This window comes from Cupressus sempervirens, chromosome 10, assembly GCF_028749045.1.
Source record: "Cupressus sempervirens isolate cs-2001-9-10 chromosome 10, ASM2874904v1, whole genome shotgun sequence".
NCBI lineage: Eukaryota > Viridiplantae > Streptophyta > Pinopsida > Cupressales > Cupressaceae > Cupressus > Cupressus sempervirens.
The window spans coordinates 947,320,979-947,393,067 of NC_143127.1; positions in this window are offsets into that span (position 1 = coordinate 947,320,979).

Below are 72,089 nucleotides of genomic sequence, written 5' to 3' on the forward strand. Positions count from 1 at the left end.
ATTTAGGTGTCTACATTTTGCCCCTCTTTGACATAGTGTCGAGACAACACTATTTCAAAGAAGTTTGAATGAAGACAACATGAGGAAGATGTTTTAGCAACAATGTTGCCCCAGTCTCGGATAAGAAGAGGAGAGACTAGACTTAGATGATGCCCCCTCAAGAAGGCGGCGAGGAGAGAAATGAGGCTTGACGACTTCTTGAAAAGTACAAGAAATTGAGATGAGCTGAGACGCTGGTTGGCGAAGAGAAGGGGCTGAATTAGCTCAAACTCTCACTACGGGAGAATGATAAAGGGAAATCAGAGGCACAATAGTAAAGCAAGCTTAAGACTTTCCAAGATTGGGGGGGGGAGATGGAGGAGCGGAGCGCTATAAAAGGAATCCATTGAAGCTTTTTGAGCGGGGGGATACTTCAAAGAGAAGTACCACCATGTAGTTGAGCACTAGATTTGCTATAGGACTGTTGGTTAATTGCCAAGGTTACCAAGAACATCAAGGCCTTTTCACCAATCGTCCAGAGGACTTACGAACTGACTCAAAACAAACACACAAGGATTGCCCCAGTATCACACATGAATCCCAGAGGAGGCAGCGTGGAAATGACACTAGGTAACCCACAAGCAGAAAAAGAAAATAAGCAAAAGACCTGATCAAGACCTTACGCTCTAATTGCCCCATTCACAGCATACCATGATATGGAAGATCATGGCAACCTTGAGGAGGGAACAAGGAGATTGCTTGGAAAAGATATTTCAAGACCCAAAAGGGAAGATCCCAAATCAAAAGAAAGTGAAAATCCAAAAGAGAACTATTTGCCAACGAGATGGGTAAGACGAGGTACTAACGGACCAAGATCAGACATGAGGAAAGCTATATCCTGCAAAAATCTATCAGAGAGCACCTAAGCTGATGGATCTGGATGAGTGATGTGTCTGGCAAGCTGAACTAAGAAGGATAACACTTTGGTGATAGGAGATCTAGCTAAAGGATGCATTGGAATATCTAACCAAGGTGTGCAATGTGTGCAAGATGTTGACAAAGGATGAACTAACATGAAAGCCAGATAGATACAATGATACTAAGCTAAAGAGGATGTATAAGCTGACAGACCAAGATATGTTACAAATGTACAAGTTTGTTCATGTTTTGGTTTTTTGTGAGATGGAAATTTTTGTGAAGGATGGGGTGTCTATAATAGTTGATAGGTGGATAGGTAGATGGTTTGTGAAAAGCTTAAGGAAAATAGGATTCTATGTGTGCATGTGATAGGATACAAGATTATTTACAAGCTGGAATATGGTACAAGCTTTGGACAAGATTTGGATATATACAAGGTATGGTACAAGATTTACAAGGTATAATACAAGCTTTGGTACAAGATTTACAAGCTGTACAGGAGGTATTGACAAGCTCCATCAGATTTTGGATATTTGATTGGAACACCAAGGGAACAAGTAGGTGTTTTATGGGATGGTGGGTGGATGGATGAGGGATAGGATAGTGATAGATAATGGATTAGTCTTTAGCACACAAGGCGCCTGAATTACCAGGTTTTTACCAAGGTACCTATCCAAGGCGCTTGAATTGCCAAGTTTTCACCATTGGACGCTTATTTCTCTTTACTATTTTTTTTTGTATTTTTTCAAAAGCTGGGTATACCAAGGATCTTCAAGCATAGAACTTCTTGAGATGAATGATGTTAGTGGGATCATTCAAGAGTTCTCCTTCTGGTGTAGATAATTGATAGGCTCCGGAGCCAAAGGAGGCAGTAACCACATAGGGACCAAGCCATGTAGGTTCAAACTTGCCTTTCTTTTCTCGATCTGCTTGGACTTTCATATTTTCTTTGAGGACCATGTCACCTGGCTGAAAGTGTCGTGGGAGCACCTTCTTGTTGAAATTCCTTTTGAGACGAGTTTGATAGACTGTGAGATGGTCATAGGCTTGTTGTCTCTTCTCGTCTAAGAGATCTAGCTAGGTGAGTCGAGCTACTCTGTATTCTTCATCTGAGATTTTCCCTCGCAAAGATATGCGTAGTGAGGGAAGTTCAACTTCTATAGGTAATACCGCTTCAGCACCATAGACTAGGGAGTATGGAGTTGTGCCTGTGGATGTACGGAAGGATGTTCGATAGGCCCATAGAGCCGGATTTATTTGAAGGTGCCAATCACGGCCGGAATCATTGACAACTTTTTTTAGGATTTTGAGGAGGGTTTTATTAGTTGCCTCTGCCTGGCCGTTACCTTGTGGGAAATGTGGGCTAGAAAAGTGGTGATGGATGCAGAGGGAAGTGCATAATTCTTCCATGTTGAGATTTTCAAAATTACCTCCATGGTCAGTGAAGATGGTGGATGGGATGCCGAAGCGGCAAACAATGTGGTACAAGATGAACTTGGAGACTTGAACTCCTGTAGCTGAGACTAGGGGGACTGCTTCCACCCACTTAGTGAAATAGTCTGTAGCTGTTATTATCCATTTATGTCCATCAGATGAGAGAGGGGTGATAGTTCCAACCAGATCAAGGCCCCAACAAGCCAAAGGCCAAGGTGGTGCAATAGGCTGTAGATCCTGTGCTGGAGCGTGCACAAGATTTGCATGCTGCTGACATGGGAGACACTTTCTGAAAAAGTCACAAGAGTATTCTTCAATGGTAGGCCAATAGTAGCCTACTCTAAGGATTTTTTGTGCTAGGACAATACCACTCGTGTGGGCACCGCAAAGTTCGGAATGTACTTCTTTTAATGCCATTGCGGCCTCATTTTCATCTAAACATCGAGAGAGAGTATCGTGATAACCCTGACGATATAGGGTATTGGCTATGATAACATAGCGGGATGATTTTCGGATGAGGTTCTGGCGTTGGGTACGTGTGAGGTGAGGGGATATGATACCATCGTTAAGGTAAGCATGAATTTCATGGTACCAAGGGGATTGGGGACCAACCAAGATACGAACACGGTTTGAATCCTCATTCGCATAGGCAGGTGTGAGGAGCTGCTCAACTAAAAACTCATACTGTGTAGCTTCTTGGGGAATTTCCAAGAGTGAGCCGATAGTGGCCATGGCATCTGCTGCATTGTTCTGCATTCAAGGCACTTGTGTAAACTGAAGCTTTGTAAAATGCTGGGTCAACTGATCAACTAGCTCTTTGTAGGGTAATAGCTTTTCATCTTTGGTTTGATATTCATTTAAGACTTGTTTGATGATGAGTTGGGAATCACCAAAGACTTGTAACTCAGTGATATTCCATTCTGCAGCTATCTTTAATCCTGCTACAAGAGCTTCATATTCTGCTATATTGTTTGTGCTAGGGAATTGTAGCTTGAAGGCTTTTGGAATGTAATCTCCTTGAGGTGTAACTAATAATATTCCTGCCCCTGATCCATGAGAGGTGTATGAGCCATCAAAATAAAGCTTCCATGGGGGTTGTTCTTCAATTAGGCAGATATGCTCATCTGGAAATTCTATGAGCAAAGGATATGCATCTACTAGAGGTGCATCAGCTAGGTGATCTGCTATAGCTTGCCCTTTGATTGCCTTTCTGTCCACATACTGGATGTCAAACTCACTTAGTAGCCTAACCCATTTGGCCAAACGGCCTGTAAGTGTTGTTCTGGAGAGCATATACTTGAGAGGGTCAATCTTGGAGACTAGTTGGATGGTATGACTTAGCATGTAGTGGCGAAGCTTTTGAGTTGAGAAAACAACTGCCAAACAAGCTTTTTCCATAGGAGTGTAATTGATTTCATAACCAACTAGGGTTCTACTGATATAGTAGATGGCTCTCTCTCTGCTATAATCATCATGTTGTGCTAGAAGTGCCCCTAGAGCAGTAGGTGTTGCTGATATATACAAGATCAAGGGACGACCAGGAACTGGTGGAACCAAGATAGGGGGATTGGTGAGATACTGCTTGAGCTGATCGAAGTTGCGCTGACATAAAAGATCCCACTTGAAGTTCTCATTCTTCTTTAGCAAGTGTGAAAACGGTGTACACTTATCTACAAGTTGGGAGATGAAGCGCCAGACAGATTGAAGTTTTCCCTGAAGAGAGCGAAGCTGTCGCAGTGTCTGGGGAGGAGGCATGTTTAAGATAGCCTTGACCTTTTTGGGGTCGATCTCTATACCTCGTTTAGAAACTATGAAGCCTAGAAGCTTGCCAGATGTGACCCCAAAGACACACTTCTTGGGATTTAGCATGAGATAATATTGGGCCAACCTATCAAAGACTTTTTCCAGGTCAGCAAGATGATCCATGAAGGTGTGAGATTTGACCAGGATATCGTCCACATAATCTTCCAAAATGCTATGGATAAGATCATGGAAAATGGCTGTCATAGCTCTTTGATAGGTAGCCCCAGCATTCTTTAGGCCAAAAGGCATCATGGTGTAGCAAAAGGTTCCCCAAGGGGTAGTGAATGCTATCTTATGCTGGTCCTCTTCTGCAATCTTGATCTGATTATACCCAGAAAATCCATCCATAAGGGACAAGATTTCATGTCCAGCTGTAAGATCTACAATCATATCTATGTTGGGCAAGGGAAAATCATCCTTTCGACAAGCTTTGTTAAGATCTCTAAAATCAGTACAGATTCTGATGTCACCGGAAGGCTTAGTGACAGGGACCATGTTGGAGATCCATTCTGAGTAGTCGATAGGTCAGATAACCTTAGCAGCTAACATTCTTTCTAGTTCAGCTTTGACTAGTAATGCCACCTTGGGGTGCATTTTCCTAAGCTTTTGTCTGACGGGCTTGATCTTTCGATCGACTGCAAGATGATGAACTACAAGCTTTGGATCGAGTCCTGGCATGTCCTGATATGACCATGCAAATTGGCCAATGTTCTCTCGTAAAACCTCAAAGAGGAGGTCAGCTTGGTCTTGTGATAGGGATGCAGCAATGTGAACAATTCTAGGGATCTCTGAAGAACCAATGTTGACTTCTCTAGTATCCTCTATTAGAATAGAAGACACCTCTGGTCGATTATCTTGAGGAGGCAATACTAAATCCTCATGTTCTGCTTGTGGCTCTGGATTTTCTTGCTGAGGGGTTCTCTTCGCTGCCTTAGCTAGTCCCAGATTTACCTTAGTTCCAGTTTTGGGTGTATCAAAACTAGGTTGGGGATTTTCTCCAAAATACCCCTTGGGATCTAGCTTGTAGATGTAGGCAGAATCTGGCTTTGTCTTCTTATGAGGAGTTTCAGCTCCCATGAATCTTAGAAGCGCTTCCTCTGATGCGAACTCATCAATATGTATGACACTTGGTTGGTCCCAATCTATGAGTTGTGGATGAGCAAGTGGTAGGTCAATGAGATGGATGGATAGTTCTCGGAGAACAGAGTCTCCTAGGAAGGTTTGGTCTGGGATATCGTTGTAGTCTCTCTTTTCAACTTCCTCAGGAATGTCTTCGATTTCAACAAGGTTGCGGTGGATGTTCGAAAAAGCGTGACCATTCTCGTTGGTGCCCCCAGTTGTGGGTATGCCAAAGCCAAGACCTGACTTTATTTCCCAATCATGTGCTTCGATAGGACATTGCATGCCCCTTTCTTCTAGTCCTAGTCCACCTCCTTGATAGTTCCATTTTTTAGTGACGAGCTTATGTTGTTGGGGATACTTTTGGCTGAAGTGATCAAGGCGTGCTTGATTTCTTGGAGGTGCATCCTTATGTAGCCAATTGTTGATATCTGGAGTGAGCTCCTCATGAAGAGGGGTTTTTGAGGACACAAAGGTGGTTGGGCCAAACTGTTTGTATCGAGGAGGTGGAATCTCCTTAGCTTTGTGATATGTTGGCCGTCCATGGGTATGTGGATCAAGTGGGATTGCTCTGACAACAAATGCATCTGATAGACTATATTCTCCACATCCTTTGTTGTTGATCTTTATAGTAGATAGGGTAGAGGCAAGGATGGTTTCTGCGTCATTACAAGTGTGGGATGAGCTGGCGATGGCTGTGCCGATGTCTATTCCAGGGCAATGGTTTGTATATGAAGCTTCAACTACATTGCAGTAAGCAAAGGGTTCTGGATCGGCATGGATGGTTACCTCAGTGCCTTGATGCGGAAATTTGATGCACTGATGGTAGGTGGATGGAACGGCCTTCATAGCATGAATCCATGGGCGACCGAGGAGGATGTTAAATGGTAGGTTTAGATCAACAACATGGCAAACTGTCTCTTGAATGACTGGCCCAACCTTGATTGGTAGCAAAATAGTCCCTTCTGTGGTCCTTTCCAAGTTGTCATAAGCTTTGATGGTGATAACCTCACTGATCATATCTGCCTCAGTATACCCAGCTTGTTTTATGAATTTTAGGGTGCAAATGTTCAAGGCTGATCCATTATCTATCATTACTCTTTTCACGGCAAAATTGGATACCATGATGGCTATGCGAAGTGGAAGGGTGTGATCTGGCTCAACCGCGGGTATGTCGGTGGGTTTGAAAGATAGGGCACATGAGGATGAAAGGTGTCCAACAAGATTACGAAAATCAGTAGCATTGATATCAGAAGGGACATGGGATTCTATGAGAGCACTGTCAAGGATGTCTTTGTACACAGGACTAGTGCGGAGAAGGTCTAAAATGGATATTTGGGCTGGCATGTTCCCAAGGTGTTCCAAGATATTGTACCAGCATTTTGATGGAGCTGATGGTGTTGATGAAACTGGTGGGCCTGCGATGTTAAATCGCGCTCTTCGAGTGGTGACCGCACACTCATTGTCTAGTCCTCGGATATTGATAACATTGACAGAAGGCTCTTTCTCAGATATACAACCTATAAGGCTACCGTAGTCTATAGAGGATGAAGTGTGGTCATTGTTCTTCCCATGTTGTTGGTTTGGCTGGCGATTGTTGGTGTTGTTTTGGATAGGTGCTTTTCCAGGATTTTGGTTGTTGTGTGGAGGAAAAGCATTTTGATAAATCTGTAAGCCTACATTGGGAGAGGTTTGGGCACCAACAGTGATTTCCTTCCGATCAATGAGGTCTTGCACATAGTCTTTCAGTTTCATGCATCTGAGGGTGGTGTGACCGTTTACCCTATGGAACTTGCAATACTCATTGTCCTTGTACCATGCAGCTTTGGATTGGCTTGGATCAATTTGCTGGGTAGGAGGAAATTTGATGAGGTTTTCCTTAGCCAATTTCTCAAAAATAACATCCAATGGCTCACCAAGGGGTGTATAGTTTCTAGGTGCAGGTTGTAATCTGGGCTTTTGCCCTGCAGCTACATTGATGGCATTAGCTTGATTGTTAGACCCTTGAAAGTTGGGTCTTGTATTGTGGTTTTGATAGCTTTGGTTATTTCGTTGTTGGTAATTGGTAGCTTGTTGGTTGTTTGTTTGATATGGTGGGTTAGACTGGTTTTGAGAAGGACCAACGATATTCACATGTCTGGTGTCAGTAACCCCATCTGTTGCAACATGCTTGTTTTTGTTCCAATACCTAGACTTGTCATTGGAATGTGATTGATTTTGGTTGGCCTCTTTGTAAATCTTTACCACACCATCTTTGATGAGTCCTTGCTCAAGGATCATTCCTTTCTCTTTGATATCCTTATAGGTCTGCAAACAGTTCATGGTCATGTGGTGAGCCAAGCTGGGATGTGCATTATCAATAAACATTTTCACCACATGGCATTCTAGAAAGGTGCAGGATATGCGGGTGGTAAGGGTTTTCCATCTTTGCAGGTATTCGGCAAGGCTTTCTCCACCTTTTTGCTTGGTGTGGACAAGATCAACTATTGATAGCTCTGTTTCAACAAGATGGGCATATTGGGCTACAAATGCCTCAGATAATTCAGCAAAGTTTTTAATTGTGCCATAGGGGATTCTATAAAACCATTCAAGAGCTGGTCCAGCCAAGCTTTTGGGAAAAAGGCGCAAGAGGAAGACATCATTTTATGCCACGTCCTGGCAATGCATGTAAAATTCTTTGATATGTGTGACAGGGTCTCCTTTTCCTCTGAATTTGTCAAATTTAGGTACCTCAAAGTGTTTGGGAAATGGTGTTGTGGTAATGGCTCTGTCAAATGGGTAAGGACACACATTCTCAAACTTGAATGTCTTTGGATCATTCCCTTCTTGGATGGCTTTCAGGGCTGTCTTCATTTGCTCCCACTCTGAATTGACAGGTGATGGTTGGGGTGCCCCCAATGTAGGAGTGCCTTGAGGTAGGTATGTGCTGGATGGGGCCATTGAATATGGATGGTTATGAGGGATTTGCTGATAGGGATTGTACATTGTTTGGGCAGCTGCATGGTGGATGACGGGTTGTTGAGGGGGAGGTGGCGCATATTGCTGCATGTGTTGCGAGGCTTGCTGTTGATATGGGATTTGAGGTTGGGATTGAGGAACATAAGCTGGCTGTGGGTTAAATGGATTGCTTTGTGGAGGTAAGGTATAAGATGGTTGTGAGGCTTGGGGAAAGGATCGGAGGGCTTGTGGGGTTTGACCAATATATGTGGGTTGTGCCCCCATTTGGGATGGCATCTGCAAATAATTGGTGGTTGGCTGGGGTGGTGGATTACCTCCTAGAAGTGGCATTGAAAAGTAGTTGGTAAGTGGAGGTAATGGATTAGTTGGTGGTGGAGGTGGTGGGAATTGAAAGCTTGGGAATGGAACTGATGGGGTTTGATAGCTTTGTGGCTGGATTTGGAAGCTTGGTAGAGTGGTGGTGGGAGCTAGGGTAACTTGGGAGCTTGGTAGAAGATTGGCAGTAGCTTGTGGGATTTGATAGCTTTGTGGAGTGAAGGTAGTAGCTTGTGGATTTGTGGCTGGTGGTATTGAGCTCCCAAGACCTAATGGAAATGATGGGATTGTGCTTTGGGCTATGGTGAACAAGCTGGGGGCGATAAAAGGTTGATTACTTGGCCCCATGGGTGGCATCCCTATTGTATATTGTTGAGGTTGGCCAAAGATGCTAGCACTGATTTGGGAGATGGGTGGATTTGGAAGGCTAGGTGTGGGAGTAGTAGCAATAGTGAAGGGGGTGAACGGTGAGATGTTTTGGGTAAAGGGGGTTTGGAGTGGAGAGGTATGAACCAAGGATGGAGTGGTGGTGGCTGGGTTGGCTTGCGGCATGGAGATTTCAACTTGGGTGGATGATGGTATGTTTGGGTCTGTTGGGTCATATGGATTGGCTAGAGGCTCTTCTTTTGGAATATATTGAGGATAATTTGGATCATAAGAGCCTATGGGTGGTGGTAGCTGCCCAAACAATGGGTGAGATGGATCTGATAATGGAGGGGGTCTTCCAAAGTCAAAGGTTCCTACATTGTCCCTTAGAAAATTAGCCATGATTGTCTCTTTGTTTTTGTCTATAATGGCGTTTACCAATACTGCATTTCCTGGTTGGTTCATGAAAGCTTCAATGTCAGTAGGTGATGGCATAGCTGGCTCTGGGCTGAAGGATGGCTGAGTGCTCAAGGGGGGTGAGGCTATTCGATCTAAATGATAGGGCTCCATTGTTTCTTTCTTCTTGGCTAAGCGAGTGACGGGTGGCATGAAAAAATGCTCCTAGGGATGAGATGCAATAATGCTGATGGATGCAAAAGGGGGAAGGCTTTTCTATGCAAATGATTTCTTAGGTTGAGGCAAAGCTATATGACAAAACCTAAGGAGGATTGGGTTGGGGATTCTAACTTCAAAGATATGTTGTCAAAGTACAAAAGGTCTGCTTTCCTATGTGGAAGCTTGGTGGTGATTGTGTCAACTTAAGGATAGACTGATGATCCTTTAGGAAGAACACGAGATTGACCACTTGTGAATCCCAACCTTTAGCTCAAGGTGATGAGGGATAACAAGTGACAAAGCTAGATTACCCTAGACAAAGCTATGTCAAAGGGATAACCTTGGTGAGATTGGTGGATTTGGAAGATTTTAAGAATGGCAAACTTTTAGCAAGGTGACAACAATTTTGAAAGCTTAGATATGCAGAATTTCGATTACTGGCTAGATGGTATGATTCTAAATGAGATGGATGAGCTAATAATGCTTAAGGGGATAACCTAAGATGGTTGGCTTTTCTACAAAGATGAATCTAGAGTGAAGCTTATCCAAGAAGATGTGGAGAAACAAGGGTGTCTAATCATAGAAATCATGCCTAGTTGGTAAGGCATAAGCAGGATTAACTCCTGGATGTTGGCTAAATTTGATGGTGCGCTCTAATCAGGCCTCTTGAAGTGCTTCGTCGGTAGCTTTGTCCTCTACTTTGTGGAGTTTGGAAATTCGTGGGCTTGGTGTTATTGCTTTTCTCTTGGCTGAAAGTTCTTGGTATGCTAGAGATGGCTTGAGTTTGACCTTGTGAAACTTTTGTTTGGGTTTGGGTTGTTCCGACATAAATTCCTGAATCTGCTTGGCTTTGGGAAAAATCTCAGTTGTTTTGCTTCAACTTGTTCAACTTCCAAAATAGGCAGTGACTACGCTAAGTGTGCCCTAAGCTAGGATTGACCAAGTTTGGCAAACATTCATTCAACAAGTAAAATAAAAACAAGCAATAGATAGGAACACCCAGATAGAAGTTTGTGGTTCTTAGAATGTGGTACTTGCGCCAAGGAGTGTGTATGTTCTACAAATGTTTCGATCAGTCACTCCAAACACATTAACATCCTAGATGGTTTTCTGCAAGGTAGACAATTGGTTTAGCTAGGGAGTCCTCGATATACGCAAGGTACGTGAGGCCCAAATCCGTAGATGAGACCAAAAGGATGTCACACAGCCGAGAGGAGCGGTAACCCACTTCTCCTCTTTCACTTCTCAAGGGTATAAAGTTCCTTGAGGCTTAGCCCGAATGACAAAATCTTGATCCCAAGAGAGGTGTCTTTCGATTCACCTCCCGATTCTTATACTCCGCCGGAACGCTGGAGTTGAGGTCATCCAAGGGGTGATGAAATCCCCAAGCAGGCCTCCTAAAAAAGAAACAAGGTTTTGGATCCTAATCTTATGCACCCAAGATGGCCTCGAAAGACGACAAGGGGAGAGAAGACTTGGATGACCTTGGGCTAAAAAACACGCTTGCTCTTTTACCAACTGACTCTTATGTGTGCTAATCTAGACTTTGCAAGCACTCATGTTTAAGAGACAATGTTCAATTCCAACTTGAAGCGCCAACAAAAGTAAATCGATCGAAGAATGCACACAATAAGAAGAGTTAGGGTCAACAAAAGCAAACTCGCGCGCCCGGAGGCCCTCCACGTCAAGTATCGATTAATTTTCTTTAAGGCATTCAAGATTGAGTGTGAGTTTGTTTTAAGCCCAAAACAAAAGTGTGTGAGATTCGATTTCAAGCGCGCGCCCGGAGGCTCTCCATGTCAGTTGTTGTTCAATTTTAGTGCCCAAACTTGAAGTGTGATCGATTTAATCTAGAGTTTTGACCATTTAAGAATTTTGATAAAGTTAAAGCAAACATTCAAAGACCAAGTGAGTGAGTTAGATTGTGGAACATTTAACACCTTTTTCAAGTAGACCCATCCCCATAAATGGCGCTGAGATTGCAACCAATGGTTAATATTTGATGGGTGATTAGAAAAGAGGTGAGTCCAAGGAACTACTCAAATTGATTTTTGTAAATTTGTATTTTAACTTAACAAAGTTTCTTAAATGTCCAAAAATCCAACTTTACCTTGGCATTCAAGATTGAATTTTTTTGTTTTAAGCATGCATTCCAAAGAAAGTTGATTTTAATCCATGACATTCAAAAGTGTGTTTTTGAGCAACATTCATTCAATGAAAAATGTGTTTAACCATTCAAGTTCATTTTTTTTTAGCAACATGCATTCAAAGACAAATGGTTAAACATTCAAGTTCATTTTTTTAGCAACATGAAAACCTGCAAGAAGCATGGTTAGTGGTTCCATATGTGCTCCAACCTGCAATGAGACAAAAAAAAGCAATTTAGTTAGTTAGCCAAAATCTTCAAAAATGAGAGCTTAACTATGGGAAAAAAAATTTTAACTTTTTTTGTTGTTTTTTCTACGCGTAAAAATGCTTAAAACAGTCTGCCAAAATACGAAGATGCTGAACTACAGAGGCGCCAAAATATGAAGAGGACAAAATAGATTTGCAGCACAGAACCCAGGTGACAAGCAGAGATGTCAATTTTCGTAGACGCAGATTTTCGCAGACGTCGATTTTCGCAGACGCGGATTTTCGCAGATGTTGATTTGCGCAGACGTGAATTTTCGCAGAAGTCAATTTTCACAGACAGAACAGGTTGTAGACGCCAAAACCGCGCCAAAAAAAGCTGAAAAATGCGAAATTTTTTTTTTTTTTTTTAGATGGTATTTCTTCTTCCTAAGTGCATTCTTTAACCTGCAAAAACAAGAAAAACACCCTCACAACACACTCAAACAACAGCAAACATTAGATGGTTAGAAAAATGACATATAGATGAAAATAGATGATTAAATGACCCATAGTGGGGTCCCACCGGGCGTGCCAAAATGTAGAACCAGAATCAGTATGCAAAGAACATTAACAAATAAAGTAAACATTCACAAACCAAAAACTAAATTCACATATATGCTTAGACTAAGAAAGAAAATAAGAATGCAAACCTCACGAGAGAAAACACTCCATGCTTTTTTGATTCTGTAGATGTGTCCTTTTGCTGTGGATGTATGCTCAAGATGCTCAAAAGTTGCTTCAATGGAGATGGGTAATGGCAAATTGGTAGCTTTGTGAGCTCTCAATTTGGAATTATAAGGGTATGGTTGATGGCTTTGGTTCTCAAAATAGCATGGTAACTTTAGCTCAAATATTGTTGATGAAATGGCTTGGGATGGGATTCAATTTATAGGCTAAGGGGTAGAGAGATGGAGGGCTTAGATGCAAGGATGGATGAAGGCTTAAGGAGGGCTAAGATGCACTCAAAGGGGAGCACATGGATTGTGCTTGTTTAGCACCAATGGGAAGTTGACACTTGTCACAAGGAGGATGAGTGTGAGAGGATAGGGTAAGGTGTTGGTTAAAGGCATGATGAGTGGGGTTGAGTATGTAAGAGGGATGTAAGAGGAATGAGTGTGGAAGAGGGAAGAGTGTGGAAGATGGGTGTAAGAGTCATGAGTGGGCTTGTAAGAGTCTTTATGTTTTGTAAGAGCACTCATGACTTAGTGGTTGGGTTTTTTTGAGGGGAGACTTTGGTTTGGATTAGGAAAGTCTTAAACTTGTTTAAGGAATGTGACAACATTAGGGGGTGGATTAGGCTTGGGTTTAGGATTAGATTAGGGATGTTAGAGATGTGCAAGTGGATGGCATTAATGAGGGTGGGTGAGTTAGTGGCTAAGCTTGGTTAGTATGGGTGGATGGGGTGGATTAGGCTAAATGGAGGATTAGAGATAGGTTAGGGTTTTTTTTGAATTTGAGGATTTCATTTATCAAATAGATTTATTTAATAAATGGGGATTTTTGGAATTAGATAGGAGAAAAGGATTTAATTGATAAATAATAGATTATTTGATTTATCAATTAGGACTATAGATGATTAATTAAATTAATCAACTAGGGGATGACAAAGGATTAATTAAATAAGAATTTAATTAATGATGTCTTTAGAGATGGCTAAATTAGATTACCAAAGTAGTGTAATCAAATTTAGGTGTCTACACTGAAGGCTTATGAGGAAAGGGGAAAAAAGATATAATTACTAGAAAATTAGATATCCCAAATGGATAAGTAGCTTGGGAAGAGAAAGATGGGAGAATCCAGCAAGCCAAGAATTGTATATCCTCGGCCACCAGTTGAGCCATTTAAGTCAACTCCTATTGTTGAAATACTAGACACCCCATAGAGGCTTGAATTCTACACTACAAAGGAATTTGAAAAGAGAAGAATAAATTATATGCAATGCATTTAGAATTAAATAATCAATATAAAGAAAAACTTAGGCAAGCTATTATGTACTTGGTAGACAAAATTGAGTGGTCAACATTTTATGATCAGTTGGTAGGAATTGTAGCTATATGGGAAGAAATAAAAGGAGATGAGAATAAATTAAGACCCATGATACAGAAGTGGAGTGAGAAAAATATCGATATTAATGTTATGTGCATATCTATCATCCAGTTACCATGTCACCAAATAGAAAATATTTTTGATCTACTTAATAGGCTAGAGGATTTTGATAATAAATAGGTTTCTATTCAGAAGAGAATAACAATTTTTCTTCTCCAAATACATAGCTGAAAAGTTTGATCTTTTTCCTAGTGCTCTTAAAAAGGTTGATAAAATAAAGGAAAAGGAGGAATGGAAAAAGGAATTAGATGATATATTATGCCAAAGAATGAATAATGTAGTAAACGAAAAAGGGCATATACTATGGGCAATAACCAATGAAGAACAAGTCAAAGTACAATGTTCTTACAATGCTATCAGAAAGGACCTCATTGAAATAGAAGTAGCTGGGAATTTTGTGATAAAAGTACAGAGAGAAATCCTAAACTTTGATTAGCCTGATGAAACTACTTTCAACAAATGGAAAGAGAAATTTATGTCTGCAAAATAGATGGCAGAAGATGATGAGGTAGAGGAAGATGCAGAGGTAACTGTTACCTTAATAGTTCATGATGTAGATTGTGAAAAATCTTAAGTTGAGGTGAGCTTGTAGGTAACAAAATAGGATATGTCACTTTCAAGCTTGATAGCCACATACTTCGAAGAATCAGAATAACAAGATAAAAAATCATTGATTTTGCAATTTTGGAAGTGTAACAGAAAAAGTGGTTTGCCCAAAAGAATATTTTGATGTAAAAAAAAATTTTGTTACACACCTTTTTGTCTTTTATGATAGCAAACATTTGTAAAAAATCTTTTGTCTATAGGATAGCTGTTAGTTCTCTAAGCCTAAAGCTTGTTGCATCTCACTCTATATAAGTGAGATTCTAGGGCTAGAGAAAAGGTCTGATTTCTAATACAATTTTATTTTATATTGAGTATGGTTTGGTCCAATTTATTGGTTCAAAACTTATGATGTATTCTCTCTACAAATACTTGGGAATATATTGATGTTACAGGGATCTAATGTCTTTTCTAAATTCATTCTAAGTTTTATTACAATTGTATACAAATCTTCAAAGGAGATTAATACAAAATTGAACTGTCCTCATATCTGTTCTTGCTGAATTTTGTCTCCATTGTTATTACTTGGTTATTCTGATATTGTGTGAGAAAAGCTTGTCCAGTTGAATGCAATTCACTTAGATTGTATGTCACTTCATTATTGCTATTGATTCAATGAATTAAGTAAATGCTTTAGTGAATTTGGTAGTGTTTCTATGGTAATAGAAAGGATGTCTATAAGAATGAATTCCAATAAGAAAATTTGATAGTATTGGTTGTAATGCAATCAATTAGATCTATAAATTGAAGTAGACTCTGAATCCCAATGGAAGAGGTACTGATCTAGTTAATCCAGTCTATAGATAGAGAGATCATGAATAAGTGCCAATTCTAAAATCAAAATCAATTTTATTTTACCATTTGAAGAGTTTCAAAGAGGATCAACACTCGTTTATATCTGAGATTTGAGTATTAGATAGCTACTATTTCCAGAAATACTTGTAAACCTAAGGAGAATTGTGACCAAATTTGCTTATAAGGGATGTATATCATCTGAAAATGTCAAGGAATGGATAAACTATGTATATGTTAGAGATAAAAGATGAGAATCAGAATGAAACTAATATGATTCTCATAAAACAACATTCATTTGAATCATCCCCTAGGTATACCCACCTTGGTTCTGTAGAGCCTAGTAGAAAACCAATCTTGGTTTTGTTGAGTTGGATCCAAATAATATGCATACATAATTGTTAATGGGAAGTAGCTAGTCCCTATATTTGTGAGTATTATTATCTTGGTATTGAGCTTTTGTTGTTCACTAGTTGAAAAACACCAACATCCACCTTGTGTGGGTGATGACTTATCTTCTCCTTATCTTTGTCTCTTATCACCTCTACTATATAAGGAGGCCTATTATGTACATTTTAAATCAATCCATTGGATGTAAATCAAGTCTATTGTCAATAATAACATTCTTGCATCTTCATGCAATTGTCTTGCCAATCTCTTGTAGAATTTATTTTGGTCTTTCATTTGATCTTGGGGGTGTTGTAGAGTCACCTAAAACTCTAAAGTGGTATCAAAGCTCTCATGGTGTGAAGAGCTCTTTTCAAGAAGTGTAATCTTGGCTTGACTTATTGTTGGTGCAACATTGGCAATTTGGACATCACAATTTGGAGGAGATTTTAGGATTCAAATTTTGTGACCTTTTATTGTAGGTGAAAATTAGAGCTTTTTGGTGTAAATCAGAGGTTGGCAACATATAGTGGAGGTTCAAAAACCCCTAAATCAAATTTTGTTTCATCCAAATCGAATATCTTAGGCCAAATCTATAGCCATTTGATTTTTGAAGGTGTGGTGGTAGCGATTTAGAAAAATAATTTTACAGGCAATTTTCAAACAACAGTATCTCCCTCATACGGACTCCTTTTTGTGAGCAATTTTTTTGTTTTGGGGTAGAATTTCAAAATCTACATAATGTTGCAAGCAATTTTGGATCTCTGTCTCCAAATTTTTCTAAAAATTGCTAATCCTATTTTTTGCAACTTTCAAGGCTTTGTTTGGTCACATCCAATAACATTTTTAGGTGCAATTTTTTTTTAAAGTGAATGATTTTCCTCTACTTTCTAGATCTGTAATTAGATTTTAGTGATTTGGAGTGGATATATCATTTTTAGAAATCGGTCTTCTTTGGCTATATTTGCACTTGGTGAATACTTGGGTTTCAATTTTCTTAATTGAATTAGTAATTTGAAGGAGTTATTAGCTTATTTCAGTCATCATTTGATTTCATTGTGATTTTTTTAAAAGTTCCATTACTCACTCCATATAACTATCATGAATGGAAACAAGCAATTTCTAATTAGTTGATGAGTATTGGATTGCTTAGAATGATTCTTGGATAGGATCTAGAACTAGCTACAAGTGTTGCAAAAAGAAGGAAATGGTTTGATAGAAGGGATAAAGCACTTGGGTCTCTTAGATCTACAATCTCTCATGATTTACTATATCACATTGCATCTTGCACAAATCCTCATGATGCTTGAACAATATTGGAGGGGATCTTTGGTAAACTTGATAGAATAAGAAAATTCAAATTGAAGAATGAGCTTATAGGTCTAAGTCCATGTGATTTTGACAATATTCAAAACTTTTTCTCTAAGTTCAATTCCATTAGATTGGAGCTTTCTAATTGTGGTATTACTAAAGATGATGAGAATTTGATATTATCTATTCTTCCCACGATAGGTCTAGAATATTCAATCTTTGTTTCCACATTCTATGCTACTATGTATGCTATTGGTAGTGCATAAAAAATACCTTCTCTTGATAAATTTGCAGCTCAACTCACAAGGGAACAATCAAAGTTAGCACACATGGGTCAATTGAAGCCTTCCAAGTATCATGTCTTGGTTGCAAATGACTCCTCTCCAAAGGCTCCCAAAGGAAAGGGAAACAAATAACACAAGGATCCTAAGAAACATGACAAAGGTGATGACTCTCCTTCACAACATAATATTGAATCCAAGTCCTCTTCAAGAAAGAAAACATCCAGAAGAAAGAGAGATAAATATGCTTATTGCAAAAAGCTAGGACATGATGAGCATAAATGTTTCCATAAGAATATTGATGAGCTCACTCACATTCTTCAAAAGAACAATATCCAGTTTCCCTCATCAGTGTCTTCTCCTTCTTGTCAATATTAGGAAGCTTCTACATCTACATCATCATCTAGAGGAAAAGGACAAGCACTCATTGTCTCCACGCATCCTAAGTAAGGTAAATGGCTTCTTGATTCAGGTGCACCACATCATATGGTATCTTCTATGGATATATTTTCTTCTATTGAGCCTTGTACTTCTCTACCTATATTGATGGGTAATAATACACACATGAAGGTTTTTGGGAAAGGTTTTATTCCTATGGGAGAGGGTACATTTAATGATGTTCTTTATGTACCATCCTTGACCACTAATCTCCTTTCAATTTACCAAATTACTCATGGGGCACAAGGTAAATTTGTTGAGTTCACTCCTAATTATGTCTATATTAGTGACATGGAGAATAGAGATGTCATTGCTATGGGAGTTGTTGATCATACATCATGCTTGTATTCTTTTTCACATTTTGTTGATAATGATGATGATATTCATGATGTACCTAACCCTTTATCAAGGGTGAATAGTTCATGTGAGGAGAAAATTGGACACTTGAATCATTTTTTTTTCAAGAAAAGTGTTGAACTTCCTACACCTCCACCTCCTACTTCTTCAGACATGAGCTCTACTATTCAGTAGGATGATCTTTATGCTTTAGATCTTGTAGTGTGGGATGAATTCCTAGATGCTCTTTCAGATGAGTCTCATAATGTAGATTTGGTTAATACATCTGAGGGGGTTTCTCTTCAAAATACTTCTTCACCTTCTTTGGAGATTGGATTTCCCAAATCCTCATATTCTCTTGGTTTTTCATATCTCATAGGTCAACTTGATGGTGTGGCAAAATCTTTGATCTTGGAGACACCTATTCAATCTTCAGAGATGCATACATGGAGGCCTTCTTCCTCCTTCCTTACTTTTTACATGGAGTGGCTTCTTCATCATTAAATGTATTTATCTCTTCCTAAGGAGAGACATGTTTCTTGTAGGCATTGGATTATATTTTTCTTGCAAGTACTCTTCATCTACTTTAGAGCTTCTTTATTATGGGGGGAGCTTCCTTATTATGTGTGGGATATCATGTCTCCTTATTTCCTTCCTATGGGGGTATCATTCTTTGTATATAAATGATGTATACAATTTTTGGGGGGTCATTGAGTACTCCATCCAACCATGCATCTTGTTTTCTTCTCTCTTTTTGGAGGAGGGTTTTTCCCATGAGATTTTCTCTCTTTCTTTATGAGAGATTAGATCTCATGTATTGCATTGCATATTGTACATGGGTACCTAAAATGGCCTAGTAGCCAGGACCCATCTTGAATTTTTAGTTTAAGTGCATTCCCCTAAGTTTCACTTAAGGGGGGTTGTTGAAGTAATTAAATATTCACTAATTACACTTACTTAAGCTTACATAAATGATGCATTGCATAGTAGTTTGTGATTGAGACACTTAGGAGTTTGCACCTCAATTAAACACATGGTGTAGGAGAATTATTCTCTATGTGGTCATAGTTGTTATCTCATTCCACCTTTAGTGTACTTGTCTTATTATCATCCTCATCATTGCACATACTTCCTTGTATAATGGAGGATGATCCACCTTTTTTGGACATGTGATTCCACCTTGTGTGGGTGATAACTTATCTTCTCTTTATCTTTGTCTCTTATTGCCTCTCCTATATAAGGAGGCCTATTATGTACATTTTAAATCAATCCATTGGATGTCATTGAAGACCATTATCAATAATAGCATTCTTAAGTCTTCATGCAATTGTCTTACCAATCTCTTGTGGAAGTTATCTTGGTCTTTCATTTGATCCTAAGGGTGTTGTAGAGTCACCTAAAACTCTAACAACATGTTATGTTCTCATTTCCCTTTATTTGTCTTCTCTTTAGGGCATCTAATAGTTGAAACATCTCTTAGTGAATGTATGTATACATTGTTAAAGCCATTGCTCCTATCAAAGTGTTTGCAATGATTTTAACATGGGATCACATACTCTTCTCAATATGCTTTCAATCACAGGGTAGTAAATACAAATTTTGAGTATGGTGTAGGGTACTTTAACCTTGGATGCTTGGTATGCTTCCTAGGTTATACTCAAATCTATGCATTGCTACTCAATCCCTTCTTTTTTCACACATCTTGTGAATCCATTTATGGATTATGAACAATCCTAAAGAATATATTCTCCATGCACACCTTCAATTTACTAAGTGAGACTCCATGATATTGGGTCACTATTTCCTTTGCACAGACATATGCAAAATATCATATGTAACTAACATGTACAAGATCGCTAAGTCCCATACATGGGTAATAAATCCATACATACATGCTAAATCTTATATATGAGTAATGCATAACAATTTTTTGAATCTCATATATAGGTAACACATTCAAGCACAAAATGCTAAGTCCTATACAAGGGTAACACTTTTTTTTTTCCATGATTCACAATGAGATGTACATTTATCATTAGAAAATTATTCACAACCCTTATCTCTTTTAGTCAATGATCTATCTCTTTTACTATTCTTGGAGTTAGCAAAGACTTAATCCCTCAATGGTTTGGTGGATTCTTTGTCTTCCTAGTAATGATAAGATTATCATATGCCTTGTGCTCTACTTTACCAACAACTTGGATTGAGTCCACCCTCTTGTTAAAGTGTGGGATAAATGTACTCTCTTAAGTTGGAATCAATTCAATTTAATAATGGTTTAACAACTATTTAATGTGAGATCATCATCTCCTTGCATCTCTTTCTTGATCTTCCCTTTTCTTCTCTTTTCTCATATGTGTAAGACATAATTGATACTCTTTAAAGCTCTTATTTGCATGGCATAAAGCTCAAGGTAGGATCCAACCACCTAGGTCCTCCCTTTCCTTCCTCCAATCACTCAGAATCACTTATCTATGCTCAAATTTCTATATCTTGGGTTATGTACTTGATTTCTAAGATCTAATGCCTATTTTGAGATCCTGAAGGAATCCCAAGGGTTTTGGACCCTAGTTGGCAAGGTTATAGTGCACCCTTTCCAGTCAAGGACATAGTGGTCCCTTGTTTTGCCAATTAGGGATGTAGTGGGTCCCTTCTTGCGCCCTATTTTAAGTCCATTTCTTTAGCCTCATGTCTTAATTATTTTGGGTTGTTTAGTTCTAGGTGGGTTGGCCTACATGAGTTAGTCAATTCTAAGACCTTTAGAAACCTCTCTAGTTGCTCCAGTTCATCCATCCATGATATCATTCACACAAAAATCTAGATATATCTCATCTAAAATTTATGAAGCACTATCACACACTAGCACTTAAGCACTCAAGCATTCAAGTCTTCAAGCATCCTTTGATAAATTACTCCATTAAAGATCAAGGATTCAGGAAATTGAAGAATTTTATCTTTAAGATCTCCTCCTACCCCTTAAAGTTCCTTTGTTTCATCTTCTACATTCTCATCTTCATTTTTGATCCAAGTCAATTGATAAAGAGAGCTCAATGTATTCAATTTGAGAGATCCTACTATTGTAAGATAGATTTGTACATTTACATTATATTTATGGAATTGAATTATCTAATTTCAAGGTTGATTCCTAAATGGGGGTTTGACCAAGCAAAAACCCCCCATCAATAATAAAATCCCTTTTTTATTATTATAGGTTTTAGATCTTGGATTGGTGAACAAGTTACAAATTTGGATACCCTTTTCAACTTTCTTTGGATCTATGAAATTGAATTCAAGATCGAATATATTTTGGCAAGGCCACAGAGGTCACCCTAGAAAATATGGTCTCAAATGTCACCCTTTTGGATGGAAGTCACCCTTTCCAGATCATTGAATGATTTCTAGGTTTCATAGATTTTAGCATTTCCGGCCCACATCCAACATTATTTACTAGTTTTGAGATGCACAACAAGAATAAAATAAGATCTAAAAGGCGTGCCTTCTATTCCCCTTTTCATTTTAGCATATCTACTTATTTCATTTACATATCTTTCCCTAGCTCTCATTATTTCATAGGCTTTTCAAGGACTTTTGGATCTTTTCTTGTATTGTACCCACCTAGATCTAGCTTGCATTGGTGCTCCTTTTTCATTGGGCCAACACTAATCTTTCTAGATCTAGTCTTTTTAGAATTGGGATTGAAAGGATCAATTTCCTTGACTCCCTCTTTGAGTTTTGTAGGTGTGGCTATGTGTTAAAATTAGGGTTTATATCCTTGATTCACATTTCCCCCTTAACAACTAGAAATCAAGAGACTTTCAAGCTATTGCATTCAAGCATTCAAGAAAGAATATTTTCATGAAGCATTCAAGGAATTCAAAGATTTGTGTATCCTAGTAAACATTTTCTCTTCAAGATCTTCCATTGTTTTGCAATCTAGGGACGAGATCTATATTGATACATTCATCTTCTTCATTAATACACATTTACATATTACATGGCTCCATGATGTGGTTTTGGTGGATCCATTGCATTTGTGGAGATTTCCTACATCCTCTATCTTCAATTCAACATTTGCAACATATAAACATTACAATTCCTTATTAACAAGGGTTTTCTTCAAGAAAGGTGAATACTTACAGTTTTCTTGCTTTCCTTACATGTTTCACATTTCAATTTCAAGGTTGATTCTTCAATCTAGGGCTTGACCAAGGCAATACCTCATCCAACCAAAATAAAAACCATTTTTTACTATGTTTAGGAGCAAGATAGCCTAATTGTGACCATAGATCTTGAATTTGAAGAAGTTGGGTCAAATTTTCTACTATGCTCTAGGAACATGTCCATCTTCAAAGCTAAAATATCTAGACACTTTACCACCTGATTAACATCTTCCTATAGGCTTGAGAAAATAATACCTTTTGGATTTTTATTGTAATTGTGAATTTGAAATCTAAAGTTCTATTATAGGTCTAGATCTACAATTTTTAGAGAAAGATTGCATAGTTCAAGGTGTGTACTTTATCATTCAATTTTAATTTTAGTCTAGACCTATTTCAATATCTTAATTGGGTTGGTTGCACATATTTAGTACCTAGATCTATCTTGATCTTTTGATTAAATCAATTAGCTCAATTTAAAATTTATATTTATATGTCTTTAATCAAAATTTACATTGCATAAAAGATTACATGCTTGAATACTTCCTTGATATAATTGGGTTTAGCATTGGAATCTCTTTATCCCTTTAAGTATTTCTATAACTTGGTTTATTTAGAGACTTGTGTTTGGAAGCCCCTCTTTCTCTTATATTGAATGTTCATGTGAAAGTGAAAGTCTTGTTTGATACAAATATTATTAAATTCTTCCCTTTTTCACCTAAAAAAATTGGTAAACCTGATGAACCTCCTCTTTTTGAATTTGGAGTTAGATCACTTGATCTCTCTTATTTCCTTCTTTGCATTTGGTTTTTACCTTCTTTTGGTGAACTTTGAGTTAGATTTCTTCTTTGTACATCTAGATCAACTCTTGTTGTCATTAGTAATATTTATATATCTTTTTCATGGCATTTACATCATTAAGTATGTACTTTTCATGCCTTATTTTAAAAATGTTCATTAGATCTTGCATAAATTTTAATCATAAACTTTTTAGTTGGATCTACTCTATATGTTCTTCTATTTTTCTCATGTTTCACAAGTTATATAAATTATTCTCTAAATAAAATTCCCTTATCTTTGACATTAAAAATCACCCCACAAGAAACATAGATTTACCATGTGATCTTGCTATTTATGAAGATGAGTGGAGGAATAATATTGAACCTTCTCTTAATATAGGTTTAAACTATGAGGATACATTGGTTGAGGGTGGTGGTATATCTTCTTTCTATTAATCTCATATTGGTTTTAACAAATTAGTGACAAACCCTTAGTCATTATTCAACAAAGTAAAGTGCATGGTGAGCATAATTGTTCAAATAGTACATGTTGAATAATATGATAGTTAGTGCCAAGCACTAGTAGGTGCCAAAAAGTTAATGCATTCCAAGTAAATAGTAAGTTCTAATTGATTTTGGTACCAAGAAAATTAAGTTTGTTGAGCTCTTCAGAAGCTGAGTTACATTATTAAGAGCAAAGTGAAGGTTGAGCATCAGAGCCTTTAGATGTTGAGTGAACAGTTTTTGACATAGATGTTTGTAATGGCACAAAATTCTATGTAAATAATTTTTGGGCTGACATAATAATAATTTTGATTATAATATATAAGTATGGAGTCATATTAAAAATCCCTATACAATACATGCAACCAATTAGATTGAGGGAGGTATTAGGCGACAATAAGGATCAACCTCAGTCATTGATTCTTACCTAATCCATCACCACCAATTTTTATTTAAGAAAGGGAAACCCTAAAAGGTTATGAATGTGTGAGGAGATGAAGGCTACGAGTTTAGAGGGAATTAATGGTGGTTTAGATGGCTATAACAGAGTTATGCATTATAGAATCAGTTTGAGAAGAACGTAGTAAAAAAGTAAAAGGACAGAGGAGACATATCTAATCAAGAGGATCAAGGTAGTAAATAGTAAGGAGGAGATCTAACATCAAGAAACAAGGAGCTCACTAAAGGATCATAGTGTTGAATCATTATAATAGGTGATACATAGAAAATCTCTTGACTGAGTAGTCCTTACAGGTTGTTGTAAATCTCTAACCAGGTGCTTAATTTATTGTAAGTTTAAACCCTCTAACAATATGAGACCTAATAGAATTTTTAATCCTTTAACAAGGAAAACCTTTCATAGGGTAGATCATAGATTATGATCAAACACATTGTAGCCATAATTGGCCATACTTTACAACTACACTAGTGAAGATTTGTGGGTGTCATCCCCACCCCAATTTTCCCCTCTCATTGGAGGGTTTCTGGGTAACCAAATTTATTGTGTTATGTGTTATTTATTTTATGCTATGGATGTGATGCATGTTAATTTATTTTATTTTATATGTTAAGTTATGAGATGGATGTTGGTGATATGTTTTAAGAAGAAAATGTTTTAAGTGTTGATTCAACCCCCTCTCAAAACATACTTTCCAATTGTCATTTCCACCAATTGGTATCAAAGCTTTGTTTTCTAGAAAAGGAAAGTTTCACAAATTTGGAGGTAAGATCTTAAAGATGGAAGTCTACAATATGGGAAAGACTATTGAGAACTAGAAGATTGAAATACAACTTTCCCTACATCAACTCAACAAGGAAAGAGATGAATTGCAATGTTCATTAAATAGAAGAAAGGAATTGGCTATTCAGAAAAATGACACTCAATACCAAGAAAAATACACTACTGGGTTGTTTTTAGATAGAAACTCAAATGATTTTGATGTAGCTATTACAAATCTAATGGAAAAGAATGGTGCCCTAACTGAAGAAGTCAAAAATCTTAAAAGAGAACAAGAAGTACAATTAGTATTGCTATGTGAGATGACTAAAATGAAAAAGAAATTTGATGAAGACAAAGTCACACTAGTAAAATTTGACTCATTTTTTGTCAAAAAATGGTCAAAATTTTGACTCTGTTGGTCTAGCTTTTGACCAATTGGTTTGTTGGTATTTTTGTCATCAAAATTTAGAGGAAAGATTGTATTGGTTGAAATGTCAATGATTTATTTGGTCAAAATTGAACTATTTTTTCATTGCATCCTGGTGAATGCATTGGTTGAAATTGCTACCAAGATTGGTCAAAAGTTCCACTAGTGTTGGTTGATGCATTGGTCAAAATATCAACAAATATTTGTTCAAAATTACCACCAAGATTGGTCAAAAGTTCCACCAATGTTGGTCAATACATTGGTCAAATTCTAGACAAATATTTGGTAGAAATTGCCACCAAGATTGGTCAAAAGTTCCACCAATGTTGGTTGATGCATTTGTGGAATTTTCAACCAACTTGTTTTGTTTATAAAAAAATTCACTACTTCGCAACTGCTAGACTTGAAATATATGGCAGCTCCAAAGCAATGAAAAGGAAAAGATAACTATGTCATAGCCAACTATTTTATGCCATCACACCTTTGCAACTTCATTTCATAATTGATCATGTAGACATACAAAGCTATGAAGAAAACTTTTAACCATTAATCATTCCATCACAATTGCTTGTTATTTCTTTCCACTAATTGCTACAAAACAATGATAACCATTAGACTAACTACAATTGCACCATTGTGACTTAGGTTCTTAACTCAACAAATAATCTTGTGATGGTTTGATAATGCCTTGCTTAGCTATGAAGTCTTGACTAGGGTTTGCACTTTACTCTTTGTGACAGTGTGAACAATACATTCTACATCATCACCATCTTGACCTCAGGTTAACCTACCTTGATCACTTGCAATAGTGTGAAATGGACTACTCTAGTTAGCTTTCATGTTGTCACAACTTAAACTCTGAAGCTCGTTTTGATGGAATGTATCGATCAAGACCAATCTACATCTATTGAAGGAATACTACTTTACAACTACACTAGTGAAGATTTGTGGGTGTCATCCCCACCCCAATTTTACCTTCTCATTGGATGGTTTTTAGGCAACCAAATTTATTTTGTTATGTGTTATTTAGTTTATTCTATGGATGTAATGCATGTTAAGTTAGTTCAATTTATATGTTAAGTTATGAAATGGATGTTGGTGATATGTTTTAAGAAGAAAAAGTTTGAAGTGTTGATTCACCCCCCCCTCTCAAAACATACTTTCCCATTATTATTTCCAACACTTTTAATCCCCCCACCATTATAAATTCCACTTTGAATCATTATTATTCCTTTTATGCAATTTTCTTTCTTGATAGAGTTATTCCTTCCATTTATAATGCCACTCTTTTGGATAAACCTCTAGATGATAAGATTCAATAGTCTCTTAAACATGAAGCAATTAATATCTATTTCATTTATATTAAAAATGACAAGATTAATGTTTCTTCTTCACCTATAACATACCCTCTTCTTAGGTAAATTTAAAAGTAATAGGGAGATATTATAAATACTTTTTTTATCAATGTGACATTTCCTTCATTTGATGCTCTTAGAAGAGATGAAACATTACAGAATATTTGCAATCTATATTCTAAGGATTCCTTGGGAAAAGAGGATAATTAGAATCTCTTTAATTCTCTCCCTTCTACTAATGAATATATGGAGAAGAAATATATTAATCAAATTAAATTTTCTCAACACATTCTCAGTCTCAAAGGTTACCCTTCATCAAATAAAATTTTTATCACCTTTAAAGGTTGTCCTTCCGTAACTCTTAATGGGAGACCTAACGATTCTTTGGATTATCATACGGTGTCTCACACCTATTGTACAAGAAATAATTCTCAACCCACTACTTCTCTCCCACATTCTTGACATATTAGGTTCCTCCTCCACCCCATCTTTCTCAAAATATTAGGATGGAATATGATTTGGTATCTCAATTATTTAATACTCCCATCAAGATTTCTCTTTGGGGAATTCTTCAAACATCTCCTACACATCATGAAGCCTTGAAAAGAGCTTCATCCACTCTTCCAACTCTATCTCCTAATCAAGATAACACCATTACATTTTTACAATGCATGAACTATACCCCATTCCCATCTCAAATTTTGCTTAATTGAAATGATTATTTTCCTCCTAAGGAAATTCAAGATCACTATGATGTTCTTATGGTAGCTATCCTCATCAACGGTAATCTCATTTGTAAAACCTTAATTTATAATGGGTATGGGATTAATATTTGTAGCATGGACATGCTCAAAGATATTAAAGATATTCTTTCTAACATAAAACCTCATCATGCTCCTGTATGTGGCTTTGGTAATGTTTCTAAGAACATTTTAGGCATCATCACTTAACCTATTAAAGTAGGTCCGGTTATTCTAAATATTTCCATTCATGTCATGTATAGAGATCTTGATTAGAACCTTCTTTTTGGGACCCTATTTACATGTTATGCATGTGATTCCTTCAACTCTCATCAAAAAGTCAATTTTATCAATAACAATGTGATGTACACTCTTCATGTGGTTAGTAAACCAAATAGTTGTTTGAAAACTAAGGACAAGCAAGATGAAGAATATAATGATGATCTACCTTCTACAATAATTGTTTCTAAAGTTTATTGGAGATTCTTAAATTTCACACCAACCTTTATTGGAGAGGATAAAGTTTCTGATCTTTTATTTTTTGAAATCTGAGACAACTCCTCTTTCTAATAACATTTTCACTACTATTAGCCATATTTTCCCTCCTACCAAAATTTGAGTTTTTCCTATCAAAGGTGGCCAACATTCATATTTTCAAATATTCAAATGTCCTAATATTATAAAAGATGCATTTAAAATCTTGGGTTATATTTTATGTCCTAGGTCTACATGTTTCTTCATGTTATAATATCCCGATGAGCCCACATCTTCTCAGCCATCTGATGTAAGGAAATTGATGATCATCTCTTTGATGTTATCAAAGTTTCATAACAAAAATTCATAGCAACATATAGACAACGTGCCACATATCCTAGGTGGGCCTTTATATTTGTGGCTAGTGGACTTGTCAGATCAGGTAACAACTAGCAAAGTTTTATTCATGCTTTACAAAAATGGGCTAGTTTATTGATGTACTCTTGTCTACCATTGATTTGGAGATGATCAATGTTCGTCACTATGTTGCTATGGAAAATTGTATGTCTATTTTTCATAATGAGATGGCGACAATGTGACACATGGACCTATGGGATCTGTTCCACCTGTGGGCCACAAGAAAAAGTGTGTTAGAATAAGTTAGCATAGGGCAAGGTTTTGATTGGTCGAGGTACTGACAGAGGAATGATGCATCTTTAGGATCATCGAATTAAAGGTAGATGTGTGACTTTCATTATGTTACTAACCAAAGATGTGAAGCCATTATCCATATCAACATAACAATGAGTTGACACATGTCTCAGCAGGCCCAGGTGGCGAGTAAGTAGTGATGGTTAAGTTCATTCTTGCAGGGTTGTAGGCATTTTTTGTTGCATCAATTTCAGGCTACAAATGTGTAACCAAAGCATTCACCAGGTCACAACATTTAGTGGAAAATGTTAAGGACAAGTTCTGATGCATTGATAATAGTTAGTTTGAGTTTGCAATTTCACAAGGTAAACAATTAACTGAGATAAAAGGGTGGAAAAGCTATGACTCGAGTATAGTCAACAGACCAACATAAAGTTGGAAGAGTAGATGGGTGGAAAAATGATAAAATATGATTGGTCCATGTGGCAAAACCTAAGGATTGACTCTAGTTGTTGCTATGTCACTATGGAAAGTTGTATGTCTATTTTTCATAATGAGATAATGACAATGTGACACATGGACCTATGGGACCTATTCTAGCTATGGGCCACAAGAAAAAGTGTGTCAAAATGAGTTGGCATAGTGCAAGGTTTTGATTGTTCAAGGTACTGATAGAGGAAAAATGCATCTTCAAGATCATCAACTTAAAGGTAGATGTGCGACTATCATTATGTCACTAACCAAAGATGTGAGGCCATTATCCATAGCAACATAACAATGAGTTGACACACGTCATAATAGGTCCAAGTGGTGAGTAAGTAGTGATGGTTAAGTTCATTCTCGTAGAGTTGCAGGCATTTCATGTTACATCAATTTCAGGCTACAAATGCACGACCAAAGCATTCACTAGGTCACAACATTTAGTGGAAAATGTTAAGGACAAGCTATGGTGTAGTGATAATAGTTAGTTTGAGTTTGCAGTTTCACAAGGTAAACAATTAACTGAGATAAAAGGGTGGCAAAGCTATGACTAAGGTACATTCAATAGGTCAACATAAAGTTAGAAGAGTAGACGAGTAGTAGAATGATCAAATATGATTGGTCCATGTGGAAAAACCTAAGGATTGATTCCAATTGATTGATAAAATGGTTGACTTGGCATTTTGATAAAAAGAAAGAAACAACTCTTAAATGGAAAATTCGATCTCCTTGATTGTCTGCAACCACTCTTTGGCATTCCCCATGCCTAATAAATGTAAAGGAACACTCTATCACCACCTATTTATCCATAGATCTACCCAGTTAGAAGGTAATGGCCATCATTTTTATCTTCTCAAGGTTCTATTTGGTGGATGATATGATTTTCCCACATCTAGATGTGTACCATGATTAGGTCTTTCCTAGATTTGTAGTGATTTTTCTCTGCAACCTTAAATGCACTTATTGTGCTTTTCCTTAGGGTAGAAGCTATATGAGTTATACTTGCACTATAAAAGTAGATTTTGTAACCTTTCTTAGGGTCAGTTATTTTTCTCTGATTCTATAGTAGTAGTATTCTATACTCTATTACTGTAATTTCCTTTTATATATAATGAATGTAATCCTCTTCTTTACCTCATTCTCCCATCAATATTAGTACAAAATCTTCTTGCCTCTATTAATTTTTTTTTTCATTTTTCAATTTGCATAATAGTATCTACTCTTACCTTTGAATGTTATAGAATGAAGTTCCTTCCTTGTGGCATTTGATTTCATTTGGTTTTTGATCTGTATGTAACTTTTGGATTAAGACAAGGTTGAATCACTATATTTTGAGGTTATATTGATTAATAGTGCATTGTTAGCTAGAGATATGACTAAAAAAACTATTTTGGTGTATCACCCCCTTTATATTAGATTAGGTAGTTTTCTTTCATGCATTCCTTCTCCCTTTTCCTCTCAAATAGTTGTTAGGTGCACCCTAATAGAAGGGAATTCGGCCTTCTCTGAAGACTCAATCTCATAGTTCAATCCCCATAGCTTGGAGATTGTTTCCATGTTTCACAAGGTTGCCTTTAGGTAAAAACTTTAGGCAAGGGTTCAAGGTTTTGTGAGAACAATTTTTGGCATGCTCAATGGGACTAACATTTGAAGCATTCTAAGTTCATTGGTGTCAAGAAAAAAACTTCAAACACATGCTAGGAAGATAGTGTTGCCCTCAATATTTTAAGCCTTCAAGAGGCTCACTTTACAAGTACTTGGTGACTCTGACTCTATATTCTACTTTCTAAACCAAAGTTTTTGTGAGTCATGCCCAAAGCTCATACAAGGGCATATTTTAGAGGTAATTTCCAATATACTAAGCTCTCATTTTCAAACCCTAAAAGAAAGAGGAATAGATTAACTCTATCACCAGTTAGGAATGTAGCAATAACACATACACCTACAAGATCTCTCTCTATTCCTCTTGTTGATAGATCACATCCAACATTGTCATCTTTTCATTTAAATATGTGATTATTCTATATGGCACAACCTAGAGAACATGCATTTGCAACCTTTAATGGTGGAAGTCCTCTCCTTTTCGCTCAAAGATATGATATTCCAATGTCAGCTTGCAAAAGTATACTTGATTTCACTAGTGAAACTCTCATCTCGCCTGTAGAACATATTCAAGAGATTTCAAATGTTTATAATATACATGGTATTACAGAGGATGATGTTACTGTTAGGCTTCTAGCTTCACCCCTTAAGGGAAAAAAATTACAATGGTATAGAGGTTTACCTCAACAACTCTATTGCCAATTGGGATGGGTTAGGAGCAAGACTTTGCAAACACTTTGAAGACAAGACTGATCATTTATCACTTTTGGAGCAACTGACAACTATCCAAAGAGCCCCCCATAAATACATGACTAATTTTAATTATAGATTCCAAAAGATATGGGATAGAATACCTACTATTGTAAAGTCTTCCCCTAGTAATGTCTTCTTACACTACCTTAGAGCCTTTAATAGTGACATAGCTACCATAATATAAACTATGGGAGGGGATACCTTACTGAATGCTTATGAGATTACTATAAGGGTAGAAAATATCTTGATACAAGGAGAGAAGTTAGCTCCAAGGCCTCTAATGCCTTTCTTTCATAACATGCCCAATCATTAGCCTATTGTAGCCCCTATCCCTACCACATCTGCAAGTCAACCCCTTGCTATTATCCCTTTAGCCTCCACATCTTCAAATGGAATAGATGAAATTAAAGATATGATGTATTATATGATGTAGAATATTGACAAGAAGTTGTAGGGTCATGAGAAGAAGCTAGAGGATAGCTTCTCAGTGATACAAAAGATGAACAACAAGGTGGTGACCCTAGAAAGGAAACAAGCTCAAAATAATAAGTCTCTCCAACTTCAGTATCAAGGTCCCATACATAATAGACCATAAAATCAAAATTAAGGACATGCTCCATAAAATCAAAATAGACCTATTGGAAATACCCTACAGCAAATACAAACCTAAATAGGGCTTTAGTCCCTTGGAATAATGTTGCTCAAGATCAAGATTTATGCCCTTCCTATAGCTATTCCTATGCATATTGCATTTGTCAAAAGGCAGAGTCTTACTTAGCATTGACTACACAAGAGCAAGTAGTAGGACAACAATATAATGTTAGTCAACCCACTAATGCTTCTCATCAACAATAGCAGGGTGAGTGTTCTTTCATGAACCATCCTCCTGAGGAGCATTGTCATACTAATCATGATGCCATAGCTCACAATACTAGAAGTAAAAGAAGAGCTATTGAGGATGCCACATCTCCCTCACCTAATCAAGCTTCAAATTCAGATGTTGCTCCTCATGTTCCAATAACGAATACACAACTGAGTGTGGCTACCAACATTGGAAAGACACAAATAGAGGGAAGCCCAATGAATCTCAAGCAATTTAGGTTCTGTCAGTAGCCCTTATAGTTCATAAAGCTTTAGTTAAAGCAATTGGTGCTCCTCTTAACATTTTGGATTAGATGAAGAGGACCAATGTTAGTGTCCCTATGTGGGATGTTGTTACTACTATGCCATCACAGAAGAGGCTACTACAACAAGAGTTAGAGAGCACAAAAGTGAAAGATCAATCACATAGAGAAGATGATGTGACAAGCTTGATGCAGCCAATAAAAGGGGGAGAAATAAGTAAGAAAACTAGGCCTCCACCCTTTTTATGTTTCCTTGATCATAGGAGATAAACTAGTCCATAATTGTATGATAGATTCAAGGGCTAGTAGTTTAGTAATGACTAGAAGTGTAGCTCATCTCCTTGGCATCAAATATGAGCCAATGGTTAGGGATATGCTCCAATTAGATGGTATCTCTATCTAGACTATAGGAGTCTTAAAGAATGTGGAGATAACATTGCATGCATGCCTTGGTTGTACTATTACACAAGATATATTAGTAGCTAAGGTCAAACCACATTTTGCAATCTATCTTTCTAGAGATTTTATTGCACAAATAGGTGGCTATATTGCATCTGATTAGTCTTACATATTTTTTAAAGCAAGGTATGGAACAAAATCTTCCATAAGAGCATAGCCTCTAGCCCTCAATCATATAGAAACATACACCCCTAGACCCATAAACATGAATTGCACTATTTTTGAAAAAGATGATAGGGACATAACACATGAGCTTGCTACTTCCTTAGTAGAAGTGCCTAATTATCTTTTGGATGAGTGGGTTAGTACTTATCAATTTGATCTAGTAAAATAGGCCTTAGAAACGGGCCATGGCACATATTGTATATCAAAAAAAGATGCTCTTAATCCTAACCTCATAAAGAAGAAAGAAGATATTGATGAACTATAGATCATGTCCTTTGATGGCTCAATAAATAAAAATGACTCAGGGGTTAGGGGTTTCCCCTAAATTGGAGAAATATTATTTCTCTTATAGGCTCCAATTCTACTACACCAATAATGTATCAGAGTATGAAGCTTTGATCCAAGGTCTCCAACTTGCAAAAAAGAGAGGAATCAAGGCTCTAAGGGTATTTGGGGACAATGTGTTTGTTGTTAATCAAGTAAGGAGCCAAAATTTTACAAAGAACAACCTCCTCAAATCATACAAGCACAAAGTATGGGATATGCTTGAAGGTTTTCAAGCATTCAATGTCCAAAGTGTTCCTAGGAACAAGAACAAACATGTTGATAGGCTTTTCAAAATTGGTGCTCATTATGATGTACCAGAGCATGTCGAGGATGAAAAGGAGCAACACATCAAAGTAGTTGTAAGACATGAAATCCTAGACAACAATACCAATTGGAAAGTCTTTGACTCTAATGTGTAGATTGTCAATTTTCTATAAAATGAGGTAGAATTCTAAGAGAGAAATCAATCTAGGATACAAGGCTAGTATGGTGATCAAATCATGAACCTCAATTTAGAAAAGTTACCAAAAGGTCCAATCACTTTGGAGAATATCTTCAACCCTGATGATCAGGCAAGGAACAAAGGCTTAAATTTGGTTGCAAACAAAGATGATCGCATACCTTTCAATGTTGTTGATGGAAGGACTCTCAATTTGGGAAAGGTGTGCTTTGAAGTTGAGCAAGAAAATTTTGTTCATTTATGTCAAGAATTCAATGATGTATTTGCATGGAAAGATGATGATTAAAAGGGTTTTGACCCAAGTTTGTTCCAACATACCATAGATTTAAATAGTGATGCAAAGCTTGTTAGACAAAAGTAAACACTAGTTAACCCAAAGATTGAGCCTATCATGAGAAAGGAGTTATCCAAGCTAACAAAAGCTAACATTATCTTTCCTATTAAGCATTCCTCTTGGGTAGCCAACCTTATTCCTATTAGGAAGAAGAATGGGGAGATTATATTATGTGTAGATTTTAGGGACCTTAGTAGGGCTTATCTTAAAGATCACCACCCTCTCCCTTCCATGGAACAAATATTGTCCAAAGTTAGTGGTTTAGAAATATCTTCCTTCCTAGATGGGTTGTCAGGTTATAACCAAGTGTTAGTTCAAGAGTCTGATAGATACAAGACTATTTTCACTACTAAGTGGGGCACTTATGCCTATAGTAAGATATCTTTTGGACTAACCAATTTAGGTGTTACTTTTCAAAAGGAAATGGAGATGGCCTTCAAGAATATGATTGAGAAATTTGTTCTAATCTACCTTGATGACATAATAGTCTACTCCAAGAATGTGGTAGATCATTTTGGTCATATGAAGCAAGTGTGTTTTTTCCACTAATCAAGGGAAGTTGCTTGGGTATATTGTGTCTAAAGAAGGTTTGACTATTGATCCAAAGAACAAAGGCAATTCTTTCTCCCACTTCCTACTCATAAGAAGGGGTTGCAAAGCTTCCTCGATAGAATCAACTTTCTAAGAAGATTTATCCCTAACCTTGCTTCTATGGTGAAGCCTCTTACAACTATGCTTAAGAAGAATATGTTCTTCACTTGTACAAGGGAAGGGAGAGCCAATTTTGAGGAGATTAAGGTAGCAATAACATCAACCACCTTCGTTATCAATCCCAATTTTGATAAGGATTTCATTCTCTATACCCTTGGAGGTGAGTCAAGTGTCTTCGTTGTCTTGACTCAATTAAATGACACAAATGAAGAGAAATATATAGTTTTTTCAATGAAGAGATAAGGATTATGAAGATAAATATAGTAATGTGGAGAAATAAGTCTTCTCTTTTCTAAGAGCCTTGAAGAAGTTCAGGCATCTCTTGTCTCACAATAGGATCCAACTCTTGGTTCCTCATGAAAGTATGAAAGACTTCCTCCTAAATAAGGATGTTAATGAGAAGAGGGCTAGATGGATTACCAATGTCATGGAGTATGATAAAGACATTAAGATCACCAAGCTAGTCAGAGGTAAAGAACTATGTGAACAGATGCTTTTATCCCAAGAGACAATTGTGAAAGTTTCTCTAGTTATAGAAAATGCAAAACTAGTAGGGGATGGAAATCTAAATGATTAAATGTAGGACATGACAACCTTCTTGTTAGGAGGATATCCAAAAGGGTTAAGTAGGACCAAAAGAAGACAATATAGATTATAGTCTATCCCTTTTGTCTTGGTGGATGAGATTTTTTTCAAAAAAGATTTCAATGGAGCCATATTGAGATGTATTAGCACTGATCAAACTGATAGGGTAATCAAGGAATTTCATGATGGTCATGATGGTCACTATTTCTCAGCTAGAACAATAGCTATGAAGGTCTTGAGCGCTAGTTATTATTGTCCAACTCTTTTCATGATTGTTATAAATATGTAAGGAAATGTGAGAAGTGTTCCTTCTTCTCAAGAAAACAAAGGTTAGCAACTCTTCCTCTACATCCTATTCAGGTTGATCAACCATTTGCCCAATGGGGGTTAGATTTTATTGGTCCAATCAATCCACCTTCCAAATCAGATCACAAGTGGATCATAGCTACTATGGATTACTTTAAAAAGTGGATAGAGGTAGTAGCCTTGAAGGATGCCATAGAGACTTCAGTGGTATAATTTCTTGATGGAATTGTAACTAGATTTGGCACCCCTTCAACAATGATATCAGACAATGCTAAGACTTTTGTTGCGACCTATATTTTTTCTTGAGCAGTTGACCATGGTATCTACTTGAGCACCTCCTCAAACTACTATCCCAAAGGTAATAGCTTGGTTGAGTCCTCCAATAAGAACCTGATCAAAATTAGAGGACTATTGAGGACAATCAGAGGTGTTGGCATTCAAAGTTAAAAATAGCTCTTTGTGCTAACATAATTACACCTAAGAGAGCAGTTGGGAACTCTCCTTTTGTGTTAGTTTATGGAAGGGAAGAAAGGCCTCCTATTTCCCTTGAGTTCTCTTCTCTTGAATTAGCTCAACAATTGGAGCTAATGGAAGATGATGCCATGACAGTTAAAATGGAAGAATTAATAGAGCTAGAAGAAAAGAGGCAATAGGCTATATGGACACTTGAAATTCATCAGCAACAAGTAAAAAATATCTTTGACAAGAGGGCCAAAGCTAGGGTTTTCAGAAAGGGAGACCTTGTCCTCAAGTGGGATACAGACAGAGCCAAACTAGGTAGGCACTCCAAATTTGATGCTATGTGGAGTGGACCTTATGTGATCACTAGTTGCAAGTAGGCCAATTCTTTCTAGCTATCCAAGCCCAATGGTGATGTCCTACCAATTCCAGTCAATGGAATTTACCTTAAACCCTTCTTTAAGAGAAGGTTAGGTTTTTTTGTATATATTAGCTTAGTTTCCATTTTTCCAAGAAGTGTTGAGCACAAGTTATCTCTTTATAAGATAACCAGGTTTTAAAGGTTTTGAGGTTGTAGGGAAAGTGGAGTTTAAGAGTTTTTGCAATTACAATTCTTAAGTATTTTAGATTTTTTTGCTAAAGATCTCAATTTTTATGAATCTGTGCCCAATGGACAATTAAGGTCACTAGTCATATTCTTAGCAAGAAAGCATTCCCTCTAAGTCACCAACATTGTTAGCCATATTTTCCCTCCTGCCAAAATTTGAGTTTTTCCTGTCAAAGGTGGGCAATGGTCATATTTTCAAACATTCAAATGTCCTAATATTATAAAGATACATTTAAAACCTGGGTGCTGGAAAAATGTACAAATTTCTGGAAGCCTAAGGAATCAAGCTAATTTAAAAGAAATTCTCAAAAGCAACCAACAAAACCAAAATTCTAACCACCTCTACTACTCAACAAGGGCAGCTATGTGTAGCCATTGTTGGTGTATCTCTGATGGAGGGTATGTTTGGTATGCTCTCACAAACACAACAATAAGTAAATCCCTTGTGTGGAACTGCTAATGTGAGTGTGAGTGCAAAGTGAATGTGCAATATGATCCTAGACTATATGAAAAGAAGAATACTTTCAAGATATGACTATGGAGAAAATCACACTCAAAGGTACTCTATGATGCAATGAACATGAAATAATGAAAACTACCTAGGAATACAAGCTATAACTAGAATGAAAACTATAACTAGAATGTGAACTAAATATGAATTCACAACGAAAACTACCAACTATCAAATCACTAATATGCAGCCTATGAACTCCATGTGAAAATGTAGCTATAATGCAAGCTCTCAATGTGGTGATTCTAGACTCAAAGTGACGGCGTGTCAATGCAATCCAATAATCCTCTATATGCAATGCTTGAGACAAGGCTTCTATTTAAAGACTCTCAAGAAACATCTAGAGGTTGTCTAAAAGATAAGGATAAGGATTATCAATTAAGCACCTTATCTCATATCCTTGGTTGGAAGGATAAAATGATGAGGTGGCACATGTGTGTAGAAAGTTCTCAAGTTGTAGACACCATGTGCTTAAAAAGAAATGCAAACCCTTATGATGACAACTCATAAGAGTACACATACTCTTAGGCTTATAGATTAGGATAAAAATAAAATTAAATGAAATTTAATTTAATTTAGGTCTAAAAGAAATTAATTAGGATATGGACGATTTAAATAAATAAAATTTATTTTAAAAAGAGAATAAATGGAGAATCATGTGTTAAATTAAATTTAACACATTAGAGCTAAGAAGTATTTAAATTAAATTTAAATACTTAGGCCAAAAATGAACCTATTTAATTAAAATAATTTTAATTAAATAAATAGAAGAATGTGACCATTATTAATTTAAATTAATAAAGTCATTCGGGACAAATTTTAGTGTCTACAAAACCTTGGGTTATATTTTATGTCTTAAGTATGTGGGTTACTTCATGTTATAATATCTTGGTGGGCCTACATCTTCTCAGCCATCCGATGTAAGGAAATCAACGATTGTCATTTTTTAATTATCAAAAGTTGTATGAAAAAAAGTCATAGTGACATAGTGACAATGATGTGCCATGTATTCTAGGTGGGTCTTTCTTCTTTTGGCTAGTGGAGTTGTCAAACAAGGTAATAGCTGGCAAAGTTTTATTCGTGCTTTACAAAAATGGGCTAGTTTCTTAATGTACCCTTGTCCACAGTTGATTTGGAGATGATCAACATTTGTTGCTATGTCTCTATGGAAAATTGTACATTCATTTTTCATACTGAGATAGTGATGATGTGACATGTGGACATGTGGGACCTATTTTAGCTATGGGCTATAAGCAAAAGGGTATTAGAATGAGTTCACATAGGGAAAACTTTTGATTGGTCAAGGTATTGATAAAGCAATGATGCATCTTCACGACCGTCATATTAAAGGCAGATGTGTGACTATTGTTATGTTGCTAACCAAAGATGTAAGGCAATTATCCATAGTAACGTAACAATGAGTTGACACGTGTCTCAGTGGGCTCGGGTGGTGAGTAAGTAGTGGTGGTTAAGTTCATTCTCATAGGGTCCTAGGAATTTCATGTTTACATCAATTTTAAAATGTGAATGTGTAGTGCCTCTTCGATTTGAATTTTGTAAGTCATCCTGATGGATGCAACCTTGTTGATCTTTTTTTGAGATGGGATCATGATTGTGACCCTGAGTGGTCTACACCATCGAGGTGTTTCAATTTATGTTTATGTATCAGTTGCTTTGATTATGCTTTTGACTTATCTATGAGATTATGATGTGATTTTGGTTCACTGAGGTTTGTGCCAGTGGTTACCAAGATCAATGTGGTATCATAAGGTTGTTTCATGATTACCCTAAGATGTGCAGAGATTGCACTATGTTCTATTACCATGCTACACTAGACTAGGTTCCTGTAGCAGTGATTAGTCATGTTTATGGTTGTGTTTGCTTATGAGTTTTAAGTGCCTTTTTAATGCAATGTAATCAATCATTATTAAATGCTTAAGTAATTAAATGGGTTGTTCTTGTTGGAATCTTTGGTTATGTTTTGTAGACATTTACCTTGTTATATTTTGATCTGAGAGATATCTGTTCTTATGTGATGCTTTATATTTGAGAGGACCTGAGGGTCAAATGTTACACCTTGATTCCAGTATCATAGATTTTAGACTACTATGTTGTTCACTTAATCATATTGCATGATGATTCCATTTTGAGATGACAGTGTGTTTTATGATGATATCTAGTTATCTGGTTTTTTGGACATACCTCTAATTATGTTATGTGATGGATTTAATGCTATGGTTATTTACTTCATTCCTGCGTTGTTATGCTCTATGCGAACATGAGTGATGTAAATAGATTATTTTAATATAATTAATTAAATGGTTAAATTAGGTGATTTAAAGCATTTATTGCTTCGGCTATGTTATTATATGCAATTGCACTTGATCGTGTTGTTAAGTGTGCAGGATTTATATCCCTGGCAGTGGCACATGGAGTTAGTGATTCAACCATTCATATTTTACCAATGTCATCCTTATATGGTCAACGTATCCTTAATTAAATGTTTAATTAAACTTTTCAATGATTATTAAATCTAAACTCATTTGCATTATGTGATTAGACCAATAAGCGTGTCTGTGCATTTTAGAAGTTCGCATTGTAGCGAAAGTTGTTAAGGAGATTTATATGTTTTTGGGTTTTTGGGCTTTTTAATTGATTTACTTTAATTTTTGGTAGCTTTGCCATAGATGAATTCCTATTTATAGGAATAGCCTATTTTTTTTTGGGTCGATTCGAGGTTTAACTAGATTGGCTGGTTAAATGCCCTAATCGATTATTCACCCGAAAAGTGAATAAGTATTCAAAGAGGAATTTAATTCCTCACTTCTCACTTTCAAATTGGAAAGTTGGAGAGTAAAACCCAAAATCCTCTTCATGAAGATTTACTATTTTGTTCGTTGTGGGAGCTACGGGCGTGAGATTTTCACAAGGTTGGGCTCATTGGATCTAGCTCGAGAAAACCTTGGATTGCCACAATTCTCAGCTACTTCTGCGAGATATTTATTTTATGGTTCAGATTCTCGTTTTGCCCGTTTCACTGTGAGGTAGGGCTTTCCTATTTTATTTTTTTTGCTCCATTTTTGCTTCTATTTTTGGTATCCATTTGTTTGGAGGATGAGAACTAGTGTTCCCCTCCATTTTTGTATGCTAGTTCTACCCGGTTGGGCAGGTATGAACATTTCTCTATTTTTCGAGATGAGAGTTTGGGGTTTTGTGCCATTATGCTGGCCATTTTTGCATACGGTGTCCAATTCCATTTATTTTTAGATTTTTGGAGTTTTTGAACCCAAAGTCCAAATGGGTTTTAGTTTTGCAAGTTTTTCAATTTTGGGGTTTTTACCTTGTTTTGCATGCCACCTTGTTTTCTCGAGTTTTCTCGGCACAATGTGGGTCGTGGACTTGGATGATCCATTTGGATATCAGTCAAACTACTTTTGCACTTTTATTTTGCATTGGGATGCGTGTTGCATCTATACTCTCGATGTTGTGTTTGGTTGAGTGATTTTATACCTATTGTTATTATTTCTTTTAGACCTTTGCCTTGTTTCATGGATGCTAGGATTCATGTAGAATCCATACTCTCGGATTGAGGCCGATTGAGTAAGTTCATGACTTTTGGTCTTGTTATATCATTGGGATTCGTATAGAATCCATACTCTTAGATTGAGGCCGATTGAGTGATTTCATGATGTATGATTTTATTGGCTTTGGGATTCGTGTAAAATCTGTCCTTCTCGTGTTGCTTTCAATTGGGTGTTTTCTTTGCATTTTGTTCTCATCTTGTCCTTGTGTTGTGATCTTTGTGATGGTGGTATGCCACACATGAGTACGTATGTGTACATTTGTCAGGTGACTTGCGAGGCCCGATCTTCCATGGTATTTCCAAAAGTTATGATCATTGGGGTTGGGATGGGAGTATGCATGCCCACGAGCACTTGTCATAGGATGAGCATGGGTAGGGTAGGGTAGCATATGGAGGGGGCTTCTATCTCCTAGCCTGGTGAACTTAGTCCCATAGAGTTGGCAAAGGATAGGAAGTTTTAAATGAGTGATAACTAAATAAAATGCGTGACTGGTAATAAACATAAGATAATAAAATGGTACTTTTGTGTATTGGCCTTCCATTGAGGGAGTTGAGCTACACGGTGTATTGGCCTTCTGTTGAGGGAGTTGAGCTACACAAATCCAAGCTTGGGCTTTTCGATGCCAAGAGACTCTCCATGATGTCAGCCCCTACTTCGTAACCTTTTGAGTGTCTGACCAAGACCTATACTCCTTGCATTGTCTTAGGTTCTTGGTTCAGCCATCATACTATCTGGTGTGAGTGTTAGCCATGGATGTTGTTTTTGTGTATTTTTTGTTTGATCTTTATCTCCATCAGCACGGCGGATGTGGACCTATGGGTTCCACATGGTTGGGAGGCGTAGCCACCTTCACCACTGCTAGGGATCAGTGTACAGAGATGGCCTTGTCCTAGTGTGACCATTGTAGGATGTTTTCACTTGGTACTTTGGGTTTCAGAGTATGCTTTCTCGTGATTTATGCTTTCTTTGGAATGCTTGGATATCATGTTTAGATGATGTTAGTTTACTTGAAGCATTCCCTTATCATGATGTTTAGCATATGATTAGATGATGTTATTTGATTTAGTAGTATATATGTTGCTTACTGTTGTTTAGCATGTGATAGGTGATATTATCTACTGTAGGATTATCTTATGCTTTACTACTAGCATGTTAGATTTTCTTATGCTTATATTGTTGCATGTTTTAGTAGTGACGTCCCTATTACGACAGTACTGATGATTCGGTCAGTGGCTTGGGATGTTACGTGCGGGGGATGGCTAGGACCCACGATGGTCTTATGATGCTATTGATGGTTGCGAGGGACCGCATACTTAGTTTGGTTGTTCAGCTCTTTGCGATGTTTATTTTAGTGTGTTCTTTGCTGTTGTAGTTTAGATGGATAGATGTTCTTCATTCTATGTTGTTCTTGCACTCGAGTGTTCATTCCTCGAGCCTTTGTGGATCTGGTATTCCCTAGTGTGGAGGTTCTTTGCTCTATTTTGGTCCTTTTTGCTTCTGGGAGTGTTTTTTTGTTCTTTGGGCGACATTTGTTTAGCATGGTGCGACATTAAAAATGTATCACACGCCTATGCAAACTATGTCGTACAACACTGTAAAGTGTCGTACGCCTTCTTGAGAAATGTCATATGACACTGGAAGAGTGCCACACGCCTTCTTGAGAAGTGTCATATGACACTAGAAGAGTGTCACATGCCTTAAGGAGAAGTTTCACCCTCCCTTAGTAAAAAGTGTCGAATAGTTTTTGTAAAAAAACCTGTGCGTGCTGTTAGCGAGCACTTTTCTTTGTGATCCAAACTTTCGGAGAGTTGTTTTGGATACCCTTTTGGGTGTTCTTCAACCCTATGTTGTTGCATTTTGAAATCAGTTGGTTTCTCTTGAAATCCAATTTTCGTGTTTCTATTTTAGTCTCTTGGGGTTTAAAATATATCTTTTAAGTATAAGTTGATTTCTTATACTTAAGATATATTTTAATATATGCGACAAATCTTTTGAGATAGGTTTCAGACCTCTTGGAGATAAGTTATAGATTCTAGGAAATTTCAGGGCTTCAAAAATCCAGACTTAGCTAATTTTTAGGGCTTCAGGATTTCAAGCTTAGCCAAATTTCAAGATTCTGCATTTTACCCCAACTTGGTGTTTTGTTGATGAGTGGTCATTTCTTGAGCCCTCATCTTGTTGTGGTGGTTGTTGGCTTTTCTTCGTGTGTGTTAGTTGGTAGTGGCGTTCGAAGATCTGTTGTTTGTCGGGATTGTGGTGAAGTCTTCTGTTGCGATCATTGTGATCCCTATATGATGTTGTCATGTGCATTCATACTTGTAAAAAAAAAATTCTTGGCTTGATTTAAATCCTTGTTTCCAAGGATCTTCAGGCGAGGCATTACAAAATGCACAATGAAAGCATTCACTGGGTTACAATAGGTAGTGGAAAATGTTAAGGACAAGCTAGGATGCAGTGATAACAATTAGTTTGAGTTTGCAGTTTTGCAAGGTTCATAGTTTTGCAAGGTAGACAGTTAATTAAAATAAAAGGGTGATGAAGCTAAAACTAGAGTATAGTCAATAGGTCAACATAAAGTTAGAAGAGTAGCTAGGTGGTGGAATGATAAAATATGATTGGTTCATGTGGAAAAACCTAAGAATTGACTCCTATTGACCAATGACACAATTGACTTGGCATGTTAATAGCAACAAAGAATCAACTCTTAAATGGAAAATTTGATCTCCTTGATCATCCACAACTACTCTTTGGCATTCCCCATGCATGATAAATATAAAGGGACACTCCATTGCCACCTAGTTTTCCATCTACCCAATCAAAATAGTAATAGTCACCATTTCTATCTTGTTAAGGTTCTATTTGATGGATGATATGATTTTCTTTCATATGGATGTGTACCATGATCAGATATTTCCTAGATTTGTAGTGATTGTTCTCTACAACCTTAAATGTAGTTGTTGTGCTTTTCCTTAGGGTAGAAGCTATCTAAGTTATGCTTGCACTATTAGAGTAGATTTTGTAACCCTTCTTAGGGTCAATCATTTTTCTCTGATTCTATAGTAGCAACATTCTATACTTTGTTACTATAGTTTCCTTTTTTCTATAATGAATGTAATCTCTACTTTACCTCGTTCTCCCATCAATATTACCGTAAAATCTTTTTCCCTCTGTTGATGTTTTGCTTTCATTCTTCAATCTGCATAGTAGTATCTACTCTAACTTTGAATGTTATAGAGTGAAGTTTTTTCCTTGTGGCATTTCATTTGGTTTATGATTTATATGTAACTATTGGATTAAGGCAAACGTTGAATTGGTGTATTTTGAGATTATATTGATTAATAGTGCATTATTAGGCAGAGATATGACTGAACAAATTATTTTGGTGTATCACCCCTTTAGATTAGATTAAGTAGTTTTCTTTCATGAATTACTTCTTTATTTTCCTCTCAAAGATTAGTTAGGTGCACCCTGATAGTAAGGAAGCCAACCTTCTTTAGAGACTCAATCTTACAGTTCAAGTCCCACAACTTAGAGATTGTTTCCATGTTTCACAAGGTTGCCTTTAGGTTAAAACTTTAGGCAAGGGTGAAAGCTTTTTTGTAGCAACTACTTCCACTCATGATGAATCTATCAAACCTAGTGATATGACTCATTTTTATGGTCCTAGTGATCATGGATCCATTTAGAATAGATTTGGTAAAAAATAACAAGGATATTAAACACCTTTAGAAAATGGGAGGCATAATGAATCTTATAAGCCATAAATATTTGACACCATGGTTAGTCATAATTTAGGGTGTGTTCAATTAAGTGTTCAATCTAATTCTTTGTCCACATCCCCTCCTTGATGTAGTGCCCAAGTACCTATTCACAATAACACATTCTACAAAAGGAAAACATATATAGAAATACAGATGCAATCATCATGTTTTGAAACTCAAATATCTTCCAATCAAGAAACCTCCTTCTACATTGTTTTGTTGCTTCTTAAATAATTAAAAACTCTCTAAATTTGAAAAAATTAAAAATTACCTTTTTCAGCAGATTTTAATAAATCTTCAATTTTTCCATTTTAGGTAACCTTCGAAATTAACTCCTCAAAAAGGTGAAAATAAACATGGACTTTTCTTAATCTATGACAACTTGAGCTACCAACTAATCTTTGAATTTGGAGATGTCCATTCGAAGTTATTACAAAAAATAAACAAAGATTATGACAATTGAGTTTTGGGGGTCTAAATGGATTTTCTAGGACCTAAAAAGTAAAATTCTTCTAGACACAATGGAGAAAAGATGAATTGTTAGGCCATCAAACTCCCCATTACAAAACCATTGTAAAAATGTGAGAGAAAACTCAAGTTGGTCCGAGTCAAAAGTTATGACTCCCAAAAATTGATGCATCATTCTCCCTGTCTTGAAAGAAACACAACTCTTGCAAGTGGTTATCTATGAATTGTTGTAATTTTGTAAGAACTGACCACATTACTTTCCAGTTAGATAACCATGTACTCTCTATTTTAGGTAATCTTCCCCACTATATCGGGTATATGTTATGATGTCATGCCTTGTGGAGGTAGTCTACTTGTTAAGAATTTTGGCAATCTTTTTCTTCTTATTGGGAAGGTGATGTTTCCAATCCACTCCCTATATTTCATCTATATTTGGAACATCTCCATGGAATGTGTATAGATCAAAAACATTAAAAATAGTGGAGATGTCAAGATTTTCTGGTAAGATAACCTCATAGGCATTATCGTTGGTCTTTTTAATGATTCTACAAGGTCCAATCTTTTTATACTTCAATTTATGATATGTGGCTATAGGAAACCATTCACACCTCAAGTAAAAAATCACCAAGTCACCTGCAACAAATATTTTTTTTCTTCAAGTAGAATCTATAGCAATATTTTAACTCGCATTACTATCCTACAACTTTTGTCTAACATCTTGTTGGAGCTGGTGAAGGTGTTTAGGAAAGGTGACTCCATCATCACTAATTTTGTGTTCCAATGTAAGTGACACAAGATCTAGAAAAAAATGAGGGTTTTGACCATAGAAAATTTGAAATAGAGATTTTTTGGTTGATCTATTAACATAACTATTATAGACAAATCCTGCCTAGGGAAATGCCAAGTCCCACTATTTAGGCTTCTCACCCACAATGCAGCATAACAGATTTCCCAAACTCTAATTTACTACATCTGTTTGTCCATTAGTTTGAGGATGATAGGCACTACTAAACTATAACTTTGTTCCTAATTTCCTCCACAAAGTCCTCTAAAAATGACTCAAGAACATAGTATCTCTATAAGAGGTAATGGTATTTAGAAGACCATGTAAATGGACAACTTCTAAGAAGAATAGTTATGCTATTCTAGTTGCATCATTGGTCTTTTCACAAGCAATGAAGTGGACCATTTTTGAAAATTGATCAACAAGCACCAAAATATAATCATTACCTTGATAAGTGTGTAGGGGACCCAATAGAAAATTCATGCTCAAATCAGTCCATGGTTTGGTGGGTACTGGTAAAAGCATGTATAATCCTATATTCTGTGAATGTCCTTTAGCCACTTGACAAATTATGCACCTTGCCACATATTTAGTGATGTCACTCTTTATCTTGGGCCAATAATACTTATCTTCAACCAAGTTTATTATTTTTTCCTTTCCAAAGTTTCCAACTAGTCCACCACTATGAAATCCCCTGATAATATTTTCTCACATAGATCTATCTAGTATACTTTTTTTTTACTTTTAATGAGGTAATAATCCTACATAAAATAGTCACCTTTCACATGATCCAACTTACCAAAAGATGAAACCTTTAGCCATTCTACAATTTCCTAGAAATCATCATTAGTTTCATAGAAGGCCTTAATAGCATCCAAGGTTGTTTTGATGCTATTAAGGCCTTGTATGAAAATGGAGATTGTTTCATACAATGTAGAAGGAGGTTGTTTAATGGAAGATATTCAAGTTTCAAAATATGATTATTGCATTTGTATTTGTGTGTATGTTTTCCTTCTATAGAATGTGTTATCATGAATAGGTGCTTGGGTACTACATCACTCCTTCATCATCTAGCATATCTTCTCTTGTTAATCAAGAAATAGTTTTTCCTAAACTTCTTTTTGCTGAAGTGATTGGTTTTACTAAACATAGAAATAAACATAGTCAACTACTTACAAATCTTCTATTTTGTATGTATCACCACTATCATGATCATTGTACTAATGGTTTTCAATCTTTATATTACAAGATTCAACAACACACTAATAATTAGGTTGTGTAAATATCTCCTTATGATGCACTCTATTTCATTCTCAATTTATATAGATAACATCCAAGTCCCTATTATGTTTCTCCAAACAATGTAACATTATTCTCCTATCTCTTATGGGGTCATTATAATGCATGTTCTTCTTTATGAGCAGCGTAATAGGTCATATTTTCCCTTGTTCCTATACTTAGCAAGGGGGAGGGAACCCTATCCATTTTCCTCATTCTACCAATAAGAAGCTATTCCTTTGGTTGTATGTTATTTTCTTTTATCATGTGACATCCAATCTTACATCATTTTTAATCGAGTTTCCATGGTAGATAAATCACTTATCTTGGAGCCTTGTAATAACATTTTATCCTTTGCAAGGATTTTCTTTTTCACTCATTACGTGGTATCTCATCTCATTCTTTCCTTCCATGGGTGCATAAAATATGTATAAACAATCATATTGATTATGTTCTCACTCCAACAGTGAAGAGATAATGGTGTTTTATGCTCAATTTGTGATTTTTCTTCTTATCAAATCAGAGGGAGATTTTATTGTTTAGGTATGTGCAGGATTATAGTCAACCAAACTATGGCCTTAAGTGGCAGCGAAAAATCAACAAATCAGGGTTATGTCGACTTGACACATAATTTTAAAGTGGTTCTGGACTTTATATCAAAAAGTTATAAGAAAATAATCTATAGAAAATTGAATCTAGTTTCTAAACTACTAGGCCTTATCTGGAGTAAAAATTATTTGATTGGTCAAAAATTTGGATTTTAATGCAGTACTACAAAAATTTCAGGGCGAAAATAAAAAGTAGGTGTATGTCTAACCACCTTAATTAAAATCAAATGATAATATTTTTTAATATAGTTATAGATACAAAAATTAGACTCATGTCTGGATGTGATGCATATTTTTGGAAATTTTTATTCCAAATAAATAATTAATTATTAATTTTCTACTATACTATTTTTAGAATTAAAAAAATCTTGTGTCTAACCACCTTAAATAGATCAAAAAAAATCAAAATTAAATTTTTCTATTTTATTTTTTTATATTGTTGAAGCATAGAATGTGACGCATCTTTTAGATTTCACAAATCTTATACGATTTGAAATTCATAGTTATTTTTTAATCAATATGTCAATCAACACTTTGTAGCTAACTGCATTGGAAAATAAGCAATAAGTACTTACCTAACTCATAATTTGATAGACATTATATCGATGGAAACATGAGAATGTTCTCAAGAAATCCTTTTCGTTTCATCAAATTTGGATGAAAAAAAAGTTGTGAGCTACATCGTCGAAGTCAAAAATACACAAAAACACACCAAAAACATGTTTTTGGCATTGACCATGGAGAGTTGACATCCAAAGCAATACCAAGCCTAATTATGTACCCCTTCCCAAATCAAGTATCCGTTCCCAAATTGGATACCTATTCTCAAATTGGATACCCTTTTTAAAAAAAATTTAAAAAACTTAAGAATTTTATTTTATTATTTTTTTTTTTTTTAATTCTTTTTAAATTTTTCTTTTTTAAAATTCTTTTATAATAGTATGACCCTTTTTATGTGGTCTAATGACTCAAAATGGCCTTAGAATATCCTATAACCCTTTTTGACCCATTCAATGACATTAAATGTGCATAGGGGTCATAAGATACTCTATTACCCCTTTTGACTCATTTGTACACATAACATATATTCCTAGGACCCCTACGAATGTATTTTCTTATTTGATCAGTTAGAGGGGATCATTGGGAACTTTATAACCCCATTTGACCCATTCAAACACATAATGTATGTCCCTAGGAACATATGTGGTCCTACCCATTTGGACCCATATAAATGATTATAATATGTCACTAGGAGTCATAGGACACCTAGAGACATATGTCATCATGAAATGTATTGACCCATATAAATGATTATAATATATTCTTACAGGTTCTAGAACTCCTATAGACATATGTTATAATGAAATATATCAAAAGAGATCATAGGTTATCATATGACCACTTCCAACCTGTATAAACGATTAGAATATGTCTCTAGGGGTCCTAGGACCCCTAGAGACATATGTTGTAATGAAATGTGTTGAAAGGGGTCATAGGTTATCCTATGACCCCTTTCGTCCCATATAATCAATTATAATATGTCCCTAGGGATCTTGGGACCCTTAGAGACGTGTTATGATGAAATGTGTCAAAAGAGTTCATAGGTTATCCTATGACCCCTTTCAATCTAGATAAACAATTATAATATGTTCCTAGGGGTCCTTAGACCCCTAGAGACATATGTTATAATGAAATGTGTCGAAAGGGGTCATAGGTTATCCTATGACCCCCTTTCGACCTATATAAATAATTATAATATGTTCCTAGGGGTCTTAGGATCCCTAGATACATATGTTGTCATGAGATGTGTCGAAGGGGGTCATAAGATAGTTTCGACTCATATAAATGATTATAATGTGTTCCTAGGGTCTTGGGACCCCTAGAGACATATGTTGTAATGAAATGTGTCAAAAGGGGTCATAGGAAAACCTATGACCCCTTTTAACCCATATAAATGATTATAATATGTCCCTAGGGGTCATGGGACCCCTGGAAACATATGTTGTAATGAAATGTGTCGAAGGGGTCATAGGTTATCAGATGACCCCTTTCAATCCATATAGATGAATATAATATGTTCCTAGGAGTCCTAGGACCCCTCACGACATATGTTAAAATGAAAAATGTCAAAAGGGGACATAAGGTTATCTTATGACTCCTTTTGACCTATATAAACAATTATAATATGTCCCTGGGGGTCCTATAACACCTAAAGACATATGTTGTAATGAAATGTGTTCAAAGGGGTCATAAATTTTTCTATGACCCTTTCGACCCATATAAACAATTATAATATGGCCCTAGGGGTCCTAGGACCCCTCGAGACATATGTTGTAATGAAAAGTGTCGAAAGGGGTCATAGGACATCCTATGGCCCGTTTCGATCCATATAAATGATTATAATATATTTGTACGGGTCCTACAACCCCTAGAGACATATGTTGCAATGAAATGTTTCGAAAAGGGTCATAGATTATTCTATGACACCTTTCAACCCATATAAACGATTATAATATGTCACTAGGGGTATTGGAACCCCTACAGACATATGTTGTAATGAAATCTATAGAAAAGGGTCATAGGCTATTATATGACCCCTTTTGACCCATATAAATAATTCTAATATGTCCCTAAGGGTCCTGGAACCCCCAGAGACATATATTGTCATGAGATGTGTTAAAATGAGTCATAGGTTATCCTATGACCCATTTCAAGCCATATAAATGATTACAATATGTTCTTGGGGTCCTAAGACCCCTTCAAACATATGTTGTCATGAAATGTGTTGAAAGGGGTCATAGGTTATCTTATGACCCCTTTTGACCTATATAAATGGTTATAATATGTCCCTAGGGGTCCATGGACCCCTAGTGACATATGTTGTAATGAAATGTGTCGAAAGGGGTCATAGGAAACCTATGACCCTTTTTGACCCATATAAATTATTATAATATGTCACTAGAGGTCCTAGGACCCCTACAAACATATGTTGTGATGGAATGTGATGAAAGGTGTCATAAGTTATCCCGTGACCCCTTTCAACCCATATAAATGATTATAATATATTCCTAAAAGTCCTAGAACCCCTTGGGACATATGTTGTCATGAAATATGTTGAAACAGGTCATAAGGTTATCATATGACTCCTTTTGACCCATATAAATGATTGTAATATGTTCCTAGGGGTCCTAAGACCCCTAGAGACATATGTTGTAATGAAATGTGTCGAAAGCAGTCATAGGCTATACTATGACCCCTTTCAAACCATAAAAATAATTATAATATGTCACTAGGCGTCCTATGACCCCTAGAGACATATGTTGTAATGAAATATGTTGAAAGGGGTCATAGGTTATCCTATTAACCCTTTCGACCCATATAAATGACTCTAATATGTCCTTAGGGGTCTTAAGAACCCTAGAGACATATGTTATCATGAAATATGTTTTCGACCCATATAAGGGCATGTGCAAGATCATGGTGTATCAAACTATGGCCTTCAATATCAGCAAATCTGGGTTATGTCAACTTGACACATAATTTTGAAGTGGTTACGGACTTTATATCAAAAAGTTGTAAGAAAATAATCTGTAGAAAATTTAATGTAGTTTCTAAACTACTAGGCCTTATTAGGAGAAAAAAAATTGATTGGTCAAAAGTTTGAATTTTAATGCAGTACTACGAAAATTTCAAAAAAAAAATAAAAAGTAGGTGTATGTTTGACCACCTTAATCAAAATCAAATGATTATATTTTTTTAATATAATTATAGATATGAAAAGTAGACTCATGCCCGGATGTGATGCATATTTTTTGATATTTTTATTCTAAATAAATAATTAAATATGAATTTTCTATCCAAAAAAATTCAGAAAAAAAAAAGTCCCATGTCTGACCACCTTAACTAATAGAAAATTTTACCAAATTTAAATTTATTTTTTCTTATACTAGGTGAAGCATAGAATGTGATGCAACTTTTAGATTTAAAAAATGTTATACTGTTTGAAAGTTATAGCTATTTTTTAATCAGTATGTCAATCAGCACTTTACAATAATTTTCATTGATAATTAACTAATAAATACTTATCGAACTTAGAATTTGACAGAAATTATATTGATGGATTCTCGAGAGTGATATTAAAAAATTCTTTTCGTTTCATTCAATTTTGATCAAAATAACATTGTCAGACGACTACCCAAAGTCTGAGTATCACTAAAACCCTCTTCAAACACGTCTTTTGGGTTGACCAAGTAGGCTTGGTAAATAACAAGCCTAATTGGATATCGGATTTCAAATCAGATATCAGATTTGAAATTGGATATCGGATTTCAAATCGGATATCCGATTTGAAATCCAATATCCAATATGGTCCGGTGAATTTTGGTGGGAAATTTGTAATCCCAACATATTTTGGAGGGAAAACCGGATTTAAGAGTTATAGCTTATGATTTATAAATTATTTTTGTTATATTACTCTATAAATATGTATTATAATATATTATATATATAATAACGTAATGTAAAGATATAACATATAATATAATAATATATTATGTTATTCTCATTATAATCTATAAATATAATTTATATTATTATTACTTTTACTAAATATAATAACATATTATATATATATATATATATATATATATATATATATATATATATATATATATATATATATATATATATATAAGTATGTTATTAATATATATAATAACATAATATTTTTATTAAATACAATAAAGTAGTATTATATATATATATATAAAATAACGTAATATTTTATAGCTTATGATTCATAAATTATTTTTGTTATATTACTATATAAATATGTATTATAATATATATATTATATATAATAACGTAATGTAAAGATATAACATATAATATATTAATATATAATAATATATTATGTTATTCTCATTATAATCTATAAATATAATTTATATTATTATTATTTTTACTAAATATAATAACGTAATATTTTTATTAAACATAATAACCTTTATATATATATATATATATATATATATATATATATATATATATATATATATATATATATATATATATATATATATATATGTTATTAATATATATGAGTCAAAGGGGGTCATAGGTTGACCTATGACCCCCTTCGACCCATTACATAACGACATATGTCCCTAGGGGTCCTAGGACCCATAGTGACATATTAGAATCGTTCTTATGGGTCGAAGGGGGTCATAGGTTGACCTATGACCCCCTTCAACACATTACATGATGACATATGTCCCTAGGGGTCCTAGGACCCCTAGGGACATATTAGAATCGTTCTTATGGGTCAAAGGGGGTCATAGGTTAACCTATGACCCCATTCAACCCATTAAATGATGACATATGTCCCTAGGGGTCTAGTGATCCAGGGGGTAAAAATTACTGAAAAGTAAAATGTCCCCAATGCTCCAAGAATCAACATCATTACAAAGTGTTCACAATTTTGACTCCAACATAACTTCAACGAGCAAAATTGGAGTTCAAGTGCAAAAATTATGATTGGTCAAAATTTGGTCAAACTAGGACCAGAGGTCATAAAAGGGTGAAAAAGTAATCATCTCAAAAGTATTTGAAAATGGATTCCAAATGAAAGAGGTCGTCAAAAGCTTTCCAATGGTGTTCATTTCATCAAGAACAGAGATCAGATACAAAAGTTATGATGGTTTCAAATTTCAGTAAAAGTATGGATTTTGATGACGTCAGCATGACATCACGAAATCATAAAGAGAGGGAAAACATTTAAATTCAAATTAAAATAGCTGTTTAATTCGAATTAAAGGAATGAGATAATGGGAGTTGAACTCCTAACCATTGGCCTCCTAAAATTAAAGCCAACCAATGGGCTATTTATAGTATATAGAATATTAAGGGAAGAGTTTTTATCTATCCATAACAAATCCACCCAATCTTATCTAAATAAGAGTATTTGTTGAAAACAAACCCTTAATTTTGGTGTGAGATCATAACAAAATAATGGTAGGGGGTAAATTCGAAATATGTAACCAAAATGGGGGATTATGTTGGTTAATTGTTTTAGCCCATTTTTGGCTAAATTTGATGTATAAAATGGGGATAATAGGCTTTGAAAAGGCATCCAGGTGATGAGAAGGAGATTATGATCTTGGAGACTTGATGATTATTCCTGCACATTGGAGAGTAATGCTGCAATTGTGCTTGAAGGGAAGATCTTGAACACTTGTAATTGATTTTGGAGCAAATAGGATCGGTTCCCCTATTGGAGCTGGACCCGAAGACGTAGTCCTTCCCGGATGAACTCCATTATCAATCGTGTTTTGTCTTATGTCTCTCTACTCTCTTTCTTTCAGTCATTACCTTTTTATGCTTTGTTCATTTAAGCATTTAAGTTGTGTTAATTTTCTAATTAAGACTTTAAAATTTTACTTTATGTAATAATGTTAAGAATTCCTTTGCAATAGTCCTAGATCCTAATTAGATCATCTAGGACCCCTAGAGACATATTAGAATAGTTCTTATGGGTCAAAGAGGGTCATAGGTTGACCTATGACCCCCTTCGACCCATTAAATGATGACATATGTCCCTAGGGGTCCTAGGACCCCTAGGGACATATTAGAATCGTTCATATGGGTCAAAGGGCGTCGTAGGTTGACCTATAACCCCCTTCGACCCATTACATGACGACATATGTCACTAGGGGTCCTAGCACCCCTAGTGACATATTAGAATTATTCTTATGGGTCAAAGGGGTTCATAGGTTGACTTATGATCCCCTTCAACTCATTACATAATGACATATGTCACTAGAGGTCCTAGGACCCGTAGGGACATATTAGAATCATTCTTATGGGTCGAAGGGGGTCATAGGTTGACCTATGACTCCCTTTCGACACATTATATGAAGACATTTGTCCCTAGGGGTCCTCGAACCCCTAGGGACATATTAGAATTGTTCATATGGGTCAAAGGGGGTCATAGGGTGACCTAGGACCCCCTTCAACCCATTAAATGATGAGATATGTCACTAGGGGTCCTAGGACCCATAGGAACATATTAGAATTGTTCATAGGAGTCAAAGGCGATCATAGGTTTACCTATGACCCCCTTCAACCCATTAAATGATGACATATGTCCCTATGGATCCTAGGACCCCTAGGGACATATTAGAATTGTTCATATAGATCAAAGGGGGTCATAGCTTGATCTATGACCCCTTTCAACCCATTAAATGACGGCATATGTCCCTAGGGGTCCTAGGACGCCTAGGGACATATTAGAATTGTTCATATGGCTCAAAAGGGGTCATAGGTTGACCTATGACCCCCTTTTACCCTTTACATGATGACATATGTCCCAAGGACCCTTAGGGACATATGAGAATCATTCTTATGGGTCAAAGGGGGTCATAGGTTGACCTACGGCCCCATTTGACACATTACATGATGACATATGTCCCTAGAGGTCCTAGGTCCCCTAGGGACATATTAGAATCATTCATATGGATCGAAGGGGGTCATAGGTTGACCTATGATCCCCTTCGACCCATTAAATACATATTAGAATTGTTCATATGGGTCAAAGGGGGTCATAGGTTGACTTATGACCCCCTTTCACCCATTACATGGTGACATATGACCCTACGACCCCTAAGGACATATGAGAATCGTTCTTAGGGGTCAAAGGGGGTCATAGGTTGACCTATGACCCCCTTCAATACATTACATGATGACATATGTCCTTAGGAGTCCTAGGACCCCTAGGAAAATATTAGAATCGTTCTTATGGGTCAAAGGTGGTCATAGGTTGACCTATGACTTTTTTTGACACATTATATGATGACATATGTCCCTAGGGGTCCTCGAAACCCTAGGGATATATTAGAATCATTCTTATGGGTCTAAGGGGGTCATAGGTTGACCTCTAACCCTCTTTGATCCATTACATTATGACATATGTCCCTAAGAGTCCTAGGAACCCTAGGGACATATTAAACTGCTTCTTATGGGTCAAAGTAATTCCATGACAACATATGTCCAAAGGGCTCTTAAAAACTTTAGGGACATATTAAAATCGTTCTTATGGGTCACAGGGGGTCATTGGTTGACCTATGACCCTTAAGACCCCTAGGGACATATTCTAATCATTCTTACGGGTCAAAGAGGGTCATAGGGTGACATATGTCATCATGCAATAGGTTGAAGGGGGTCATAGTTCAACCTATGACCCCCTTTGACCCATTAGAATCGTTCTTATGGGTCGAAGGGGGTCATAGGTCAACTTATGACACCCCTTGACCCATATGAAGCATTCTAATATGTCTTTAGGTGTCCTAAAACCCCTAGGGACATATGTCATCATTTTATGGGTCGAAAAGGGTCATAGGTCACCCTATGACCCCCTTTGACCCATAAGAACGATTCTAATATCTTTCTAGGGTTCCTAGGACCCCTAGGGACATATGTCGTCATGTAATTGGTGATCTATGACCCCCTTTGACCCATTAGAATGATTCTAATATGTTCTTAGGGGTGCATCATTTAATGGGATGAAGGGGGTCATAGGTTGACCTATGACCCCCTTTGACCCATATGAAGCATTCTAATATGTCCGTAAGAGTCCTAGGATCCCTAAGGACATATGTTGTCATGTAATGGTTCAAGGGGTGTCATAGGTCACCATATGAGCCCCTTTGACCCATAAGAATGATTCTCATATGTCCCTAGGGGTCCTAGGACCCCTAGGGACATATATTTTCATTTAATGGGTAAAAGAGGGTCATATGTCATCCTATAACACCGTTTGACCCATATGAAGCATTATAATATGTCCCTAGGGGTCTTAGGATGCCTAGGAACATATGTCATCATGTAATGTGTCGAAAGTGGTCATAGGTCAACCTATGACTCCTTTTGACCCATATGAATAATTCTAATATATCCCTAGGGGTCCTAAGATCCCTAAAAAAAAATGTCATTATTTAATGGGTCGAAGGGGGTCATAGGTCAACCTATGACCACATTTGATCCATATAAATGATTATAATATGTCCCTACCTATCCTAGGACCTCTAGGGACACATGTCATCATGTAATGAGTCGAAGGGGGTCATAGGTCAACCTATGACCCCCTTTGACACATATGAAAGATTTCAATATGTCCTTAGGGGTCCTAGGACCCCTAGGGATATATGTCATCATGTAATGGGTCATGAACAATTCTAAGATGTCCCTATGGGTCCTAGGACCCCTAGGGACATATGTTGTCATGTAATGGGTCGAAAGGGGTCATAGGTCACCCTATGACCCCCTTTGACCCATTAGAGGGATTCTAATATGTCCTTAAGGGTCTCAGGACCTCTAGAGACATATGCCATCATGTAATGGGTCGAAGGGGGTCATAGGTCAACCTATGACCCCCTTTGACCCATAAGAATGATTCTAATATGTCCTTAGGGGTCCTAGCACACCTAGGGACAAATGTCATCATTTAATGGGTTGAAGGGGGTCATAGGTCAACCTATGACCCTCATTGATCCATAAGAATGACTCTAATATGTCCCTAGGGGTCCTAAGACCTGTAGGGACATATGTCATCATTTAATGGGTCAAAGGGGATCATTTGTAAACCTACAACCTCCTTTGACCCATATGAACAATTCTAATATGTCTCTAGGGATCCTAGGACCCTTAGAGACATATGTCATCATGTAATGGGTCGAACAGAGTCATAGGTCAACCTATGACCTCTTTTAACCCATATGAATGATTCTAATATGTCCTAAGAGATCCTAAGACCTCTAAATACATATGTCGTCATGTAATGGGTTGAAGATTTTAATATGTCCCTAGGGGTCCTAGGATCCCTAAAGATATATGTTGTCATTTAATGGGTTGAAGGGGTTCATAGGTCAACCTATGACCCCCTTTGACCCATATTAAGCATTCAAATATGTCCCTAGGGGTCCTAGGACCCCTAGGGACATATTTCATCATGTAATGTGTTAGAGGGGGTTATAGGTAACCTATGACACCCTTTCTCCTATAAGGACAATTGTAATATGTCCCTATGGGTTCTTGGACTCCTAGCTATATATGTCATCATTTAATATATCGAAGGGGTTCATAGGTCAACCTATGAGACCCTTTGACCCATACGAAGTATTCTAATATGTCCCTAGGGGTCCTAGGACCTCTATGGACATATGTTGTTACATAATGGATCGAAGGTTATCATAGGTCACCCTATGACCCCCTTTAACCCATTAAAAAGATTTTAATATGTCCCTAGGTGTCTTAGGACCCCTAGGGACATATGTCATCATGTAATGGGTTGAAGGGGATCATAAGTCAACCTATGACCCCATTTGACTCATAAGAACGATTCTAATATGTCCCTAGGGGTCCTAAGACCCTTAGGGATATATGTCATCATTTAATGAGTTGAAAGGGGTCATAGGTCAACCTATGACCCCCTTTGACCCATAAAAAAGATTTGATTATATCCTTAGGGGTCCTAGGACCCCTAGGGACATATGTCATCATTTAATGGCTCAACTGAGGTCATACATCACCCTATAACACCCTTTGACCCATAAGAATGATTCTAATATGTCTCTAAGGGTCCTAAGACCCCTAGGGACATATTTTATCATATGTCATCATGTAATAGGTCGAAGGGGATCATAGGTCAACCAATGACCCCCTTTCAACCATAAGAATTATTCTAATATGTCTTTAAGGGTCCTAGGACCCCTAGGGATATATGTCATCATTTAATGGGTCGAAGGGGATCATAGATCAACCTATGACACCACTCAACCTATATGAAGCATTCTAATATGTCCCTAGGTGTCCTAGGACCCCTAGGGACATATGTCATATTTAATAGCTCGAAGGGGGTCATAGGTCAACCTATGACCCCCTTTGATCCATAAGAATGATTCTAATATCTCCTTAGGGGTCCTAGGACCCCTAGGGACATATGTCATCAAGTAATTTGTCAAAAGGGGTCATAGGTCAACCTATGACCCCCTTTGACCCATAAGAACGATTCTAATATGTCCCTAGGGGTCCTAGGACCCCAATGGACATATGTCCCTTTGACCCATATGAAGCATTCTAATATGTTTGTAGGGATCCTAAGGACATATGTTGTCATGTAATGGTTCGTAGGTGATCATAGGTCATCCTATGACCCCCTTGGACTCATAAGAATGATTCTAATATGTTCCTAGGGGTCCTAGGACGCCTAGGGACATATGTTGTCATTTAATGAGTAAAAGGGGGTCATAGGTCATCCTATGACCCCGTTTGACCCATATGAAGCATTCTAATATGTCGCTAGGGGTCTTAGGACCCCTAGGGACAAATATCATCATATAATGTGTCGAAGGTGGTCATAGGTCAACCTATGACTTCCTTTGACACATACAAATTATTCTAATATGTTCCTAGTGGTTCTAGGATCCCTAAGAACATATGGCATTATTTAATGGGTCGATGGGGGTCATAGGTCAACCTATGACATGCTTTAATCCATATGAACGATTCTAATATGTCCCTACCGGTCCTAGGACCCGTAGAGATATATGTTGTCATGTAATGGTTCAAAAGGGGTCATAGGTCAACTTATGACCCCCTTTGACCCATATGAAAGATTCTAATATGTCCTTAGGGGTCCTAAGACTCCTAGGGACATATGTCATCATTTAATGTGTCATGAACAATTTCAAGAAGTCCCTAGGGATCCTAAGACCCCTAGGGACATATGTTGTCATGTAATGGGTTGAAAGGGGTCATAGGTTAACCTATGATCCCCTTTGACCTATAATAATGATTCTAATATGTCCCTAGGGGTCCTAGGACACCTAGGGACATATGTTGTCATTTAATGGGTCGAAGGGGGTCATAGGTCAACCTATGACTTCCTTTGACCCATATGAATGAATTTAATATATTCCTAAGGGTCCTAGGACCCCTAGGGACATATGTCATCATGTAATATGTCGAAGGCAGTCATAGGTTAATCTGTGACCCCCTTTGAGCCATAAAAATGATTCTAATATGTCCTTAGGTGTCCTAGGGCCCCTACGGAGATATGTCATCATTTAATGGGTTGAAGTAGGTCATATGTCAACCTATGACCCCCTTTGACCCATATGAAACATTCTAATATGTCCTTAGGGGTCCTAGGACCCCTATGGACATATGTCGTCAAGTAATAGGTCGAAGGGGGTCATAGGTGACCCGATAACCACCTTTGACTTATTAGAAAGATTCTAATATGTTTCTAGGGGTCTTAGGACCCCTAGGGTCATATGTCATCATGTAATGGGTTGACCTATGACCCCCTTTAACCCATAAGAACAATTCTAATATGTCCTTAGGGGTCCTAGCACCCATAGGGACAAATGTCATCATTTAATGGGTTGAAAGGGGCATAGGTCAACCTATGACCCCCATTGATCCATAAGAACGATTCTAATATGTCCCTAGGGGTCCTAGGACCTGTAGGGACATATGTAGTCATTTAATAGGTCAAATGGGATCATTGGTAAACCTATGACCCCCTTTGACTCATATCAATGATTCTAATATGTCCCTAGGGATCTTAGGACCCCTTGGGACATATGTCATCATGTAATGGGTCAAACGGGGTCATAGGTCAACCTATGACCCCCTTTAACCCATATGAATGATTCTAATATGTTCTTAGAGATCCTAGGACCCCTGGAGACATATGTCATCATGTAATGGGTCAAAGATTCTAATATGTCCCTAGGGGTCCTAGGGATATATATTGTCATTTAATGGGTCGAAGGGGGTCATAGGTCAACCTATGACCCCCTTTGACCTATATGAAGCATTCTAATATGTTCCTAGGGGTCCTAGGACCCTTAGGGACATATGTCATCATGTAATGGGTTAGAGGGGGTTAGAGGTCAACCTGTGACCCCTTCTGACCCATAAGAATGATTGTAATATGTCCCTAGGGGTCCTAGGACCCCTAGCTATGTATGTTATCATTTAATGGGTCGAAGGGGGTCATAGGTCAACCTATGACACCCTTTGACCCATATGAAGCATTCTAATATGTCCTTAAGTGTCCTAAGACCCCTCGGGACATATGTCATCATGTAATGTGTCGAAGTGAATCATAAGTCAACCTATGACCCCCTTTGACCCATAAGAATGATTCTAATATGTCCCTAGGGGTCCTAAAGCCTCTAAGGACATATGTTGTCATGTAATGGGTCGAAGGGGGTCATAGGTCACCCTATGAGCCCCTTTGATCTATAAGAATGATTCTAATATGTCCCTAGGGATCCTAGGACCCCTAGAGACATATGTTATCTAATGGATCAAGCGGGGTCATAGGTCAACCTATGACCCCCTTGGACCCATGTAAAGCATTCTAATATGTCCCTAGGGGTCCTAGGACCCTTAGGGACATATGTCATCATGTAATGTGTTGAAGGGGGTCATAGTTCACCCTATGACCCCCTTCAAACCATATGAAAGATTCTAATATGTCCCTAGGGGTCTTAGGCCTTGTAGGGACATATGTCATCGTGAAATGTGTCGCAAGGGGTCATATGTCACCCTATGATCCCTTTTGACCTATATGAATGATTCTAATATGTCCCTAGGGGTCTTAGGACCCCTAAGGACATATGTCATCGTGGAATGTGTTGAAGGTGGTCGTAGGTCACCCTATGACCCCCTTCGAACCATATGAATGATTCTAATATGTCCCTAAGGGTCCTAGGACCCCTAGGGACAAATGTCATCTTGTAATATGTCGAAAGGGTTCATAGGTCATCTTGTGACCCCTTTCGACCCATATAGACTATTCTAATATGTCCCTAGGGGTCCTAGGATCTCTTAGGGACATATATCATCATGGAATGTGTCGAAAGGGGTCATAGGTCATCATGTGAGCCCTTTCGACCCATATAAATGACTCCACTAGAAATTATATAGTAAAAATAATAATAATATAGTATAACAATCATATATATCATAATAATAATAACATAATATATTATTATATATTAATAATATAAGTCATAATATTAATAATATATTATAGATTATAATTTACATATGATAATAATAATAATAATATATTATAGATTATAATTTATATATGATGATAATAATAATATGTATTAATAACATATATATAATATATTACGTTATTATATTTAATAAAAATATAGTAAAAATAATAATAATAATAAACATAATACATTATTATATATTAATAGATTATATATTATATCTTTACGTTACGTTATATATATATATATATATATATATATATATATATATATATATATATATATATATATATATATATATATATATATATATATATATATATATATATATATATATATATATATATATATAGATTATATATTATTTTATATATAATAGTTATGTTATTATATTAAATATTTATAGATTATATATTATATCTTTACATATTTCATAACTCGAATTAGTTATATCACTTACAAATTTGTTTTTCCCTCTAATTTTTGTGCCTCTTCCCTCCAATTTTTATGCCATCGATATCAGATATCAGATCTCATATCGGATATCTGATATGAGATCCGATATTCGATCTCATATCAGATATCCGATCTCAAATCAGATATCTGATAAGGCTTGGGCCTTACTTTCTACGTTTGGTGCCTGGATAGGTGAAAAAAAGTCAAAGCGGATTTTGAAGCACTTTTAGACATGTTCAAACTCTATTTTTTTCACATTGCCACTTTTTGGCACACCATGATCCTGCACATACTCATAAATGATTATAATATGTCCCTACAAGTCCTAGGACCCCTAGAGACATATGTTGTAATGAAATGTGTGAAAATGGGTCATAAGTTATCCTATGACCCCTTTTGACCTATATAAACAATTATAATTTGTTTCTAGGGGTCTTAGGACCCCTAGAGACACGTTCTATAATAAAATGTGTCAAAAGGGGTCATAGGACATCTTATGGCCCATTTCAACCCATATAAATGACTATAATATGTTCCTAGGGGTCTTACGACCCCTGGATACATATGTTGTAATGCAATGTGTTGAAAGGGGTCATAGATTATCCTTTGACCCTTTTCAACCTATATAAATTATTATAATATGTCCCTAGGGGTCTTGGGACCCCTAGAGACATATGTTGTAATAAAATGTGTCAAAAGGGGTCACAGGTTATCATATGACCCATTTTAACCCATATAAATGATTCTAATATGTTCCTAGGGGTCTTGGGACCTCTAGAGACATATTTTGTAATGAAATGTGTTGAAAGGGGTCATAGGTTATACTCTGACCCCTTTCAAACCATAGAAATGATTATAATCTGTCCCTAGGGGTCCTATGTCCCCTAGAGTCATATGTTGTAATGAAATATGTTGAAAGGGGTCATAGGTTATCCTATGACCCCTTTTGACCCATATAAACAATTATAATATGTCTGTATGGGTCATGGGACCCCTAGAGACATATATTGTCATGAAATGTGTCGAAAGGGGTAATAGGTTATCCTATGACCCCTTTTAACCCATTGAAACAATTATAATATGTCTTTAGGGGTCCTAAGACCCCTAGAGACATATGTTGTAATGAAATGTGTCAAAAGGGGTCATTAGTTATCGTATGATCCCTTTCGACCCATATAAACCATTATAATATGTCCCTAGGGGTCTTAGGACCCCTAGAGACATATGTTGTAATTAAATATTTCAAAAGGGGTCATAGGACATCTTATGGCCGTTTTGACCTATATAAATTATTATAATATGTCTCCAGGGGTCCTACGACCCCTAGATACATATGTTGTAATAAAATGTGTCGAAAAGGATCATAGGTTATCCTATGACTCCTTTCAACTCATATAAATGATTATAATATGTCCTTAGGGGTCCAAAGACCCCTAGTGACATATGTTGTAATGAAATGTGTTGAAAGGGACCTATGACCCCTTTCAGCCCATATAAATGATTCTAATATGTCCCTAGGTGTCCTGGGACCCCTAGCGACATATGTTGTCATGAAATGTGTCGAAAGGGGTCATAGGTTATACTATGACCCTTTTCAAACTAGAGAAATGATTATAATATGTCCTTAGGGGTCCTATGTCCCCTAGAGACATGTTGTAATGAAATATGTTGAAAGGGGTCATAGGTTATCCTATGACCATTTTCGACTCATTTAAATGATTCTAATATGTTCCTAGGGGTTATGGGATCTCCAGAAACATATTTTGTTTTGAAATGTGTCGAAAGGGATCATAAGTTATCCTATGACCCCTTTTGGCCCATATAATCTATTATAATATGTCCCTAGGGGTCCTAGGACCCCTAGAGACATATGGTGTAATGAAATGTGTCGAAAGGGGTCATAGGACATCCTATGGCCCATTTCGACCCATATAAATGATTATAATATGTCCCTAGAGGTCCTAGGACCCCTAGAGACATATGTTGTAATGATATGTGTTGAAAGGGGTCATAAGAATCCTATGACCCCTGCCGACCAATATAAACTATTATAATATGTCCCTAGAGGTCTTAGGACCCCTAGTGACATATGTTGTAGTTGAAATGTGTCGAAAGAGGTCATAGGACATCCTATGGCCCATTTCGACCCATAAAAATGATTATAATGTCCCTAGGGGTCTTATGACCCCTAAAGACATATGTTGTAATGAAATATGTTGAAAGGGGTCATAGGTTATCCTATGACCCCTTTCAACCCATATAAACAATTCTTATATGTCCTTAGGGGTCTTGAGACCCCTAGAGACATGTGTTGTCATGAAATGTGTCAAAAGGGGTCATAGGTTATCCTATGACCCCTTTCAACACATATAACTAATTATAATATGTCCCTAGGGGGTCCCTAGGGTCTTGGGACCACTAGAGACATATGTTGTAATGAAATATGTCAAAAGGGACCTATGACCCCTTTCGACCCATATAAATGATTCTAATATGTCTTTAGGGGTGTTGGGACCCCTAGAGACATATGTTATCATAAGATGTGTTGAAAGGTGTCATAGGTTATCCTATGATCCCTTTCGACCCATATAAATGATTATAATATGTTTTTAGGTTCCTAGAACCCCTAGAGACATATGTTGTCATGAATTGTGTCGAAAAGGGTCATAAGATAACCTATGACCTCTTTTGACGCATATAAATGATTATAATATGTCCCTAGGGGTCCTATGACCCTTAAAGACATATGTTGTAATAAAATATGTTGAAAGGGGTCATAGGTTATCCTATGACCCCTTTCAACCCATATAAATGACTCTTATATGTCCTTAGGGGTCTTGAGACCCCTAGAGACATGTGTTATCATGAAATGCGTCAAAACCTATGACCCCTTTCAACACATATAATTGATTATAATATGTCCCTAGGGGGTCTCTAGGAGTCTTAGGACCACTAGAGACATCTGTTGTAATGAAATATGTCAAAAGGGGTCATAGGTTATCTTATGACCCCTTTCGATCCATATAAATGATTCTAATATGTCCTTAGGGGTGTTGGGACTCCTAGAGACATATGTTATCATGAGATGTGTCAAAAGGTGTCATAGGTTATCCTATGACCCCTTTCGACCCATATAAATGATTATAATGTGTTCCTAAGTTCTTGGAACCCTTAGAGACATATGTTGTCATGAATTGTGTCAAAAAGGGTCATAGGATAACCTATGACCCCTTTTGACCCATATAAATGATTATAATATGTCCCTAGGGGTCATGAGAGCCCTAGAGACATATGTTGTAATGAAATATATCGAAAGAGGTCGTAGGTTATCCTATGACCCCTTTTGACCCATATAAACAATTATAATATGTCCCTAGGGGTCTTTGGACCCCTGAAGACATATGTTGTAATGAAATGTGTCGAAAAGGGTCATAGGTTATACAATGACCCTCTTCAAACGATAGAAATGATTGTAATATGTCCCTAGGGGTCTTATGACCGCTAGAGACATATGTTGTAATGAAATATGTCGAAAGGGATCATAGGTTATCCTATATCCCCTTTTGACCCATATAAATGATTACAATATTTCCCTAGGGGTCCTAGGACCCATAGAGACATATGTTGTAATGAAATGTGTCAAAAGGGGTCATAGATTATCCTATGACCCTTTTTGACCCATATAAATGATTATAATATGTCCCTAGGGGTCTTAGGACCCCTAGAGACATATGTTGTCATTTAATGGGTCAAAATAGGTCATAGGTTACCCTATGACCCCTTTCAACCCATTTAAACACATGATTTATGTCCCTAGGGTTTCTAGGACCCCTAAGAACATATATTGTCATATAATGTATTGAAAGGGGACATGGGATACTCTATGGTTCCTTTCGACTCATTCAAACATATGATATATTTTCCTAAGGGTTCTAGGACCCCTATCAACATATATTGTCATTTAATGGGTCCATTCAAATACATGATGATGTAGGTCCCCTAGGGACATACATGATGTGTTATAATTGGTAAAAAGGGGTCATAGGGCATGCCATGACACATTTCAACCTATTACATGATAAAATACATTCATAGGGTTTTTACGACCCCTAAGGACATATGTGTTGTGTTCCAATGGGTTGAATTGGTTTGATTGATATCCTATGACCCATTTCGACCCTTTACATAACAAAATATGTTCTTGTGGGTCCTAAGACCTCTAGGGACAAACATGTTGTGTTGAAATGGGTTGAAAGATTTCAATCAAATACATGACAACTTATGTCCCTAAGGATCCTAGGGCCCCTAGGGACATATATGTTGTGTTCCAATGGATAGAAAGGGGTAATAGGGTATCCTATGACCCCTAGGTACATACCTCTTATATTCAAATGGGTAGGGGTATTCTATGACCCTTTTCTACCCATTGAAACACAAGATATATGTCCCTAGGTATCCTTTGACCCTTAGGAAAATATCTTGTCATATAATGAGTCAAAATGGGTCATAGGGTATCCCATGACCTATTTGGACTCATTGGAACACATGTATGTCCCTATTGAGACTCGTAGGAACATATATAATCATATTCTTTATTAACTTAGGTTACTAATACATATAATATATTATAATAATATATATGATATATAATTAGGGTATCCCATGACCCATTTGGACTCATTGGAAGACATGTATGTCCCTAGGGGGACCCCTAGGAACATATATCATCATATAGTTTATTAACTTAGGTTAGTAATATATATGATATATAATTATATAATAATATATAATAAGTAATAAATATATATAAAATAATTATATAATAAATAATATTTTTATATAAAATAAGTAATAACTATATATAAATAATTATATAACAAATTATTATTATTATTTAATACCATATAATAAATTTTAGTAAATATATATAATAATTGGTCCCCTCAATTATGCTATAACTATATTATACTAGGACTTGATACAACTTAAAAATTGGTCCCCACTCCCTTTACATTTGAATTTGGTGCCATAATTTGGGAACATAAATTGGATACCCATTCTCAAATCGGATACTTGTTCTCAAATCAGATACTCATTCTCAAATCGGATACCCATTCTCAAATTAGATACCCGATTAGGCAATGTATTACATTTTTGGTTTGGTACTAGGATGGGTGGCAAAAAAGTCAAAGCGCATTTTGAAATACTTTTAGGTGTTTCAAAACTACATGTTTTTCATATCGCCACTTTTTGGCACACCATGATCCTACACATACCTGTTTATTTAGAGAGTGCAGCTCACTGGCCTCCTTCTTCAGCTACACTGATCAAAGATGTTTGGTGCTTTATCTCTAGGAGGCGATGTAACTTCATGATCACACCCTACAACTTATTTTCCCCAAGAAACAAGCTGCTGAGAAGCTCATTACAATCTTCTTCTCACCCTTACCCCCTAGGCGGGGTGTGAAGTAGCCCTTAGATACCTCCACCATTGTTCCCTTCAAATCCATGTGACCATGTAGGGCTTATTTTCATCCTCATCTTCATCTTCATCATTGTCATCCCACTAGCAGATTTCAAAGACAGCTACATGCTCTCCCCTGCCTGGGTCTGTATCCCACAGTGTTAGACTTCTTCTAGCATAGGAAGAACCCTTAGTTTGTGTCTCGTTTTTGGTTCTCTTTCTCTTTTGTTTGCTTCCCCAACCACTATTTGGTGGTTTTCTAGTTCTTTACTTCTTTTTTTGTAAGTTTTCAATCACATAGACCCTTGTTGATCTCTCGTTGGACATTAATAAATTTATCTTATCTTATCTTATCTTCTTATTTTTATATTACCCCATACTGAATCTAGAATATTTGAAGTCTTTTAAAACATTGTGATGAATCACCTTTAGTTTACATTTGTTTTCATTATCTCTTTTCTATTTTCCTGAAAACCAAGAATACAAATATTCTTCTTTAAAACTTAGAGGTGGTTTAGTGGCACATGTTGTATCCCCTAGCCACTAAATGTGTTGTAAGAGTTGTTACTTTCCTAAGTGTAAAATATTGGATCAAAAAAACCCAAGTTTTCCCACTTTTCCTAATGTGTTCTTTTTCAATACTTACCTATGGGTTCATGATTATTTCACATAGGCATTTCAGACACTTGTTAATTCTATGAGTAGTTGATGTCTTGTAATTGTGGGTGTCAAAATGGGTCTCCATAAATGAGCCAACACACTTCAATAAGTCATTGTATGCAAAATTAATCATAAATGGATATGAAATAATTTATAATGAGAAACCCAAGCATGTCGACCTATTGCCTTCTATCTAACAAGAATTTGAATTTCTGTTAGAACCAAGAGACTAAATGACTACAAACGCTGCTAAAAAAATGATTTATATGAGAATTCAACTAATCTACACTTTTGTGTTTCTTCAATGCAATAATATGAATTTATTCTAAATGATATGAAAAGAAAGTATTAATCCAATAAGTAAAGATAAATCTAATTTAAAATGAATACAATCAAGAACTAGAATGAAACAAGAAATCAACAATTTGGATGCACAATAGCTCTAGCAAGAATTTGGCTAAATATCCTTACTCAAATTGAACATAAAAAATGAGAGGCAAGAAGCCTACTTTATAGAAAACTAGATAAATTGATGGTCAAGGTTTAATTTAATGAACAGTGGAGATCAATCCATAATTGAGTGCAAACCAAGAAGTTTCTGTTTAAATGACTCCTTTTGAGAGATATAAGTAATTATTTACTCAAATAAGGTTGAGTCACCAACTTTGTTTCATTTTCCTAATTTATTAAATTGATTTATTCCCTTTCCTGAACTCAACTTGATTCCCTCAAACTTAGGAGAATATTTGAAGGTAATTGAATTTTCAATTGATTTTCTCAATTGATGAATATTAAAATTCACATAATTGATATTTTGAGAGATTTAATCTAATTAAATCAATTTAATTCCTTTTCATGTTTTTTGGCCAAGGGGAGTTGATTTTACTTAAAATGCTAGGATTTTAGATTAAAATTAATCAATTTGAAAGGGTTTAAATGCCAATTTATGTTGATATACGGGAATCAAATGAGGTTTAATTATTATTGCAAATTAAGGGTTTTATGTAATTGATACTCAGATCAAATAGAGAAAATGATCATGCCTTGTGGATTAGGATTTTTCAATCAATATTTGAGATTAAGAACAAATTGGTTTAGAAGACCAATTTTAGGGTATTAAAATAATTACCTCCTTAAGTTTTATCCTTGGACACAAAATATTTGGAACTTACTTTTTGTGTCCTTCTGGTTGGAATTTCTTACTTGACATCTGGTACATTTGGAATATTATCCTTTTAATACAAACAAGTTCAAATAGATTGGCATATTTTCAAGGTGGAGATTCTCTTCAACATTTGAAAATATACAAATATTACAATTTTTTACAAATATTCTATTGATTAGCATGTTTTTTTTTTTTTTTCTCTTTCTAAACATATTATTTATTCTAATGTTTTATTAAAAATATAGGTGCAATCTAACAAGTTTTCTTTGAAACTTTCAATTCTACTCGATCACTAGGGGAATGTAACATGCATTATAGCAGGATCTCCCCTATTTTCCTTATTGTCTTAGGGTCACTCACAACTTCATGTGCATTAATAAGGCTTGAGTCTTTCTACTCTTGGTAGCTAGGTAGTTCAATCATAAGATTGTCTCTCAGTGTGTAGAGGAGATAATGGAAAGTAGAATACATTGTAACCTATTTATAGTTCTCAACTACTCCACCTCTCATAGGTAGAGATCTTGGGAGGCCTTTTGGCGGAAATTCTAGTTAGTTTGATTCAAGCAAATTTTCTCTTCTAGCTTTAGTTATTTCTCTAAATCATAATGAGTAAGACAACAATAAATATGAAAAGGAATGGAAGCCTCTCGTAAAAACTCGAAGACCCTACTAATCTATAGGATAAAATCGAATGACTAGCTCCTATTATTATCTTGTAGTGACTAGTTATTATGTCTATTGACATCACAATTTTATTTTTCGTTTGATCTCTAGAATTGTAATTTCATATCCACCTACTTTTAATTGATGAATATTTTTTATTTTTATAAATAGTAATCAAGTAAATAATAAAAAATTAAACATGCTATTTAAAATTAACCACACTTGAAAATGAACCATAATTGTGATATTGCTATCAGGATTTAACCATGTGTGATTTTGAGTCAAACTCATTGACTCGTGTTTCATGAGTAGTGATTCAACATGAATCCATCTCTCATGAGAATAAATGGAACACTTAGCACTCATTGGAACTAGGTGAAACATGGGTCAATGAGTTAGACTCAAAATCACGCTGTTAAATTCTGATAGTAATATCACAATCTGAATTGTTGTGGAAATTATCTCCCACTTATCAATGAAACGTAAGTTTTACATTTTCACCTATTACCATTTAAAAATAAATAAATAAATACCTTACATATTTAATTGCTCATATCAATTCAACTTGTCATAAAAACCTCCCCATCATGACATAAGCACAAAAGTAAAACATATGCTCAACTACTCCAATATAACGAGTCATGTTATCTTCCATACATTAGCTAGCCCTCTATTATAGAGCCAAGGCATCTAGTTTTCGTAGCCATGAGTGTACCCATTTTCATTTGGCTTTATGGCCCAAGAGTCCCCCTTATTAAATTCACCAAAATCCACCCTTTGAGGAGAGGTAGGTCCATTGATCCTCATATCTTCCAAAACATTACTATCAGTGACAACTTTGTGAAAAGCCTTGGCCCGGCCTGGCCTGGCCTGGCCTTCTCCATATGGTTCGCAAACAAAAGAGAAGAGTACAAGTACTAGTTAATTGTCCATAGTGAATGTAAGCAAAGGTTTAGATGTGATTTATGCTTAAAAGTCAAAATCGTCTGTATTGGGCAATTGAAAATTTGGGCCCCCAAGTAGAGAATCCAGACACATAGATAGCATTTCTCCATGAAGAGCAGCTTTCATAATTAATTCATAAAGCTGAAACATAGGGAAGAACGTACATTCTCATTTACATACTCACTTCCACCGCTCTCACCACATCTATTCACACTGCATATTATACATGGCAAACTACACTTGTTTTACTTGATGAACAATTTGTGTCCACGTTTCTCTTTGCTGGCCGTCTGTCTGTTCTACTTAAAATTAAATTCGACTTTTGTCTTCTTGAAGTTATTTAGAACGGGATGTGATGCGTGCGGTTCGTTAACTCAGGAAAATGACTTCACGTACTATTCATTCATGAGCCTTCAATATTCCTTTTATGGAGGTTTTATTATCACTCATACGATCGTTCTTTTCAATTTTCTATAGTAGTGTGAATCTTGAGTTTGAAACATTTTTCACTGGTGTGATTGATTAGTGCTATAAATGAGAAGAATATACAATGTAGGTTGTGATTAGTGCTATAAATGAGAATAATATACAATGTAGTTTGAAATCTTGAAATCTCTTGGATTGGTAAGAAAGATATACGAATCTTGGTGTTTGGTAAATAATATAGATCTTAGATTGAAGCCTCTTTGATTAATGAGAAGAATATATAGTTTCATTATTTGATATAGAAATATTATTCTTGGGTAGAAATCTCTTCAATATGAGAGATATAAAATCTTGTTACTTTATTTAGAAGGGACTACTTTAACATCAATTACTAAGACTTGATTTATA